Raw genomic sequence first — 72,089 nt, 5'->3', positions numbered from 1 at the left:
ACCCTCGTGGTTTTGATTTCCGTGGTTTCAAAACAACCACGAAACCAAAGTTTCTAGACAACGGATATTTCATACTTTACAGAACATGGATGTCTGAACTAAGAACAAAGGACAATAAAATTGATCTATGACAGGTATTGTAATGTGCATTATTTAATGTTAGATACACTTGTTTATTTTATTGTTTCAACGTGATTATAACTACTACTTTTGGTCACAATAAAACATTTAGCTTTCACCATCACTAGAAATGAAATTAAGAATATTACAATTATAAGACACCAGCTGCGAAAATTACGTAATGACTGAAAACAATGCACTGCAAACGCTAATTTTATTTGAATGATTAATGCCATAATATATCACCTGGCTGCTATTAGTGTATCTTAAAATGACTACACGTAGTGTATAAATTGTAACACTAATTAAGATTTTCTTGTATGAAATTAACACTATACATTCAACCAATACAAAACTAACACCCAAATACAACTAATACAAAACTAACACCCAAATACAACTAATACAAAACTAACGCCCAAATGCAACCAATAAAAAACTAACACCCGAATACAACAATACAAAACTAACACCCAAATACAACCAATACAAAAGTTAACCAACACCCAAATACAACCAAAGCAAACTTAACACCCAAATACAACCAATACAAAACTAACAACCGTATTTCCAAACAAAAAGTTTTCATTTTTCTCATCGAATGGAGTCACGAGAGATTTGTTTCTCGGAACAGCTTTTAGGAACAATTAGAGTTAATTTAGTTAATAGATAATTTTTTTACCTTGTCTAACATCAACTTTTTTCCGTTTGTGAAATCGTTTTTTTAAAGGGCTTAAATTATTTATCAGACATTATTTAAGTAACATATTACACACAACTAATGAAAAATGATATAGGTTGAATTCAGTTCAATTCAATTAAATATATTTACCATAGCAAATACATTTTATTGTTTCCTGACGGGAGATACATTTACTTCATTACCAGTCATGCACTAGGTCCCTTGCGTTGCATTTAAATTAGTGTATGCTTGTTAAGCTAAAAGCAGAAGCAAATGCCGACCTATGGTAATGAAATGAATTTAGTCTCTTCGCTTACTGTTTTTACTAAATCGTGATCATAATCATGCTTGTCGATGGGAAGACATTATTTAAAACTAGAGTGTTGATTAGTGGACCGGATATCACCCTCTTAGAAGTCACATTTCCGGTTAGGTGGATGGACCTTTCATGTCGGAGTCACCGCGAAATTCATTCTTATTAAATTTGGAATACATGGTAAGTGACATTTAAAATATTCATATGCCATGGGAGTATTTATTCTACTACAAATCTACTGGATCAAACTACTCGTGATAATACCGAGTAATTGCTCATAAAATGATCGAAAATATTCGTACTATAACCATGATGCGTTTTTTAATATCACGAGCGACGCAAATCAGTCGAAATGTTTGGAAAGATTGTGAGAAAATCTATGATATACGCCCTTTCAACCTTATAAAATACCAATAATATATCATTTTCTGAATTTTTAAATGTTTAATGCTTTTAACAGCTGATCACATGTGACAATTTCGAATCAGGAACATAATATACACCAGTATGGTAATTCCGACAAATAACCCTGCCACGGAGAGTGTAAAATTAATTGATGTAAAAGACTAAATTTCGACCGTTGACAAATATAATCCGTCGAAAGACGAGGCATTGTTTTGATGAAGGGTTTTCATTCATATTAAATAATCGTCTTATAATTCAGGGCTATTGTCGTTACCAACTACTCATTAGACTTGTGATCATTTTTCAAACTTGGTCCATTGCTGGAACATAAAGAAGGGACATTTGGTTTCCATGGTCTCAAATAAGGAGTAGGATTGGGTGGGGTTATTGTCTTTAGTTAGCCATTTGCCTACTGTTCTACATTATTTTACTTCATAAGAGTCGAAATACTTAAGCATTAAACTATCTTCCCTTGGCATATATGGTCTATATAGATGCCAGATCTTTGCAGACAAACATCTCATAATGCGCGCTAATATAGACCTTGGATGCTATATGAAGGCAGTTTAAAGCTTATATTTACATTATCAACTCATTTTAGGGTATCGGCATTATCATTGTTTAAGTTAGATCAGAAAAACCGTTCATCAACGACGATTTAATCCACAAGATGGAACAGCCATTTTGACCATTTTCACCACGTCAACATTTGTGACGTCATAATGGGCACGTTTTGAGTTAAGTTATACCGTCATATACTTTACTCTGAATTGATTAGTTTATATAGTAGAAATGACAAGTAAATGTTAATATAAGGTTTTTTGTACAATCTTTTATCATAACTAATTGTATAATATAGACCATATAGGCTAAATCAGACAAATACTCTTGTGACACGAGGGATTCGTTCTGCACTTGCTATCTGGCCTCAGAATATTGTCGATAAATATTGGTTCGGGTCATTAGCTTTGATTAAGCACACCCAAGCCATGCTCGTTCGGGCGAGTTGGTTCTCTGGGCAGCTTACTGACTGTTAACACATATTATTGTAACAGAATGGGTGTTAACTGAACCTTGGGCTTTCTGGAACCATACAACACAGATCGACGTCTAATCGAATCTGAGGGTATTTTAGGCTAGCCCAATGTCCTTCGGCGGACTTAATGGTGCTACATAACGACTTTTTAACAACGTGCATCGTTCGAGAGGACTAATAAGAGAACTTGGGTTGTCGGGATAGACACTAGCATTCGTGATATATATGACATTGCGTCGGTCGACTGGATTGATGGGTTGTTGATGAAGGCTTAATTAGCCATTATTGTGATAGAAATGATAACGTTATACGAATCACTTGAGGATTGATTATCTCTATCATAAAATGTAGATAAAATGTCTGCGTCTATGGGTACTAAGATGACTTGCTAGTGTATCATGATCTCATGTTAGCCGTAAGCACTGAGGATATATTACATTTGTACCTGATATGATATTTAGTCTGTTGATTAAAGGACGGCCTTTATGTCTTACGTAAAATGTCAAGAGTGCTCATGTACTCTTCCGAGACCATCTAAAACCTTAACATTATTCCACACGCGACAACACATTGTATAAGATACCTCAATCATTTAATTTGTAAGTACGGGTTTATACCATTGTCTTTATGTCACGTCAATACCAAGGGAGTGATATGGAACACGGGCAACAGAGACTCGCAGCGCGTTCGTGTGTGTTTAGAGAAATATGTTTGTAAGTAATTACTTTCTCTTTCGTAATCAAAAGAACAACACTATCACAAAGGTAAATTGATCACCTTAGAACATTAAGCTAAAAAATGTCTGTTTAGGGTTGCATTGACAAGAAAATAGTTTCGGTTAGTCGGGAATTTTTTTTTATTATTATTATTATTTAGTGTCTTTCACTCTAAAGTAATAGCCGGAACCGCAGTCTGAGATCGAAATCCCGACATTTAAATTTATTTCGTTGAAAAGTGGAAAAAAAATTAGGATCGGCGGTAAACTTATAAGGTCGGTCGGTTGACCCTAAACAGACCTTTTTTTGCCTTATTTGAAATAGACTGTATAATATGTTTATGTTTGTTAATAAAATCCCAGTGAACACATGTGGGGCTTCATCGGAATATTGGATGGATAGCAGAAAATTTGTTGTTTATTACTTTTTTTATCCCTTTAAATCACCAAAGATCTTTAGGGTATGCTAAAATCCAAATTTAGTATTACAAATATGACGCACAAGTTATCTTTGATGCTACAAAAATACTTTGAACATTGTCTTGTGACCACATTTCTGTACATGATACACGTCATATAGATTGAGAAAGCACATATTTATTATTTTTAAAACAAATTCGTAATTTTATTCTTAGCAATAAAGAAGAATAAGGAGAACACTCAATCCTGAAATCATTTTGAAATTAATTATATGTAGATAAACTGGCTGAAACATTCTTAAAGAGGAATAAAACGAAAACCGGAGCCTGAAATGATATAACAAATAGTGACCAAGATTGTGTGGGTGAGTAACGTAAGTTGGACTAGTCCTCAAGTGAATGTTTTACCTTTTAAAATATGTATTTGGAGAAGATTTTCCGTCTTTTTATTTTAATAAGAATAAAATACAAGCTCAATGACAAGTTCCTTTTTCATTTCTTCTTTCATACTATTTCACTTTACTTTAGCTTTTCCATTGCTAAATTCGACTGCTCAGCATTAAATACGGTTTGCCTATCGGCGAAATAATATTGGCAGATTGATTGCCCTTTCTTATATATTTTGTTTTGTTGAGAAGGCATATATTTCAGTCTCCAGAAAGGCAATCGTACTCCCGACACCAGATCATATCGTAATCAGAGTTTGGAAATATCCACAGCAGTTTGCAATCCGTCAAAATAAACAATTTACTTTGTGACGGATTTTTTTCTTTGATATACCATTTTATTCAATAATCGAAGACTCATTGTTAAACACACAATCAGCATAACAAATTAGTAAAAATCGGTCAATCTGATTTAACGTACATCAAACGCAGACTAATTCAGTACTATGCTAAAACTACCCGATAATATGAATGGAAATGTTTTTTATATGTATATATAGATAATTTTTTTATTAGAAAAAATGATATATATATATATAGATATATTATCTTTTTTATTAGAAAAGATGAAAGAAATCTAAAGTATACCTTCCAAGCACACAAATTCCGAAGGCTAATTATAATCATCGTCAGCTTAATTGCAAAGAAGATGTTGAAATATCTTGCTTTTTCGTCTTTCAAAACTACCGGAAACATTTGCTGAATCAATCAAACTGTATGACTGAAACGTGTATAGAATGTTGTAGTAATGACATTTACAGGTCGAGTTGTGGAAATATTTTAGATGAAGGATATCACATTCAACTCTGATTGTAATACCGACGTTCTGTTATTTTGGTAAATATATCAATATTACTCCTTAAAGATAAAACTATTATATTGTTAATGGCACGGAATAAAGACATGACCAATGAGAATCATGAGGCACCGGCGTAACTAACGCGTGTTATCTCCATAACAATTCAGCCCTTAGTCTGGCATTGTGTGATGCTGTAAACAACATCTCGCTAACAGTGTGGGAACAAATCGTTTAAGCCACTAACAATAGAAAGACCTCGGTAAAACGGTTTCGAGCATCGGACTGGTGATGTATTCTCGAGTTAAACTCTCTACAATTCATTTCTCACAATAGAATTGCATTAACAATGAATTGGATATTTTATTAAGAATTAATAAGGATATATAGAAGAGGTCAAGTGAAAAACAGCCGGTTAGGCAAAAAAGAAAAATATGTCTTTCAATGATATGACTTAAAACGTGATGTGTTTCTATCTAACAGATCAAGTCAAAATTATCAAACGTGACAGTCATACTGATTAGTTTATTCCTAAGTAGATGGTACTGGCAGATCCCTCATCAATCATATAGAAAAAGGTTTGCATTTTGAATCACGCTTTCAAATCTAATATGATAATGATGTCATGTTAAAATTTTTGCCACAAATGTCAAAAATCTACTACTTAGATCTTATGCGACCTCTTCTAAGGTGTGTTGATATATATATGGAGAATAGAAAGTAGACAAAGAAACTTTTTTTAATTTTCATTCTCCATATTTCTAACAAAAAATTAAAACAATATTCATGTATATAATAAAAAGACAAATAAACTGTACAGAATTCCTATCCTTCTGGAATCAAAACTTCGCGACCAAGACGGTAATCCGCGAAATTGCTAAAATGGCATTTCCGAAAATAACGGACTGTATGGTAAAGCTTATCCGAACACGCAATATTGTTTTGCGGCCATAATGTAAGTGGTTGTTTTGGCGCCTACTTAACGCTCAGCATACAGAAAATTGTTAACCTGGTATTAATATGGTAGTTAGTGCTGTTTTGTATCTTCGGTAAGATGTTTTAGGGATATAGCACAATAAAAAGGCAAGTGTTTCACTAGTACCAACACGGATATACCGCAGCCTCTCAAAATATAAACATACAAGACACTGCATATTGTGTATATCATAATTAAATAATCATTTTCATAGGAATATGTTCTTTTTCAAATTTTACTTCATACGGTAACGTCTTTCTTAATCACTTAGAATTTCAAATTAAATTATTTCATACAAAATATGAAAGGGAGCAAACAACAGGCTAAGTCTATACAGGTTCTCTCCCAGAACCTGTATAATCACTTCGTGTATTGGTTATAACTCAGTAGTACCTTCGTCGCCCTATTCCAACAGCAAATGAAATTAGATCGAAGAACAAATATCCAAAGTCAAAACAAAGCTTAGGGATTAAGAAAACTAGTAATCCTATTGATATTGAATTCTAATGTTGTGAGTATAGACGTGAAGTCTGAGCGATTGATCACTTTGTTTACTGTTTTATATGGTACCAGGTTAATTACAGTGGTATTCCATACTCCTTAGATACCTTCATTCAAGCCAACAAACGTGAGATGTATGATTTGATTTGTTAATAACGTCATGCATTTTTGTACATTATATGCACAGCGGCTCTAGATATGCGTTTTTCTTTTTTCATATATATGCCGAAACACCACATGAATCAGAGCACTGACCGGTAGTCCCGGGGAATCCTACAGAGATAGCTCTGATTGACGGCAATCAGAACGTTAGCTTAAGCTGTTCAAGTCTGTAAAGACGACACGATACCGTCCTGCAGCTTTGTAGTCTCAGTCTGTCTCCTACCACTGAATACAGAACTGGCCTAGATCTTGCATCAGATCATATAGACATGTCAACGAATCTTTCGACGCATACAGGCTTGATCGCCCTTCACCGACCATAGACACTAATATCGAAGCGTTCTGATTTAATACCAAGGCTTAGAGGTCAGTCAGAAGTAATTTCATTCAAACGTACTTCGTAAAGGTTCTGTTCCGTTCTTTGTGAACAAATAGAGAATAAGTACTAGTGTAATTAGTGTTAGATAAACTACTTCTGTCATAGCAAACACTAAGGAACACTACGTGGCAAACAATCAATGATCATCGTCTGGTGTTTTTATTGAGACTCCATCCAATTTCATTCTGATATACATTTTTTTAATTGTCTTAGGAATGCTTGATGACTTAAGGTCGTCTCCTGCGTGAATATCCAATGCTCTACCTACCGACTGAGCCAAAGACATGACCGTATTAAACACTATCTACAGGCAAACGTAGAAAGAGCGAACGTAGAAATTTATCGCTGTGATGCGTGTTGTGCGATGAGTAATAAAAATGTATCCAAGTTGTTAGTTGTTAAATTCAGTCTCTATGGTATCGAAATGTTTGCAAATAAGCCGCAAGCTCTGTTTGAGGAGTATATGGCAGTTTCACTGGTGGTATTCGATGTGTCCTTTTAAAAACCATATGGCGGTTTCAATGACAGTATACTATGTACCTTTTAGCTTCGTTTTCCTTGAAAATAGCCCCATGAAACCAATGAGTTCGGCTTTAAATCTGTTTGTTCTTATTGAATGATAAAGCAGGGATTAAACATTATTTCGTGTGAACATTTGTCTATTGACGTTATCGATGCAAGGTACCGGTAAGTTTGGAACATCGCTGATTAAACGATCACAAGAGATACTACGCAAACGAGTAATTGTATATCTTAGTAATTTCTCTCTATATATCACTCTAAGATAAATTTGATAATTTCGTAAAAAGTTTGTGTTTTTCGCTGTCCATGGCACCTGTGTTTCTTAAGAAATTTACTCGTTACTCTTTTAAGAGCTCCATGTTACAGGAGTTCGACGATAGGTTTTATTTTCAAGTGTTCTTCAGTGAAGTTGTACTACTTCTCTCCATGTTAGCACGAAACGGAAGCCATTAAATACTACAAACCGTTTCCACATTCACGTTCAATATGTAGCTTGCGTACAGGAGAATATACTTTTACTTATTTCTTTGTTTGTTTAATTATTTTAACGTCCCATTAACAGCTATGTCAGGTAAGGACGGCCTCTCATGTATGCGGTGTGTTGCGTGTATGTTGTGCGAGATGCGTGTTTACATTTATATGGACTGTTATGTAACAAGTGAAATTCCAATAAGATATTCTTTATCGGTTCGCCATTAGAGAAACATTTTTTGAAGATCCGCCTAAGGTTACCTTACCGAACCTGCAAAATGAATTTTAGATTTATTCATTTATTCAATGTATTTATTTGTCAGCAAACTATTGCGATCGAAATTGACAGTGAATGTTCAAAATAAAATTTAATCTGTTTTTGTTAATTAATTCATAGAAATACAGTTTAGAGGACAATACTGATCATCTGAAACTGACATTTCAGGCAATCAAAACATGTCTTTAGGGTTTGCCGCCTGTTTTTAGCATTATAGATAACATGTTTATGGATTCATCTGGTATTGGTGTTGCCCGCAGCTTTCATAATAACTTATTTATTAGTTAGTTCATTTCTCATTTTTCAATGTCACCTGGTTAATTTCTTTTGTCCATAACACAATGGTATACGTTAAAACAGAGACTTCATTGATTTGCTCTCGAAAACGATTTATGAAACTCATAATCTAGGAAATATCCATTTACACTCAATGAGATCGTATCCGCTTTAGGAATTATTGTTTGAAACTATATAATTACAAGAAAAGCGATACTTTACTGAGGTATTTTGGCAATCAAAAATTTGTTAAATATCTTCATACATGTAGTTAGATAAAGATAAGTGTCATGCATTTGCAAAAACATTAATGATTTTTTTTCTAACATAAAGAGACCAATTACAAAATCTTTGACGTCTCTATAAAATATTATATTAGAACGGATGCTTAACAAATTACGCCAAAATAAGGTGATACATTGCAGCAACGGACAACTGTGCAATTATACATAATTATATATTTATAATGGTCTCTGTGTTTTGTTCCATGTCCTTGGCGGCATGCTTCAGTGAGATAGCATACCAAATATGCAGGAAATCCACAGGTACATTGAGACACAACATGAAAAAACCGCAACCTCACAAAAAAGACATCCAAAAGTGCATGACATTGTATAAGGCATTCCTTAACATACCATAGCTGTTAATAGGACGCCAATCCCAATCAATCAATCGATCAGTTTTAGCACAATGGTACCTGTCGATGATACCCTTTATGGAATTTCGATGTCACATATGACAGTTTTAGCATAATATTTTTATGTGATGTTATCAAAAAGACATCGATGTATTTTTTGTCATTTATTAATGTTGTTTTATGAGGACGTCGAGGAGGTTTTAGAAGCCGGCTTTATTAAGACATCAGTTTTTAACATTCACTAATATAGACCTGCTTCTAAATGTGGATCTGACTGAAATAAATGATGTATCTATCTAATTATCCGTGTCTAAATCCCAACCGGAACAGGTGTAGACGTACAATATCATCTTTAGATGATCAGCGTCTCCAGACTTACTCTAGCCGTATGTATGATAGACGTGGGTATAAAAACAGGGCGAAGAGAATTCCATTTATGGCACATAAAATTACAATAGCCGACTACATGTCACATATGGGTTTGTGATATAACGTGTCTGTTAATGCAGTGCGTGGCAAGGAGATTGATGATTTAGATGTATGGATTTAAGTCTTTTTCACAGCATGTACTCGTCGTCAGTCACATGATTTCTTATATCAAGACAAAGTATTTATAGTGGATTGTGACCATGATTATCAGAAGGCACTTTTAAATATCATACATAATATAACAAATAAAAAATCAACAATAAACGTCTTCATGAAATTAGTTTAATTGATTTTTAAGTATGCAATACTTGTTTTGCCAGTTAAAAATACGCTAAAGTTTGTATAAAACCATGCCAATACCTAAGTATAAAAACGAATCTTTACAGATGGCTTTTCTTTTTTTATTTTCCTAAATTTACTGCAACTGTTAAAGCGTTGTAGGAAAATTACATGCAGGCGTAAGGTTAAAAACAACTGACCGAATGTCCTAACATTAGTAAACGGTGATAAGCCTCCGAACCAGAGAACTTCCGTAACTTCAATGTTACTATATTTCAACCTTCCTCTCAAATGTTTATCATTGTCTTTTAATACATTTTTATAATCAAATTCTGATCTCGACTCTCAAAAAGAACTTTTCATTTCCTTACTATCCTTACATAAATGTATTCTTGTCATTTGTATGGGATCACGATTTAGGCGATGAGTATTTTACCAATAAAATCTGTTTTTTATTTTCTTCACAAATCGAAAGCATATGTATGCTCCTGAAGCGAGACGAAGCTAGTCCTTTTCCTAAAAAAACTGAAATGATCAAGGTGAACACCGTAATAAAAATTGGCCATTACACACAGATAAGTCAGTATAGAGAAGATTGTTGAAGGAACTGTTGATACGTTATTTATATGTAAAAAAGTAAAGGACGCATTGACACGACAATTGGTTTTCTATCCTATTCAATAATGCCTATGACCTTACAATGCTGAACGTGTTGTTTAATATTTGCAGTATAATTCAGTGAGATAATACTACCAAATGAACAGATATCCCTGTTCCACTATACAAGAAGACACCACACGAAAATTCCGCAGTCTCCCAAAACACGCACCTTGTACGTCACACACGGTACACACTGTATACATGTGAGGCCGTCATTAAATGACCCTAACTGTTGGTGGGACGTTGAAATAGCCAAACGAACTTCTACAAATAAAGACGCAAAATCTACATAAAACACACGTTAACACACGCACTCTTCACATGTACAACCTAATTTATGTATATGATGTTAAGAAACATCAAAAAGAAGTATGACTTGATGTGTTTAACGTCCCACTAATCAGCCTTTGTTAGTTATGGACGTGTCAATTTAGGAGGTGTTAATTATACGTCGGGTGTAGAGGTGAAGGAAAGCCGGAGTAGCAATGCCTTACAACTACCTCAGATGGGATTCGCTATTGCGATCTAGAGGTGGAGACTTATGGTCAAATGGTGAAGATTTCTTAACTACTCGGCCACTAAAAGACCTAAGCTTTTAATGGAACGTTTAACAAAATCGATCTGAACAACACTTTTATCATGGATGTTTTATGGCGTACAATAAAACCTAGCTCATCCTCATAAACCTCATCTGTTGGAGATGTTGGTGCTTTAAAAACAAGAAAACATTTTTTCTATCCTTGGACTGTCATTGTTAAAACTGTTGCCTGATTAAACATCCAAAAACCGGATAAAAACCTCTTATCAAAGAAAAAAATACCACTGTTTTTAGCGCTGGAGAGTCTGATGATGATGAATCTTTGCGATTCTTTGTGATCAATACAAACACGTGTTTATAATACAGCGCCTGTAATAATACTTGCAGCAACGTTATGCATTTGATGTCTGTACAAATTGTTTCATGTTCACCGAGTGATCTGTATAAAACGGTGGCTGCAGACGTTCGTCGGTCTATCTATCATCTTATCATGGCTCCTAATTTATTGCTGAAGAGAAAGTCATAACTAACTGATATTATATTTATTACAAAACATCCTAATTGTTTATTAGCCGACTTGTTATGTAGCTTGTTTCGGGAGTGCGTGTTCTGATTTCTATACATAGTTAACATATACTTCGGTTGCATTGAATCTCTTTTGTTTACTGGCCTATTATTTAGATTTTGCTTTTGGCTCTCCGGTTTCATAATTTTACGAACTGCCTTTAAGATGATTAGACAAGTGTTTACGGAACGTTTGTATAATCATATTAAGTGTAGTTTGGGCGTACGTATTATTCTTAGCTCATGGTTTTGTTTTTCACGTATGTTTTGTTATAAAAATGATTTTTTAATATTGAAATATTCTAGATTTTCGCCCTTTTTCGAGTGCGAGACAAGCAAGCCAAATATATTCCCTGCCTTAACAAATTGTCTCATTTATCTATCAATATTATGCATATTTATTACAAATGCAAAGTCTCATATGCATGTTTTTATTAACTTCCCGTACGTCATCATGAATGTGAATTAAGCATTCTAATAATACAACAGCGCATGTTAGCTTAATAGCAAATATGTAGCTGTTTAATGTTATATTATGCCTCGATTTCATAGAAGCTGTATTTGCTAATACATGATCACGTGGAAGATGATAATTTGTGTCTTTCCATATTTAAAAACACCGGGTGTGGTGCCTTACCATCGCAATGTTTAACGTGGTGTTCAAGAGCCAACGTTTTCTTGATACTTCTCTTTTAGAATCTAAAATAAGTCCTTAGCACCATATCAGACCTAAACCAAGATTTCTATATTTCTATATGCACACGAGTTATTCGCTATTACCGCCAGGGAAACTGTATCGGACTTCAAAATCGAGTCATTCGATTATTTTCTGTGTTAAAACAGTTGTGAATTTATATTAAAACTAGTTTATAACGAATTACAACTGACCTGGTCTCTTTAAAGCCTTTGATTAATAATACTTGACAAACAAGCAAGATAACTCCTAGACATTCTACCTAGCCTTGGTAGATTTGAGAAAAAAATAACCAATTGTACTCTATTACACTCATTCTCTTCTGAGATATATTATAAATAAAATCATAGCCGACACCAAACATGTTATTCAATGACGCTTAACATTGAATAGTGTGTACGCAAATTAATCGTAATCAGACTGCCTTAATTAAACAACACCATCAGGTATAATGTAATTACCATACACTGTGAAAGAGAGGATACGATTACATGTAAAAGGTCACCATTTAATGACCTTCAGTCAAATTTCACTCATAAATATCTATGAATACTATGGAATTCTGCATGTTTCTGTTTAAATATACAGTAGTTATATAATAATCTTTGCCATGGATTCGATATAACTTTTAAATAGGTATCGTAATTGGTACAGATTTCGTTACATTTGAGAAAGATTTTTGTTATTTTCTAAGAACAATAATAATGTATAAATTCGAGGATTGCAGGAATAAATAATCCGCAAAATTTACCATCCGCAAATATGTCCGCGAAATATGGAACCCGCAAATTTAAAGCGCTATACAGTATTTAATTTGTTTAACTCACAGAATACACAACCATCTTCCACAAATTATTTTATTCATTATTTGTTTTAATTTGAAATCATTCATAGAAAAAAATGCATTTTTATATCGTATAATTTCAGTACGGCAATATTTGCTATTAAAGCAAAATTGTGTAATATATACAACCTAGAAAATTTCAGAAAATAAAATGTGTGCAGAAAATGAAAATTTTTCGCAAAGATATCGAAACAGATATATACGGATGGATCTTAAAACCGATAATTTAGTTCCGTCTGTCTGTTTGGAAGATAAATTAGCTGTGCCATATTTTTTTCTTTAGTTTGAATAGCAAATTGCTCATTATTCCAGTAGCAAGGCCACAAAATATGTATGTCACGATGTTGTCCTTAAATCAGTTTAGCTGTTTAAAGCATGTTTTGCAAGTTTTAACCAGAACAGTTATCGGTATTCGTTATCGTCCTACACTAGTGAAATCATGTCAGCCATCAGTATGTTTCGTTACGACATTTGTCTGTGATATGTGCTCTCAATTTCTATTACATGTTCACTGTTCGGATCTCCATAAAACCGCCATCGGCTAACATGTTTGTGTAGAAGCAGAAATTCAATCGCTAACTTCGATACCAAAATAGATCTGACCCTAACTTTAGACATTCAGACATAGTTATCACTCTCAGGGCTGTGTTTGTGGAATTCGATAACATATCGATATAGACAGCCATTATCGCAGCTAACCCCGGGCCGTCTGAACTCAACCAAACTAATTTACTGTTGAAACAATCAACTAAAATCACTGTGTTGTTAAATAGGTTATTGAACGATTGTAAAGAAATAAGACATGCCCCTCTTTATACAATAAAGTAAATATGACACTGCATTCGTCCATGCTCCCTGGGATATCGATTTAACGTCAATATAATAAAATATAAACGGGAAATATAAATCTTTGCTGTGCTAATGGCCAACCTATAGTTATGAATTCTGAGTTTGTATCGGATTCTGATTTTGTATCAATAGACTATCATCTAGTTTTCATTTCTAGTTGCAATGGTTGTGCAGAGTTTTGCTCTTGTATCGGGATTCATCAACCCTTGAATCGAGCATACATTCCCTCACAGATAGTAACGCTTAAAACATGGCCATGTATTCTTTTTTAACGTTGTTGAAGGAACATTCAAATTATGTGAAAGGTAAAATAGGATATTTCAAAGATGAACAAACTGAACTTAAAATACGTTTTTCTAATAGGTAACATTCAGAGTTTCAAGTTAGTATTTATAATTCTATCATGTCCGTGGCAAACACTTTTTCCGCATTCAACGTAGAACTGTGCTTTAGAATTAAGCATACGTTTAACCTTATATTTTCAATTCAATTACTGAGTTTGGTATTTCGTTCGATGGTCGTGAACTTTGGGCGGAATCAATCAGTCGCCTAGTGAGGGTAACGTAATATAATTAGCAGACTAAACTGACTTAACTTCATCTGATATGCCTTAAAAATTACATCTGACGTCTGTGAAGCAGCACGTCGACCGCCGTAATATTGCTGGATTGATCCATCTCGTTAATACACTACACATGTACACACAAATGTTTTTTTATTGCTTAGCAATTTTTTTATTGAGAGAAAAACTCACAACTCCACACAGCACAGCTAAAGAATCAAGATTAGATTGCAAAATGTTGACTTGACATATAACTAAGATACTATTTTCACATATCAGACGAAATTAATTACTTTACCAGTGTTGTTCACTGTAGTTAGTTCACCAACGTGAAGTGTTTGCTGTTACCATTTGGCTTGTGATACATAGATTTACAACCTCTCTCACAAATAGATTACACGATATATATCAGTAAGTCGATGTAAGTCTTGTTCTTGAAATACTTACTAGTAGTCCTTGATTTCCCATGAGTTTTGTTAGTGAAAATATCTTAGTGCTAAGTGATTGTCAACTACGATCAGAACCATACTAACAGATAGGAGTAATGTCAAAGATAGACTCCATGGATGACAGTATATCCCTTTTTACAGTTGAATATAGATCCCGAGATGTCTGTTCACGAACCTGCAATTATACTAATTAAGTGAAACATGCGTTTTACAAAGTATTCAATAAACATTTGTCTATTTCTGTATGTTTCATTGGATTTCAGAGTGTCATTCCATGAGTATTGTCGCTACAACATGACGCTAATTGAGTCAGTTTCCCAAAATGGCTAGTTATTCGAAAGATAAATCGGGCTCAATGCAGATATATGCCGCACGAACAAGACTTCATAAAAACACTTGCATATGTCTTCGGCTTGGGAGTTGATGTTTTTTTTAAATCAGCACGATTTTGTTCTCTTTTGTTAATGCGCCATTTTCGATAGAATTATATAGGATTAGTACCACAGTGTTTTAGGAAAATATGTCCGTGTTGTGTCTCTTTGTTATAGTGGAACTCTTGACCTTTATATAGTGGTGTCTTGCTGAAGCATGCCGTCAGAGTAGAACGATCACACCCATTCGGTTATATTATACTGCATTTTTTCGGAGTCTACTGTATGTTTGTTGTTTTTTTTTTTTTTTTTTTTTTTTTTGTAAAAGTGTAAATCCTTTTACATATACATATGTAAAAACCTAACTGCAGCATACTGTCAGAAACCCCCAGTCCATCACCCGGTCAATTTTAATGGCAGCAATCAAACCAGTCGTCCCACTTCCTAAATGCTTGTGATTACATTAAAGCGCACCAGGAGTTATAAAATGGAGTACTTGCATATGACGACAGGTCTGTGGTACACTTTTTTCACACAGTCCCAGAATATCCCTAAGATAAAGTCGTGTTTTTAGTTTGTATTGGCTGCTTGTAAAGAAGTGTCCATTACACAGGTATACGTTTTACATAGTATATTTATTTCTGGCTTTATATTGTTGAGTGCCCTTCTTACATGTACCTTTAAAACGTCTGTACTTTATTTGATGTGCATAATATATAGAATGTGCATGTTTGTTTGTTTTTTGGTTTTTTTTTCTTTTTGAGATTTTTGTTAACTTGCATTGTTTCACATGCTCAATTGAGATACTGAGCATGTAGACTAGAGCCTATTTCATCATGTATAATCCATTAACGAATAATATTGGGTGACGCGAAAACATCCGATTTAGTCATATTATAATGGCAAAGGACATTTTTCAGAATTAATAACAGAACCAAAACCTTCCTTTCAAATGGTTTGTTTGTTTGTTTGATTAATTAGCGTCCTATTTACAGCTATGGTCATGTAAGGAAGGCATCCCATGTATGCGGTGTGTTGCGTGTATGTTGTGCGAGGTGCGTGTTTTGGGAGACTGCTATATCACTGAAGCATGCTGCCGAAGACACCAAGCAACACACCCCACCCGGTTACATTATGAAGAAGAAGCTAATATAAGTGATGCATATGAGTAGATAATGATAATTGATCCTTTAGACATTTTATTTCACTCGGCTTATATAATTTACACATAATTTGCACGTGCTCAATCATCATTAAGCCACATTAGCAAAATCAAAAGTTAAGGCTTAAATTTGAATATTTTCATTACTATTAATCCCAATTGTACCTTGTACTTCTCCGAGACTAAGTTAATACTAAATAATTCACAATCCTTTTCGCATTTCGTTAGTTCTCATTTCGTCATCAACACTTTGCCATTAAAACTACTGAATATTCATTAAAGCACAGTGTATTTTCATTTCTATTATCCACAACGGTACCTTTAAAGTAGCTGCAATATTGTAGCTCTAAAGACTTTTTTGACAGAAAATGGTGTCGAAGGTATAGTAGGCCGGCTACGTATATTCGTTCTACCTTTAATGCTGCTTACTTCCATCATGGTTTTGTACAATCCTTTAATGTGTAATCTTACGCATCGTACTCCCATCCTATTTCCCTGCCTTAGCTTTTAACCTGATGGATGGATAAGCGACAGGTTTTTGCGAATGTGCTGTTAAAATTTTAAAAAGGCTAAATAATACCTTTTCTCACAGAATCCTATAAGATGTAATTAGCTATAATATTGAATTATGTTTTCAAACAATTCCTTTTGGAGTCATAAAGAGTAATATAATCAGATTAGGATTTCTCGCTATTAAAATAATTAGAATAATTCTAATAGTGTTTCAATCACTGCGTTAACAGCCTTCGTGGTCGTTATTCCGTCATCTTATCAGGTTGTCAGAGTCACTAAGACGATGCAAATGTAATTTAGATAAAAATATATTTCTGCCTTACGATATTCTTCGTAACGCTCATCCAATAATCATGATGATCGTAAGAGCTGAGACGATAATAAGTTGATGTTTCTAGATTTGTGTAAGGTTTTGTTTGGTTTATCAGCTTTCAGGGCCTATTCCGTATTTGTATATTACAGAGTTATCTGCCCATGTGGGTAGGTATTGATTGTGATGTCATGTCTTTACGAGTGTAAAGTCATACTTTTCGGAGAAAACGACGTGAATTGCGCTCACAAAATAATGACGTAACAATCGATACCTATCCGCAAGGGAGCTAACGCTGTAATATGCAAAGACGGTATAAAAGACAGTGGTCGTTTAAGAACGGCATCCAACGTGTACAACGTGTGGCGGTGTGTGAATGTCTGAATGTCTTTAGGAGGCTGCGGCATATTCGTGTTGTGTCTCCTTGTTAGTGGAAATTTTGCATTTGTAAGTACTTTCGAACCATGTATTTCTGGTATTCCTTTTTATATTTGTTTTGTCCTTGCCTTTTCGGTGGAGCTACGGTTGGTTGGTTGGCTGGCTGATAAGAATATTTATTAAAAATATTGTAAACTAAGGACGGACGGTCTTCCGGGTCTGTGGTGTGTTCATGTTTTGACTTTTCACGAGTGGAACACTTGCCCTTTTTATAGTGTTATCTAACGGAAACATGCATAGGCTGCAATTAAAAGACAAAATAAGCACACACCACCAGGTTACATTATACAGACGACGGGGAATTCAGGCGTCCAACTCTCTTAATACTGAGTGTAATACAGAAAAAAAACTCTTCATTCTGTGTCTCGGTTAGGGGACTGAATTCAGAACCTTCTTCACAGAGGCGAGCGTTTAACTCGTGGCCAAAATTGTCAATTGAGGCGTTAGAAAGAACAGGGAAAAAATTATATACCAAGTTTAATCGCCTTTTACGATCATGGAGTGGAAGCAGCATGGGCAGTGCTATCACCTTACCTGCATGCAAGTTTAAATATTCGTCAATTTTATGCTGTTATTGAAAACTCCTTGTGAGACAATTCGTGAAAATTGGGGTTTCACTCGTCGTTGTGTGGCGACGTCGTGCGTGGTAAGCTCTTTGATGGGTGACAACTCACTCGTACCCCTGTACACGTTACTTTACAAATTTCCGAGTCTCGGGTATATGGACTGCGGTTGCAGACCACAAGATGATAAGACTTGCCCGACGGTTTCTGTATTTTGAAAATGAACGACCTTATTTGATTGATACATGTTTTGCAAACGTCAGCTGTTTAGTGAAAAGCATGCTTGATTTTAATTACAAAGCCGACCAGGTGACAGAGACAAATTTGATTTTGACTGATAATGCTGGAGTTCCCCATCATCAGGAAAATATCATTCATCACTTGCCTCAAGTACAACCCCGACTAATTACCTAGCACCATGTCTTGATCAAAGCAAGCTCGATTCTGGCTAATTACCCGGACCTGTGATGTCATTATCACACTGTGTTCTGTTACATTCATCATTCAAATAAAATTTATCACGACCGTGTCGAACGCACCGAAACAATATGAAATAATTGTTTAGTGCACTAATAAGATAGTGGTCATGGTAACACTATCGTTTTAAATGACATACTATCTAATCGTATCAGTACGTCCTTAATTTTTCAGAAGGCCAAAGAGAGACTAACAATTAATAGTGTGATCACCCCGTGTTCTAGAGGGAAATATATGGATGCTTAAATGAGGGTTTTCTCTAACATTGTTTGTTTCAAGTTAATGATTAGAGCGCCACATAAATGTAGGCTAACAATTAACTGACGGTTGTCGAAGCTACATTCTAAACTTGGAGTATGAAGAGAAGAAGTATATTTATGAAGAGTTTGTAACATTAAAATAGATGACTTTAAAATATATAATTGAGCAATTATCTCCCTTATATCCACAACAGAATAAAAGTACTTTACATCAAAATCAGATAAAATACACTTTACTTGAATGCCCTAGATGTGATGATGACTGAAAATCAACCGTCAAATAGTTTACCCTTGTCTGTTGTCGTTATCATATTCCCTATCTTCCCAGAGAACCAGACTGGCTTAATTACCGATGAAGCACTACATCAACATAATTTTGTTTCCCAAAAACGACACAGACTCTATGATTAGGATCCTTCTAAATAATGTAACTTATAAGGATTCGGATTTGCAGCATTCATTTCCGATATCTAATTTCCATATCAAATAAAAATAATCTCTTCACAATGTCATAAGACAGGGTCAAAATTTTGAATATATTTTCAACAGGACTTGAGTTTAGGCCCGTCTTTACATTGGTACATGTACAACATGTCCAAGTTGTCCATCATTTACGTTCCGTTCCAACTTTAATCGTCAATGACGCCGAGAACGCTTTCATTTTCGTAGTGAGTGGTTCTATTTTCATTGGACTTTTTGTCAGTGAAAATATCTTTGGTGTTAAATTTTGATCAGATGTTTTAGTTTGATAACTTTTTTTTTCTTTATCCTACTGTCTCCCTCTTCACCGCCTCATTTTTCGCCTTGTTGTGAGCGTCCGTGTGTGTTCAATTCCTGTCTTGCTCACCATAAAGGGAGTGGAACGACTGATTTTCCATGGTCATTTATAATATATAATTTATCTTTTTCTAACGCACGATTATTTACGTTAATATGTTTTTGCTAGTACACTAGTTACTGCAAATAGTATACAGGAATTAGTTTATATAACATATACGAAAGTTCACATTCCCTTCAGAACAGAATGAGTAAAGAATGACAAATGAGATAACTTCATAACTGATACCATACTATTAAGATAAAAAAAAAATAAAAAAAATCACCACTTTTTACACTTAAATGAATATTCCATTGATTGTTTTTGTCTATCTCTATTTTCTCGTAATTGATATCTTCGATGATCAAAGCGAAACATAAAAAATACGATAAATATTTCTTTGATACGTACGCCTAGAAAGCTTCCTTTTCCTAATCATTACTCTATTACTAGGTTTTAACTAATAAGTCATGTATGATAAAAACGATTACATATCTTACACATGGAAATGAATTCATTAGCAAAAACAACCCAATTTGATAATATCCTGGTTATTTCTATGAATAATCGTTTTTGTCAAGAATGATAAAAGACTTTAAATGTACTTCCAAAACGGTTTTGAAGTAGCAGATAGCTAGCAATGCAACTTATTAAATAAGTCAACTAAAAAGGGAGCTAAAAACAAAACGTGTGTTATCATGTTGATTTAGGACATGTATATTCGTCTGTTTCGTAAGGTAAAGCACTGTCTTCACGATTAAACTTAATATAGATCAAACGTCTTTTGTTACATTCATAATCATGATCTTAATTGCAATTTTTGCCATAATGAATATTTAAAAAAGCCATAATGACTATTGAACAAAAACAATATGACTAAAATACATATCCTTATTATCACTACGTTGGATAAGAGGATCTGGGAAAATCACATTAGGGGTCATGTCCAGGTGACCTTTGGAATTGGCCAATCAAATTGCCATCTCGCCCAAAGAGCACAATAAAGCTAATCGTATATGTATGTTTGGGCGAAATGGCGTTATCGATTGTTTTGTTTGTTCGTTTGTTTGATTATTTTAACGTCCTATTAACAGCCAGTGTCATGTGAGGACGGCCTTTCATCTATGCAATGTGTAGCGTGTGTCAAGTGCGAGGTGCGTGTTTTGGGAGACTGTGATATGTTCGTGTTGTGTCTTCTTTTATAGTGGAAGTGTTGCCCTTTTTATAGTGCTATATCACCGAAGCATGCCCCCGAAGACACCAAGCAACACATCCCACCCGGTCATATTATACTGACAACGGGCGAACCAGTCGTCCCACTCCCTGTTTGCTGAGCGTTAAGCAGGAGCAGAAACTACCACTATTATAGACTTTGGTGTGTCTCGACTATGGGACAGAACTCAGAACCTTCATCACAGGGGCGAACCCTCAACTCAAGGCCAAAAGTGAGGCGGTGCCAAGGGAGGCATAAGAAAACATAAAGTCAGTTAGGAAGAAGAGAAAAGATAAGATCCTAAATTTCGTCGCCTTTTACGATATAATAGGGGCAGCAGGTACAATTCTTTCGCCATACCTACAGGATTATACCAACATGCAGAAAATACATTTGATCTGAATTACACGTGGTATAAAGGTCATCCGCATATGGCCCTTAATATTGGATATTCTCAGATCCTCTATTGAATTTGAACGGAATGGTTATAAAGGATCTGTATTTAAATCAGATTATGAACAAAAATAACTTGTATTTTCCCTTACGACTTCCAAGCGTTTGAAACCATGATATCTACATCTGACGTATTTTATTCCCAGAAGGTATCAGCCTGGGCGTTAGCATATTACAGCTACATCTAAAAGGCGACTAAATTTGGACCTTTTGTATTCCGATTTTCTCCCTTGAAGCAGTCTCACGTGGGAAGTCTTCGGTTCTACGGTTTCTGCAATCAGATAAAATACAGACCCTTATTATCACTAGGTTGGATAAGAGGATCTGACAAATCCCATTAGGGGTCACGTTCAGGTGACCTTTGAGAATGGCAAATCAAATAGTTGTTGTCGGAAACTGAATTGTTTGGGGACGAAACAGTTAAAAAAGTTGTCATAATTATTGTCATGTACGTAATCATCTCGCCAAAAAACCCAACAAAACTAAGTCTTTATTATACAAGGACGAAAGGGCGTTTTCAATTGTTGAAGTAAGGTGTAGACAATGCATTTAATCTAAGGTACAGGTAGTATAAAGGTTATCAGAACATGACCCCATATGGAATATCGCCAGATCCTCTAAGGAACGGAATGTTTTTTAATCAGATTGTGGGTTCTGTTCCAGCTTGTCAAACATTCCATTCCATTTTTGTTTGACATTATTTTGGCCATACTGGTATTTGTGGCAATCTATATGTTACTGTTTCTCAAGTGTGATTTTTAGGTTTCATAACAGACATCTGATAGATATTACCCCAATACGATGTGGAATAATATACTTTAGGGATTTTGTGTAACTTGTGGTATGTTGAATTTAATCAGTGCAGTGTTTGCCTGAAGGGAATATCTGCCTTACACATTACTTATTATTGTATCAAACACGTGTTTTAGATTTGTTATTGTTATTGTGACTAGACACTAAAATAATTAATAAAAAAACGACCAAACTTCAATATGGTATTTTGCGCGTGGTTTGTAAGCCAATAACGTTGGCTTGTGGAATAAATATATTAGATACATTCTAACGTCTACGAGAGTAATTAGAAAAAACACCACGACACACGTAAAAAATTGATAACTGTATGACGTCATTTGTATGAAATAAGCACATCATTTATACCAGGGCGTGGTATGCTAGATTAACGAATGATAAGTGAAATATGAATTTCATTATTACAAACTAATACTAACTATATCTATAATGATAAAGATAATCAATTTAACTGTTTTTGTCTGTATATGTTGCTACTGTTGGAAAAAATAAAACAATTACAAAAAAATACTAACTATATCATTATTTGTGTATATGAAATGTAATCCCTTATGAAGTATCAATCCGTTTCTACAGATAGCTAGTTTGGTATGAAGTGTAAATTGATGTTTAACCTCTCATTAGCACAAACCTTAATCATTATCGGTGAAGTATTGAAGAAAAAAGAAATTGTGTAACGAAAACAAATCGTCCATATATATATCCAATATGTATTGATATATTTGAATGCATATTCCAGTCGCTTTAAAACAGGGCAAATGCATAGAAAATCTTCGCTTTAATACATTTCGGTTGTGCATCTACCGGTTTCCGTACTAAATAAAATAAATGTTTCAATGCAGTTCATTAGGGACTCTGTAAATAATGGTGTTCCATCGGTGCAGGAAATGATTAAATTCAAAACAGAAACTGTCGAAATGACAAAACATTTAATTACAAGCTATACGGAAATCCATCTCTCAACCACAATAATGATAGAATGCTGAAACGATATTGCACGATATTTCGTTAGGAAGAACACTATTTATCTGGGAATGATAACGTTTTTATCTAGAACTTGACGTATTTATATTGCACATGAAGCGCTGTGACAGTGATTTATAATAACATAGAGAATTATACGGTACCGTGTGAAACACGAGAATTCAAACTGACGAAATACAATTTACGTCATATATTCACGGCAATTTGACTCTTATAAATGATGTTTTGGGAGACTTTAAAGAAATTACCAGTGCTTTTTTATTTTTTGTGTGTTCAGAATGCGTTCTCTTACTTTAAATTGCAGAATCCAACATCATATATTCTTGTGATACCTACCTATTTTGGATATGGTAATTAATTTCAAGTATTTCGTTGTAGCATTATACATGTATACGCATGTAAGTTTCTTTGGTCCTATGGTAAAACACTAGAAAAAATGTTTGAAATAACAAGGTAACGGTAACAAGGAACTAGATTGAAGTCAAAGAGACGTATTACATTATAGGTACGAAATGAATATTCTCCTTTTTCTGTTTAGTATTGTATAATGTGACATGCTTTGCTGTTGGGGGTTACCTTCTTTAGTGACGTAACACTGAAAAATAGGTAACAGTCCGCTATCACAAAGAGACGCTACACGAGTAGCGTGTTAATACGTGAAATGGCATAAAAAACCATTAGTTATTGATAGGGCGTTACGCAAAATGAACCAAGGCCATTCAAATATACATTGAAATTGTATTGGTTTTGCTATGTTCCACAGATACCATGAATGTAAACTGACATTAGGCATTAAGAAATGGAGTTTTTACTATATTATTGAAAGAATTTTTATCGACAGAGACAATGCCTTATAGATAAATACCCTTTCAAAGCACGGAATAATTTCTTAATATAATCTTAAAGCTTTTAGAGAAGATTCTCATTTTAATGTATACATAACGCATTGCCTTGGTGTAAAATTAGAGAAGCTTATTGATTCGAACTCTGCGTACTGTGATTACATCTCGAAAATCAAATAAGTCTTTTGTGAAGAATCTTTAAATTTGACAAACTAACTGATCGTAAAAGAAATAACCAGTAAAAATACGTTGTGATTGGTGGAACATCGCATGGCTAAACCTGTGGGAATCATGACTTTTTTCTAGATTGCAAAGCTGTCATTCAGTTTCAGACAGACATTCGCGTGCAACTGACAAGTGTGGTTTATGAAGCACAAGATGGAGATATATTTTTTTTTCTTTTCGATATCTAATGTCTATGGGATAGCGTGATAATTTGATAAATATTAGCAGTTTATGTGAGCCGAACACCATGATGTCTTCATAAAGCTTTTTATATAAAATGTGTTAAGAGATTTAATCGCAGGAGCGGTTTTCGCCACGTAATCACTTGACTTGCCATGCCAGTATTAGGTGATTCTGTGAGATAAAAATGTTGTAAAGACAGCGAAACCGTACTCGAGCTTAGGTAACCGAGAGGAAGGTGCCAGTAGGGCGTTAGAATATTATCTGCTGCCCCTATTGCATAATCGTAAAAGGCGACAAAATTTAGGATCTTATCTTTTCTCCTCTCCCTAACTGACTTTATCTTTCCTAATGCCTCCCTTGGTACCGCCTCACTTTTGGCCTTGAGTTGAACGTTCGCCCCTGTGAGGAAAGCTCTGGGTTTTGTCCCCTGACCAAGACACACCAAAGGCTATAAAAGTGGTAGTTTCTGCTCTTGCCTAACGCTCAGCAAACAGGGAGTGGGACGACTGGTTCGCCCGTTGTCAGTATTATGTGACCGGGTGAGGTGTGTTGCTCGGTGTCTTCGGCGGCATGCTTCAGTGATATAGCATTATAAAAAGGGCAACAGTTCCACTATACAAGAATATACCGCAGTCTCCCAAAACACGCACCTCGCACAACATAACACGCAACACACCGCATATATGAGAGGCCGTCCTTACATGACCATAGCTGTTGATAGGACGTTAATTAATCAAACAAACAAACCCCTACAGTAAGCAGGTTGTCCGTCCGTCAGTTCGGTTTGTTTTCCCTTTTCTGGTAAAATAGTAATAGAAGGAAATGGAGCATTGTTTTTAAAATTTGGTTGGATGATTTCTCTTGCCATCTAGATCTGCGGGCTACTTTCATGCGATAATTGGATTCAAAATGGCTGTTTAGCGGCCTTCTTATGCTCACTCATAACGCTTCGAACGTAAATTATAACCCATAAACCTAACAACGATTCTACATGTATATTGTACTGTCGTTTGTATCTTTCATTTCAAAAGAAATACGCAAACCGAATTGATTTTTTTTTTCAATCATAGAACTCAAAAGCAGAAATCTTATGTGAAATTGCGAAGCCTTAATTTCAACTAAAGTGCAAGTTTTTGGGGATTTATTAGAACGAAACCCTCTAAATGCGAGACCTTACCGCACTTACAGTAGTAGTATCTATAAACAGGAAATGGAATGTAAAACAATTTATCCAAAACACTACCCATTGGTATAGTAATATATTTCAAAATTATCATTTTAGATATATGAATGAATTCTCCTAAAGAGAATAAATTGTGTTGTGTTATTTGGTAATCCTCGATACGAAACCGACTGAAATAAACGAAAAGTGACTAACTTTAGTTGGGGAACTAAAGAATATATAATGGCGTCAAGCCATTTATCCAATAACGGCATCGTGAATTTCAAATATTATGAAGCAAATATATATGTAACAAAATATTATTGGCTGGGTTGAGACGATATAGCTTAAAGTGAATAGTCGGGCAAAGAAAACCAGTCTAAATGCGTTCATTGGCCTTCCAAAAGTTCTCACTTATTAATACGACGGCCAAGTTCTGCTTACGTTTCCCAGTTCTGACCATTAAAGTAAAGGAAAGTTGAAAGCAAAGAGGCTGCTTGGAAATGTAACCACGGACATAGTCAGCCGGGAGGAAGTTTTAGGATTCCTATACTTTAAATTAATTTCTTCGCACGCAGACAGATTTTGGCGAGAGATTTTATTTTTCTATTTCATAAGAAATATACTGGATATATTCACACAATTTTACCGACTTTAGCCATCCTTGCCCGACTGTTCACTTTAATATATTCACAATAAAGTATATCTGCAAGTGATCGATGAGAACATATTCATTAGTGCATCTATGGTGTTAATATAATAATTTATATAAGGTATAGCTTTTGTTTTATAAACCTCAAAACGTGACACACCTTTACATATGTCAGGAATATATGTAGGCAATCAACAGTTAGAATTGGGAATTTTCCAATATCAGCGTGATTTGTAAACGTAGGTCATTACCAATGTTTCTATTTACAGAGTTATAAGCGACACGACTTGGTGGAATAAGTGAAAGACCAATCTGTGGAACACTTACAAGTGATGTTTCCAAAGCAATGAGGTACGTAATAAGTAGTTTGGTTTTTTTTGCAATATTTTTTTTATTATCATTTCACGTGAAATTTTATGAAACATGTAATAATGTTTTGGCGAGTCATTGCGAAGGAAAACTGAAAATTCAAGTTTGAATATAGGTTCATAAGACCTAATTTAGTTCATGTTTAGTTTCAAAAATTTCGATATGACATGACACAAATGTAAGATATTTGTAGAAAATATCAATGTTTTAATTCGTTTGACAGAATGTATTTGTGCATGCAAACTATATTTGGAGCAATCATGAGATTTTTATGAATATATAAAGAGCGCTAAAAGCGTACAATTTTTGAGCTCTCTCAGTTTCGAATACGACTATTATATCCTTAATCAATATATGTCAACGCACATTTATGTGAATATACCATAGTTCAGCTAACTTATTATTCTTCCGCAAAAGAATGAATCATTGGCATCATCGGGAATGTCAGAAAAAAGCATCACTGATGGTACAGTTCCTGCCACATGAAAATCATGGTCCGTAGCGACTACCGAGGGTCCACTGGCTGGTACTATGACTTTATTGTGACTACGAACCCCTGTTGAAATAGGAGACCCGGGATCTCCTACCGGAATTATTGCTTTGTCGTCCAAAAATAAAAGACTTACAATCTCTCTATGTTTCACACAAAACTCTTTTAGATAACAGAATTGTGTTGCCAAGTATTTGGAATCTTGGTAATGTACTCTTGTCATTCTAGTTTGTTGGCGAAATTCAACACGGAAACGCCCTGTGTACCTCATTAATGTTTTCTCCAAATGGGTTGTTGGACATAAACTGTAGCCTTATTATCTCCATGCTTGGGATGGCTGTTCCTTCGGAAAGGTCCTTGACTACTTCACTCTTCAGATCTTCATCAGAGATGACAAGTGGAAGATATAACTCTTCTCCTCCATGTCGACGTTCTTGGATTGTCAGGAGCTGAAAATCAAAATATCTCCCGATGGCTTCAAAAAAGTAACCGTAACGGTCGTCAACACTTTTTCCATATAAGAAACGATAGTCAAACAATATTTCCGCATCATCGCATGTGAATATTATATTTGCTACCCTCTTATCTACTTCTTGAATTGTGTTATAGAATCTTCTACTGTCTTGAAATCGTTCCGATTGTGATACAAATCTTGGTGTCGGGTATTACCTTTTTGTAATCTTACTTTGTATTTTGTCATGCATTCTAAGAGTGATTCCACATGGCCATAACGTGTTTTGTGCTGTGATGTTGACATGGATCGAAGAGATAGGCATTTGGATAATTCGTCACAGATTTAGTTCAGTTTTTCCTACGTCACAATTGGCATATTGAGTTGATGTTTGCCAAACTGATTGTAAAGTTTAAAACTTTCAAAACAATTCGGCACTGGGGCACCGTTTTGTGCAAATTTCTAGAGACAATGATCAATACACCGTAGTACGTTACTTAATTAACCCAAGACAGTGTTTGCTGTATTCTGTGCGTCCTGCGGCCAACCGTTGTCAATACCCGACACCCAATAATGTAAATCATTTATCACCAGCAGGGTTCGGAGAAAGTGATAGCTTTTTTGCGCTTTCATCATGATATCAAATGCCAATTTGCAACACGATTCTGTCCTATAGCCACTTTCTCCCGACCACATACTGCTTTCACTGTATATAAGATGAATTTCATCCCTAATTCACCACAAACATCTAAAGTCATCTGATGGGAGGCTTTTTATGAAACCTTCGGTTGGTGGTTTAGAAGCATGTAGGGTTATAGTATACCCTATTTTAAGAATATCACCGTCGATATGTAAGAATTGTAATGTCGACTCCAGCAGAGCATTGAATGTCCAATCCTCTCAATATTCTCTTGCCGTCCCCTGTTCCAAATTTTATACAAACATTTACATCTTTTCTTTCTTTTGCTATGGTATAAAATGTTGTAGAAATCGGCTAACGAAAGCACGCTTGCATCCCACACCTTTTTTTGTTTTACTTTCGGGTTTCCAATCGATTCAAGCGTTTGGTAAAATTGGACCAAAACTATGTGGTGCCTTATATAAAAACCGGAATTCGTTCGTCAAAATCCGGAACATAGAACACAGGAATTACTTTTCTGAAATTTCAATTTTAGGAGCAGGAATTCCCGACGAGCTATTTTTAAAATTGGTGTGGGCTTATGATAAAGGGTAAACTAATCGTTAAACTCCTTTATGTTGAACGCTAAGCAGGAGCAGAAACTACCTCTTGTGTATGCTATGGTGTATTTTGACAGAACCCAGAGCCTTCATCACACGGGCAAGCGCTCATCTCGCTCGACCAAACATGAATTGTTATTAAGAGAGTCGATAGGAAGAAGAAAGTCTCTTAAGAAACAAAATGACATGTTTTCAAAAGTGCTGGACCATGAGGTCGAAGACCCGAGTAAAAGATCGAAACATGTGTTTGGTACAATCTATTTTAGAGTACGCTATTTTAGAGTACGCTAATGTATTGTCTTTTATACAACGCTTTTGTATAACATGTTGCCAAAATGAATCGGAAATCCATTGTTTTTGGTTGTTTCCAAACCATAATTACCGGAAGACATACAGAAGTATTTAGTTTGCTTCACAAATTATTACAGCCGTTTTAAGTCATTTGTAACGTAATTGCCGCCTCTGATGTCCGGGTTTTTACGTGCAACAACGAAATCGTTTTCGTACGTATGTCGTGCATGCCCGTGGGTATATCACAAACATGAAATACACATGTTTGTCTGATGGTAACCAGCTAATGATCACAGATAAGACCAATAGACGTGTCACTAGCCAATTTTCCTATCTGATGGGATCGCGACATCAGGACTCAAGATGAAGTAGTAATTCACAGGATCCTGTAACATATCACGACCGATTCAGGTTTTTTAATCGTCTTTTTTAGCTCACCTGGTCCGAGGGACTGATGCGCCTGTCGTAGCGCGGCGTTCGTCGTCCGTCCGTCAGCATGTTGTTACATGAACGAACAACAGAAATGAGAAACCAGCAGCTAAATTCAAAACACGATTCAATTATATATACAATATTAAACAGAGATGGTTTACAATATCTAAAGTAATTAGTGGTGGTACAAGAGTAATACGATGATTTAAAGTGTTACTTATCTGTATGCGAATGTCCTGGTATAATCCTTGGTCCTTCCAGGTTTCAAATTAACAATAATCACAAATCCACGAGGAAAATGAATGTCCACAGATGATTTCTAAAGTTCCAGGCAATATGAATAAATCCACACAAAGTGTTGTAATAATCCACAGATAAAGTCACAATAGCTCTCCCAATATAATCTAATATGGCACTGTACAATTCTTGATATGTCTCATTACAGGTCTCATTACAGTTCTGATTAGCTTTGGACACTTGGAGTATATATAACTAAACCCTAATTCAAGAATATTGGAGAACCTTCTACTTCTAGAAATATCTAACTAAAAACAGTAAACAAATAAACACACAGAGCTTTCTGGAAATAGATCATTCTAGATCCCTACTTATAATCAACATGTTAACAAACATATTTGTTTAATACATGATACTATTCTAGAAAGTTCTATAACCTAAGGATGTATTGATAGTATAGCTATAGGAGTTATCTCCCTTATTATTTAGTGTCATACATAACAATGTCATTTCAATCGCTATACTATTCATAATTTTACCAGAACAATCAGTTGACAAAGAAGAATTTTTTTTAAATAATTGTTGGCACTGACCCACTTGGGCAGACGTGGAGTGTGTTTTAGTACTATAAAAAGGCCAACAGTTCCATTGTACAAGAAAATACCGCAGCCTCCCAAAACATGCACCTCACACTTCACCCACGCTACACACTGCATACAAGGGAGGCCGTCCTAAGATGACCTTGCTGTTTATAGGACGTTAAAATAATCAAACAAACAAATTGTGGCAGGGCCTGATACACGAAATATAGGTACAATATATTTCGTTTACATCATAAAGATCTGAGTGGATTTAACCTTATGTGGCGAAAGAGTGAAAGAGAAAGAGGAATACATTTTGTATACTAGTCATACATATTTTTGTGGTTACACAGCTGTAAAGTATTGTTTTAATGTTAATGTTTCATATTGTTTAGGATTTGTCATTAAATTAGTGTTTTCTGGTATATGTATGTTATTTTATATGAATAACATCTATACCATAATCGCGTGCTAAGATGTCCTCGTTGTCACGAGCATATGGTAAACACGTATTGTGACTATGTGAAATTAGATTCTGTGATTTCAGAAAAACTTTTACCTTTTTGTCTTATGTTTCGTAGTCTGGTTCATTCGAGTGCAGGTCAAAGGCGCAATTAAAAACTTGTCAGACGTTTGCCGATACAAAACTTAAAAAAAATCAATTTATCTCGGATTTGATGTGTTCATTTAAATTGGATTTGAAGGATCTAGGTACAGTTACAGGATACAATGTCTTCTAATGTCGCTCTCACCGTGAGATGCAACTTAAGCTGTCTTCACAGCTTTGGGTGCTCATCTGGAGGGCAAAGATCGATCAGATGGTATCTAGAAGAGGCGATTTTACGCTTATCATGTAAACAAATAAAACTGTTCAATTTAACCTAATATATAAGAATAAATTAATTATTACAAGGAACCTTATAAATATTTATAACAAAACATTAGCCCTTTACAGCTAGTAATGTTGTCGCAGTTAAGATTACAAACAAATGCAGTATAAAAATGTGGTAGATATTTGGCTCTGCTCAAAGCGAAGAAATGCCAATTTTCAAAATGGCCGCCTAATAGATCATTTTTTAAATCCCTGTTTAACAAAACTGCAAAAAAACTGATTGCTCTGATCTTGATAATCTCAAAACGTCTTTGATCTAGGTCGATACGAGATTTCAAGCTGAAACCTCAGAGGTGCGGAAATAAACTAAATGATTTAGTCACCTGAATAATTAAATCACATAGCTACATTGGTTAAAATGCTGATTCACATAGTCGTGTAACCAAGTCTGGTCTTCAACCGCCCAACCCAGCACTGACTATTCTACTTGTCAAGTCATTGATTCTGTAAACCCGTAATCTAAACTAGCCAATGGTTTAGATCAAACGGACAATCTAAAGTCAGAGTGTAACAGCAGCATGGTACGGACTTTACCACTTCATAACGGGATGTTTGTATTCAGCGTAAATCTCTTTATTACTTAATTTACTAGGGCGATGCTTTTCTTGGTATCTATTCTCTTTCTGTAAATAGAACGCTTATTTAGACTGCGTCTTAATTACTCCAAGATTTCTATCGATATACTGACCTATTATTATCACCACTATCGCGTGGCTATGAGACTGATATTGCTGTTTGCTAACAATCTCTGTGGGTATACTTGTGCAGTGTGCTTCGCTCATCTCGTGGTGTGTGAAACTACCGTCTACCCGGGGGCATTTCCTTCGCCCTTTTCCACAAACACGCCGTTAGAGGGAAATATCAAGATAGTTCAATGCAATAAACGTACGTGGACACGAGCCATTTAATGACTCTTGTGTCCCAGTAGTCACATCTTTACTATCAAAAGTACGTGACACTTTCAAGACATTTAGAAGTCAGATCGACTTATCTGAGCTTTATTTTCTATATTTTGAGTAAATTACTTTTTATTGCAGATGTATAGAACAACATTATGTACCATTAAATCTATCTAATGTCAGAATCGCTATGGTATTGGTATTACTATGATACGACATTTCATATCTGCCATATGCTAGGCAGATGTGTGTATGTCAAGATGGTCATAATGTGTCTATTTGTATTTCGGGCTAGTCGGCAGAACTTTTCCAAATGTCAGTGCGATGGTCTCTTTTTACTGACAAGCATTCAGCACAACAATAATGAAATCAAAACGGGAAGTCAACTAATGTAGAGAAGAAACGTTCAAGAGAAAAAAAGCATTAGAGTATCTAAGTACCAGTTATACAAGAAAAGTAGTCAAAGTGCTAGTTGTGTACGAAACATTGTAAAATTGAATCATCCACAAGATATTATTAATTTGGCCAATACGAAACATTTGGATTAATCAGTCAATACAGAAATGTTTGTAATGCAGATATGTAATTCAAAACAAAATGAATATATTTCAAACACAAAATACAGAATAGCTTATTTTGGATTTCATGACATTAAACTTTCCGGTTTATATCTTCTTTATCAGCTTTCACCTGGACGGAATGTTCTAATGTTTCTTATATTTTCTAAACACTATTTTGCAAACACTACTTTCGAATATATTACATTTTGACTAATTTGTTGTTTCATACATGCACGTGACCTTGATGGGGTAACTATATTTGGTCTTTTACATTGTTACATATTAATGCGATATGTTGAGCAATATAGTCCCAATGAAAAAAAAAACTTGAGACAAGACATGAAAGCTCTTTAGTCTCTTCAAGCCAGGAAGACAATGCAATAAATATCCTTGTACCTCGACAACTCGTGCCTGACGGCATGCAATCAATGTATATTCTCTTGAGTCCGCTTGTTCCTTTTTGAAGTTAACACGCTTATCTAATCTTTCCCAGAATTGAAAGCGTGAAATTCATACGGCCATATGTAAGACGAGAACACGTTATTTTGTCTAATTCAAGCGGCCATTCTTAGGACAAAGACACATTGTTTCGACTAACCAACGAATTGTTTGTTTGTTTATTTGTTTGATTACTTAACGTCCTATTAACAGCTATAGTCATGTACGGACGGCCTCCCATGTATGCGTTTTTTTGCGTGTATGTTGTGCGAGGTGGTGTTTTGGGAGACTGCGGTATATATTCATGTTGTGTCCACTTATATAGTGGAACTGTTGCCCTTTTTATAATGCTATATCACTGAAGCATGCTGCCGAAGACACCAAGCAACACACCCCACCCGGTCACATAATACTGACAACGGGCGAACCAGTCGTCCCACTCCCCGTATGCTGAGCGCTAAGCAGGAGCAGAAACTACCACTTTTATAGACTTTGGTGTGTCTCGGCCAGTCGCCTTTTACGATCATGCAATAGGGTAGCAGGTACAATTCTAACGCCCTACCTGCAGGGCACCAACTAATTAAGGTTATCATTAATCAATCTGAACTTTTTCAAGTTTCAGAGGTTTGCATTACATAAAGAAGTCAAATATTTCATTTTCCTCTGGCAAAACGTCTAAATGGTGCTTCTAAGAAACAAAGAAACGTTTAGTTACACTGTTTTACCGTGAGCTTTTAAAGCTTATTCCGTATATTGTAACAAAAATATCACTGAAAATAAATATTCATTTTTAAAGTCACTTCGTAAATACAGAAATGTAATTCATAGCATATACAGGTTTAGCAGAGGCTTTTGAGACTTCGTAAAATGTGGTATATCGTTAAATTCTACATAATGAAATATTCATAAAATCTAGTGCGTTTGCACTTATCTATTATGATTTAGGGATTTGATAGCTTTGGAAAAAAACCTATACTTTTTGCTCTTTACAATAAACACTCGTTCTAAAGAGAGAACAGCTGTACGGCAATGCTTTGATTAATTTTGTGATTAATTCCACAAGGGCACGTTCGTTCACCATCGCTAAAGAGCCCAAATTTATTTTACCCCAAAGCACCCCCGTGTGTCTGTTTTACTTCCAAGGAAAAAGTAATAAAATTTTCATTCTCGAAGGAAGTTTAGTTTTAGGAAACAGAATTTACTTCCGAAACAAGTCTTGTACAGAAGGGATTACATGATTCTTTTTTTTCAAATTAAGGTCTTGTTGTATGACATTGTTAATGCCGTCAAAACGACCAGGCTCTGTTGAAGCATTTGATTTGAATACAATACTTCAAATGGAATTACCATTTGATATGATTAAGGATTCGTTGATTTAAGTACGTTTTTCAGTGTTTTTATCTCTTTTAGAGCACCTTAATGACTTAATTGGTATAACATGTGATATAACTTTCTAGAGAAACAGCCATTATCATTTCAGATACATTTTAAGAGTTCACGTGATATGGACCTCTTAATTATCACGTTGGTGTCAGTGTTCGTTCACAAATGACGATTCTAAGTATATCTTCAAAATAGAAAAGTGTAGTAGAAATATTGTGATAAATCACTAATTACAAACAGAGATAGTTCGTTAACGGACAGTAAACCGATTAGAGATTCAATTATGCGTATAGTATAATTGAATAGACGTAGGTACAGTGTAACGTTTTAAACCGGTCTTTGTCAAATGCGGTTCCTTGTGTATATTCTGGCGTAATTGCACGATCTTTTTTCTTCGTAATTATATTTAATTAATATTTCGCAATTTTAATAATCATGGTATCGACTATTGAATAACCATGTACACCTATATACATGTTTTCATGTTCGCACTCTAGACTGACGCCATTATAAGCAATCACAAATGCAAATATCGTGTTCATTTCATATAGTTGTGCAAAAATACATTGCGCATAATATAGCCGAAATTTACACTTATTTAAACCATGTATTTGGTTCGGGAAGCTAGCGTGTTTGAGGAAAGTGAGATATCCACATTGTGGTGTTGGTGACGAAACACCTTTAAACAAAAATTCAATTTAATAAGTTACACATGTGTCTATTGGATAGAAGTTTAAGGAAATGTTCGCTTTGCCTAAAAGAATTATACTATCAACAGAAACATGATGACATTGGCCAAACTCAACTATTGACTGACTCAACAACTGAATTGGTTTTATTGTATTAATTAGTAAATTGTTGGTATAACGAATTCCATGGGACCAGGAAAATATAATTCGTTACAAGATAATTCGCTATAGTGTCATAGGCTGATTGCACCTCGAATTGACGTAGTTACTAAGCTCAATCACAAAATCGGCAATAATGTCTTCATTGCCAGATTTAATTATCGACAATTAATTGTATACTTGTTTGAACGTATTTGATTTTCTATCAGTCGATTCCCTTTTGGTCCAAAGTTTCACTTTAAAACAGGTCAACATCCGACACTTTCATAATAATATTCCGGAAAAAATTGTTATAGAGCAAATCATTACTTGACGGGACCAAGAAAGCACTTCATATGAAAGGATAATTCGTTATAAGCAAATAAATTCGTTTACGTTACTCAAAGTGATATAAATAAAGAGGAGCCAAACCGGGGATTCGAATTTACTTCGTAATAAGTAGATATTCGTAACGAGCAAGTTCGTCTTAAGAACGTTTTACTGTAAATACCTTACTGAATTATTCAAATTAAATTATAAGCATTATTTTCAATACTTTTATGATTTATGAAATCATACACAAAAAACGACGGATATTCTTTTTCATAGACGCTTCTCACCTTTGAAGAATATCCTATCGTTTATTTTCTGTCTGGAAATAATGCCTAGATAGAATTAAAACCCTGAGGATCTTTATTGATAACACCCTAGCATCAGATAACCTAACTATTGATTACCCTGCTTTACATGCCCTTTAAGGTCCGAGATTAAGGACATTTCAAAATACAGTATATCATAATATGAACCTGCTTTGCTATTGTTTTCTGATACTTTAAAATATACAAGTTGCCTTTGCGATACTTCTGCAACATATTTCAATAAAACATATATTTCAAGTTTTATCGAAACCATTCCTTGTAAACAATACTCAATATTAGGTCATGTCACTCCGTAATATAACGGATTGTACATGTAATTACCTCAATGAGGTGATTTGTATCACTTTTCTTCCGGAAGAGGAAGTAGAACGCACTATCATGTGACAAAGTTTATGGATAACTCACCGGAATGGCCAAAGTTACTGCCATCGTAAGTGCCTTGGATAAAAGCTGTTTACTCAGAGATATAATATTACCATCAGGTATCCACTACTCCTTGTAGCAATACGATGTTTATTAAGTAATGATCTTCTCTGAGTAGTTGTTTTCTAGTTGCTGTTTCCTTACGTGTCTCCATTATCAGTGATTTATATGCAGGCATCGTCTCATCCATAACATGTCCACACACGGGTATATAATCCTAATTAGAAACTTAAGTAAAAAACATATACCAATTACACTTATTACTCACAATTACACTTATAACTTACAATTACACTTATAACTCACACTAATAAATCACAATTACACTTATAACTCACACTAATAACTCACAATTACACTAATTACTCACAATTACACTTATAACTCACAATTAAACTTGTTACTCACAATTACACATACAACTCACACTAATAACTTACAATTACACTTATAACTCACAATTACACATATAACTCACAATTACACTTATTACTCACAATTGCACTAATAACTCACAATTATACGTATAAACTCAATTACTAATAACTAATAACTCACTCTCATTACACTCATAACTCAATGTCACTTATAAATCACAATTACACAAATAACTCATAATTACACAAATAACTCTCAATTACACAAATTATACACAATTACACTGACAATTCACAATTACAAAAATAACTCAAAATTACACAAAATAACTCACAATGGCAGATAGCTCACAATTACAAATAACACAATTACACTTATAACTCACAATTACACTAATAACTCACAATTACACTTCTAACTCACAATTACACAAATAACTAAAAATTACACAAAACAACTCACAATTACACAAATAACACACAATTGTACTAATAACTCACAATTACACTTATAACTCAAAACTATACTTATAACTCACTATTACACTAAACAAGTCACAATTACACTTGTAACTCACAATTACACAAATTACTCAAAATTACACTAATATCTCACAATTACACTAATAACTCACAATTACACAGATAACTCACTATTACAAATAACACACAATTACACTAATATCTCAATTACACTGATGACTCACAATTACACTATTAACTCACAATTACACTTATAACTCACAATTACACTGATTACTCACAATTACACTAATAACTCACAATTACACTGATAACTCACATTTACACTGATAACTCACAATTACAAATAACTCACAATTAAACAAATAACTCACAATTACACTTATAACTCACACTAATAACTCACAATTACACTTATAACTTACAATTACACTTATAACTCACAATTACGCTAATAACTCACAATTACACGAATACCTCACAAACACATTAATGACTCACAATAATACTGATAACTCACAAGTACACTATAAACTCACAAAGAAAATGTTAGTTTAATCTACCATCACAAATTCCTAGAATAAATGAAGATGATTTATTTATAACTGCTGTGACATATGAGGATTCTTTTGTGATGTGGCGGCCTAGATTGTTAGCTTTGTAAACTCACCACCAACTTTGGCAAAACAGGAATTAATTTAATGTAATCAAAATACAAAGAACATTCTCTGCCTTTCACATGTTATTGTTTTAATGTTCTTAAATTCTGGGCAAATTTCAATTTTATACACAAATGTCAAAAATTTGTTTATTTTCCTAATGATTGTAGTGTCATTTATACGTTTGTATTTAACAAAACCTAAAAAGATGTGAACACACGTTCTTTAAGTATCATGCTTAAGGTAGAACAATGATCAAAGCTTCATTCAATTTAATAACCCATAAAATGCCTAACTACTCAACATATTATAATGCACTATTGGCGAATGAATTGAGCCTAGAAACAATTTGTTGTTGAAATTGAGATAAGACAATATCGGATATCGTCAAACGTAGAGGTCTGCCCAAAGAATATGATTTTATCATTTCTGCGACAGTAAACCAATCATTTTCGCAAATTCATCAAATTGAGTTCATGAACAAATTAATGAAGACCTATAAGGTGTGATCATTTGCATGTTACATATCTCAGCACATTTTAACGAGTTTATATGAACTTGACAAATTAAAGAAGGCCTATAACCTAGTAATCGTTCAGCTTGTGTATTCGCTAGTTACGATTAGACATGTAATTATGGTTCATATGACAGGTAAATGAAGAGTAAAGTGCAAACCTTTGACAGCAACAACGATCAAGCCACTATGGCTTCCCCACGGATGAAGAACGGGTAGGCATGGTTTCTATAGAAACTGTCTTTATATTTTAATTGCTTGTCTTATCTCCATTACACAGACATCCCCAGTGTATCGCTTACTGTAATTAGGTTTTAAAATACACCGTATTTTTTTTCCATGCGAAGTTCCGCTATTAAATTCGTCACAGTAGAAATTTTAAACTATAAGCAGTGCCGTATATCCTAGCAACAAATGCCGAACAGGTCGGTAATCCTCGGAACAAGATTACTCTAGTCTCACGAGACTTGTAGCCACTCCGATATCACTTTTTTCCTCGTTCATCAAGATTTAGCATGCCAGTTTTTCACGTGAAAGATATACTTACAGACGTGACGGTAGGTTAAAGAGCACGATACCGTAGTAAACAACTACAAAGGTCACTTAGGTCTTTACCTATTATATAACATTTATTTTACCAATGTCTCAGTGCCAATGGAATACAAATATACAACTCTGATTGCACTTCTTCTGTCCGAACATAAATAATTTGTACAATTAAATCATAATCAAAAATTTAAGTTAAGCCTTAGTATAGAGAACAACCAACTACATAATTTTACATAGACCACAGTGTTAAACTTTGTTAAAGTTTTGTACTTTATTATTAAAACAAGGAATATTAGTTAGTTATTGTGTTCTATGATTAAATTCTAGGTTCTCATATAACACTAGATAGAAAAAAAAAGTTTGTGTCCTTCTGCTCAAACTCCAACCAGGGTAGCTTGAATGAAATCAGGCGCATTTTGCACTAAAAAAATCCTGAAATTCTAATATTTTTTACCTATTCATTATCAAAATTGATATTTTGAACCCAAATCTCAATATAAATTTCCAAATTTATATCATGGTTATCTAGGAATAATTACCTGTCAGAAAACATTTTTACTTTTGAAATTCATAATTAGCCAGGCAATCAGCGGCCGGGTTAAAATTCTATCCTGGGCTCAATCTTGTATACACAGGGGCCATTTCGAAGGTCTTTTTTTATTTAGTTGGTTGTTCCCTACAGCGGTTAAAACATCACGAAAAGGTAATCCCCATGCTAATAAGGACAATTGGATGTAGCTATTGACTGTCACAACTGTTACATCAATAAAGCAATAAAGCTTACGTCGGTGGTAAACGAGTGGTCAAGAGAGAAGGACATTGCAACGTTCATTTTATGTATTTTTGCAGAATGACTTTATTATGATACACCAGCAATAATGTGTTATCTGATATTTGGTCTGGAACGTGTATTTATATTTAGGGGAAGTGATGCGACTATCGCAAATATACATATTACCTATATGCCACTAGGAAAGTTTTTATATCCCATCTGCAGATTGGCCACATATTGTGCAAAATGATTGGTCGTCCTTTCATCATGTCCACGGCCCTTCTTCTATCCTCAATTGTATTATAACCAGGTATTATTGTTTCAAACTGACCCGTCAGGCCTTCTTTATCAGTAATTACATATTTAATAAGGTTGCTAAAACTTATTTCGAATTTTATCATAATGGCATGCACACAGTTTTAGTTCTGTATGATTGATTATCAAGAATGTAAAATATAGTCTCACCAATTGCATTGACGAAGTGTGTTTTAGCTGACCAAGCTGTACAACTGTTTTTGCTTTTATATCGTTAAATGAAGCTGAAAAGTCATGGAATACTTTACTGGTGCTGTAATGATTATACAGAAATCCAATTATTCCCCTCAGATCCGACGAAAAGTATTTTACATCTGACTTCAATCGACGACTTTATGGAACAGTATAACAAAACAAAAAAAAGTGTAACATTTTATGGACAGTACAGGATAGGACTGTGCTGAGCCGATGGAAAATACACCCAAATACTCCCTGTCAACAATTGCATACACCAAAGACTCAAACGGAATGTTTCGATGACTTCATTGTGTCATCTCTAATAGGTAAGCAATCCACAAAGCGGTCTTAAGTGGAGAAAAGGCCTTCTAGCAGAGACTGTGTTAGATGACGCGTCATGGTTCTTAATTCTGCCTTTTAGGAATTCCTTGCATTTAGAATTTCAATATTGGTGCCGGAAAGCTATTGTTTGGGCTTAAATAAAGGAAACCTAAGGGTATATCCAGATAATTTTGAAAGGGCTTTGATGGCTTCTGCGATATTCCATAAGAAGGTTGGTCTCAAAGCACATTTCCGTTCATAAAGCTTTTCTGATAATTACTATATGGGAAAACCAAATAAGAGGTATCAGTACGAATTAGTAATGATACTTTAAGCTTGACGCTAGTGTTGGAGCCAGTTGTGTCTGATCACTCAAATACTTTAAGGTCGGTAATTCATAATGTATATGAAAAAACGTCGATAACGTGTTTGAGACCTTGGTATCTATTCTTGTTTTTATCATCGTTAAGGAGGCCATTCCTAAATGTTTGCGAGGAAAAAGCGGGAGGAAAACCCGTTTTCTCAAACCTACAATGATATTAAAATTGAAATGTATTTACCATCCATGTTTTTGCGATTCCAATTAAATTCCTAAATTACCTTAATATGGAAATAAGGGGTTTTAGTAGTACATGTATGTCCAAATGTGCCTTAGGTATATATCTCAAAGATTTCGTTTGTATACAAAGTTATTAGAGTAGTGATTAATTTGAGCCTGAAAGGATAATCAATGAAGGAACTGTGTCCGTAATGATACTTAAACCATGATGAAAGATTATCATTTCTTTAGTCCTTGATTATCTAGGTACATAAATCCGGGACACAAATGACTCATTCAGTCTACCCTTCAGTCATCAAACATGGCTGTTCATTAACCGAACGCCTTAACGCTTTAAACATTAAGACAATTCACGTCACGTCTGCAGCCTCCTGAAGGTCATGGCCGAACGGAAACAAGTCTTTTATGGCACAAACAATTAATTTTGTCACGTCATTTAAGATATCTCGCCGTAATATGTATGGGTTTTTTTATATCCAACACCGACCATTTGGGTCACAGTTTCATAGAGTCTCCAAGAATTAAGTATGATGGGATGTTATATATTTATTAATAAGGATTAACCACAAGAAAAAGTGTATATTCTGGTTTTACTAATTTTTCTTTGATTTTCTTGTTGATTCTTCGCTACTCAGTTTCTTTTATATAAGACCAATAATTGAACGAGATTTTACTGTTATCACAAAACCAAGGTTTTACAACAATCAATACCAATATCGGGGTAATGGAGATATGTCAACAGCATGACTGTTCAAATTTTGCGAGAGTAAAACAAATTCTAAAATATTGCGACTTCTAAATTGAAAGGACGTCTACCTTCTATGTATAAGATCAAATTCTGATCAATATCATCTAATAAACTACAGCTGCCGTTAAATGTCTTATTACAAGCTTTCAATCATGGCAGGTTGTCAAGCTTGAAAACGGATACGTTATACATATTCCCCATCCGTAGACGAGATCCAATTTACTTCTAGTTTCTTAAAGAGCACATAATCCGTATTATATATTGACTTCGTTAATGCCTGCATATTCTGAGACTGGAAATTGATTGCTCAATTGAAGATATCAAGCACTTCAGTACCGTGAACTGTTGATGTAGGAGAAATCTCTAATGTCTATTCAGGATCTGAAAGATAAATCTAATGGTATGAATATATATATATATAACGGTACCATAAATAACGGAGAAGATAAGTTTATGTTTTCGCATTTAAAATAAGGTAGTATTATTTTAGGTTTTCTTCAAGATTGAAATATTTCTGCGTTTGAAAATTTAAAAAAAAAATGAAATTGCGGAGAAAGTAGCAGCATATGTTGAAATAGGTTACTAGCATGTCTGTTTAAGATAGACTTATCTATTAGTTTGAATACTCAATTTCTAAATAATTCATAGTCCATAAATTTATTCCCAAAGTACCATGCATGGAACTGATAATCACATATTTATGGACCGAGTTTTTCGTTTTCTTAATCAGTCTCTCAACTGACGGTTAGCCAGCTGTCAATCGAACCGCGCGTGACTTTGAATTATGTACTGTGTACGAGGTTTGCTCCGAATGGAGCACGAGGTGTGGCTATGTTACACCTGACGATCGGTCAATATGCATGATATAATTTATAGTCCAGAAATTTATTCCCAAAAGTATCATGTATTGAACTGACTGTTGATAATCACATTTTTATGGACAGAGGTAATTTTTCTTAAATCCATAATGCATGTCGAACATATTAACTAGACATGTCTGCTCGCTGTCATTAAGGCCTATCATTATCTCCCTAAAGCGAAAATCGAAAGCAGATTTCATCACCATGGCATTGATGCATGGCATTGCTTTTTAGTGATAACTGCAAATAGACATCAACATAAATACAACAAAATACCCTGTGTGGGCGCGGAGATTAATGGTAAATGCTACATCATTATGTATTGATGGATACGTTTATTGTCTGGCTTAAAACTATATGTTCATATGAACAGGTATAGATAAAGATGATGTTATTTTTTACTCTAACCTTTCGATAAAAACTGTTTAATGATTAAGATCTTGGTATATGGTTTTAAATATGGACCAAATTATTACTACTTTCGTTCTTTGTTAATGCTGGTTTTTCATATGACATGACGTTTCTGATAATTACGGCCTCTTTAGTGAGAACGACACCATTACCTGATAATTAACGATATAAGGTTCCATCATAAGATCTTTGCATATGACCTCTACACGTAAACCGGAGCAATGGACTCATTATTTCTAAACTCTCTAAGCTACGGATATCGGACCAAAATCGCTCTAAAAAGGGCTAATTTCCTCCAATACAAGGTGATAACACGAATACAGTACAATCCCCGTATAACATAGAGACATTCAGACAAGCAAAGCTTTGCACAACACTCCTGAAATGGTCATGGTTGTTCATAGGGCGTTAAATCAAATCTTTGTTACGTTCTCTACATAATTAAACATCTAATATCTAGAGACAGACATCATTCCATGTGACAGACGTGTTTAAAGTTAATAGTTAAAACAACATAAGATAACCTAAGGCAACATATTTATACTGAAACATTTCAAAATGAAAAACTAATAGGAAAGATACCCGTAATATTATAAATTAGTTTGATATTTCAAAAAAAAGGTATCCTGTCAAAATGATACTTTCACTGTAAATGCTGTGTTCTGATTGGCCAATAGTGGGTAAAAATATCACTTTTGATATTCTCACTTGGGTGTACAATATATATTTTTCACCATAAATACTTATATTTCACTCTGCATAGTGTAAAAAATAAAAGTGTTAATTAATAGATTTTAGTCGTCGTAATAGTTTTGGTTCTAAGTGTACGTCCATGGTTATGACTTTTTTGGACATAATAAATTAACCATTCTTTCTACATTTCTGTATTTGTACGGGGGTGCAACTTCAGACGTTTACCCTACTTCCAGCACAAACCTAGTTTTAAGGAGTATCTTAAACTGTAACCGTATTAAAATATCATATTAAATCCCAAATAAGCCCCTTATTTAGCCTATCCCGTTTATTATTAGTGTTAAATCTTGTTATATAAGGACATGGCTTTAGTTGTAAATATATTGGGACCTTACTGAAATATATACTGCTGAAGTCACTTGCATGTCTCCCCTTGAAGATGGTCATTTATACCATGCATGTTTTGAACTGAATCAGTCCATCAATTCAACTAAATCATGAATGAACAGTAAAGGATTAAAACGATTTCTTTTGAAGTTGTTGCACCAAAGGATATTGACCAGGTAAAATGCGGAGATCTATAAAATCAAAGAATGGTGGATACTAATCCACAGCAAGCCGCGTCTTTAATCCTTTAAGTAGAGTACAAATCCTTGTTTCTGTTGCCTTGTTGTTACATGGCATTGGGACGGATCACAAAGAAAAAATATCAAACAATCCACCACTACAGGTTATATATAAAAATAAATTCTAGCTGCATTGACCAAGTCAATGTAAATTTCACACGATGAAAGAGTCTGCGTGTATTGAATTAAATGTCATTATCCATCAAAACACAAGTCCCGGCTTTGTTCTCAGAAACCACTTGTTGTGTTAATGCCGGGAAGGCTATTCTCGCTGTCGCCAAATCGTCGTGTCCGCTCATTAGCGAACAGGAAACATCTCTTTGCCATTGTGCAGCTTTGTTTCACACACTTGAAAAAGTGTTTACCGTGCAAAACGTCACTAAACCCATTATTACAACAAAATTAGTGCCAAAGTTATTGAACGATAACCGGCGTCGGCACCGTAACACATTGATTGATTACTGTCCGTTTGATATGTCCGTGCATTCCTGTAAAAGAAGTAACGACGTTTGTTAAAGTGAGTTGCTTGCAATCACGAGGTTCATGCCGATCGAAAAACTTAAATTGAGATTTGCTGATTCGGCTTTGTTTTTTTCTGCTTGAGGTTTTGTCAGAAGATAAAGATCTATTATCGTTGAATTGCGAATGAATACAGAAAATGTTTTTCAGTTTTACTTGCCCTATATGACTGGAAATTATTTGTGCTAGTCATAGAAACAGTTCATGTCATTAAATGGTATGCCAAATGTGGAATGTGTAATAGAGTAGCATCTGGGACACTGACCTACGGTCAATATCTGATAACTGGTCAAGCCTGGTGTCTAACTGATAACACAGAGGTGGAGGGCTCGTGGTCACGCGTTCTTTACCAATACCAGTTGCTACACTGAATAGCGAATACAGTGAACAACATCATCCGACTGTCCTGCTGTCCAAGTTGCTTGATCGGGTGACTACATTTAGTATCTAGTCTTTTTTCTTCTTCCTTATTTACTTTCTCTATCCTAACATCTCCATTGCTACCGCATTCTCCAAAACCATTCACACACGCAACACATTGTATACCTAGCATATCGCCCTTAAATAACGCTAGATGTTGATATGGCGTTTATAAATTTATAAATTTAACGAACCATCCAACCACATTCTAATTTTATCGCTTATGTTTTAAGGGGCTAAAGAAGGTGTCTGTGAATTTAATTTACAGAGATGTTTCCGAGATCCATAGCAGTTTATAATTAGGTTGATTTCTGTTCTCGAACGTTTAATATAAATCAGACATTTTGTCCGTTGTTGATATAATGTGATGCGAAATATAATGGGGTATTCGGTGTCATTGACATGATGCTTTAGTGAGGTCGCGCTTTAGGCGAGAGTTCGACTAGTACGAGAAGACATAACACGAATATACCGCAACCTCCTAAAATATACAGAATAAAATGAACTCAGCATTCATCTACCAATTAGGCGTTAAGCATTATCAACCAAACCATCTTCAGTAACGCTAACTATTCTCTAAATCTCATCTCGAAAACAATAATTCCATAGTGATACGTCTCATATACCTATACAGGATACAACACAGTTTCCCAAAATAAAGACATTTGGGACAAAAAACGCACTGCTTACATGGGAGGCTGTCGTTAAATAACCCTGTCTGTTAAGCTAAGGACACTAAGCTGAATAAACCAACGATGTTTCATATACTTTCTTAATATCCATAAGATGTAACACAGAGCAAATCACCAATAACCTTGGTATATAAACAAAACATTTAATTTTACATTGAAGTGTGCATCAAATTTTTGCTAATCAAATAAAAGCTCTTCATCTGTGATAACAAGCAGTATAAATTCCCTCGTTCATTAGTTACTACTAATAATACATGTCTCACGAGAAAATCATAAAAGACTTCTCGAATGCTTTGAATTAACTGTTTCAGAATTGAACCACGCTAAAATTGTCTGGATCGTACAAAGCACACAACAGACATCAAAAGATAAGGATGATCGCACTATCAAACTTTATTTTCTACTGCAACTGAAATGTATAATACCTAATGAAGAAATGCTTCATCATATATTACGATTCTAAATATGGATATAAATGCTGTACAAATGTTAAATTTCGCGGATGTTATATTTTGCGGTTTACTGTTTTAGTCTTATTCGTGAGGATTTATTTTATGTCTTTCTAACCTTTCAAAGTCACATTCTTATTACAGGTTATATTTTGGATGGGTCTGCGAATTTAGCGAAATTAAAACCCCGCGGATATTATCAACTTTACATTATGCCAGGAATTGTATTATGGTAATAATAATGAAACCTGCTCACAGAATAATGATCATTTTTTTTCCGTTTTATCTGAATGCGAGATGATGGTGAGCTTTGAAGTCAATCTCCACTAACTGTATATCTCTCCTAATTGAGTGTCAAATGTATATACACTATTAATCCCAAGACTATTGTGTTCCATGCGTACTCATGCACCTATTTTAAATCGCGCAAGGAGGGATTTAGTCTCTTCTGTGTCAATATTTTTCTCTGTATTATGTCGTAACAATTACTCTACAGTGGGTCATGGTTTGTCTGAGTAGAAAAATTTATCATGTATGTCGGCATGGGATTATATAAATCTTCTTAACAAATGTGACGAAGGATAACTTTAAGGTGCAGAACTAAAGACTAACCTTATTAAATAACATACTGTGGCATAATGGGAAGCACAATATTTATGTAACACGACAGACAGGATAGATGGTTGGTTTAATTACCTATCATTAAAACATTGTATGGCAGACTGACATATCCTAAAAGTGAACAAACTAAATTAAGAAAAAATCTTGATTTCTCGAAACAAATTAAAGTCAAAAGTTCACGAAAGTTAAATATTAGGAAAAACTTCAGTTTCGATAAATCGGAGCTAGATCAAATTTATAGAAATGATTCACGTAATCGAAACACATTTTGATATTTTAGAGAGAAAAAAGCTAAATACAAGGTTTAAGTATAATCGTGTTTCCTGTACAAGTCTATTCAGGTCAAACCCTATTCCTGTTCGAATACGATTACATGTGTGTGTTCCATGGAATGAGTATCTGATCGTAAACGGAAGCATAGTTCTTGTTTTACTGGCGGAAAATCATTAGATGATCACGCCATGATTTTACTAGTACCAATGTTTGTGTTAGCGCATTAGGGTTCCCTGTTTACGGACGACACCTAGCGTGTTTACGACTAGAAACTTTTCGTACAATATACGTACAACTTTGGAAATTCTTGCCGCCCAGAGTGAATTTTCGGAATTAGAATTAACTTTTTACTTCGTAGTTTCCTGTCATTTCAATAAAGTGTAAGTGTAAAATTATGACCCTAGACAACTTTTCGCCGGATCTATTTGAATAACGTTTTAAGTAAAACCCTTCTCTGATCCGGTTGCCATGGCAATTTACATACGCAACCCTCAGTTGAGATAGGTACCACCTACATTATCATCAAACGCTCCATAAATCTATGATCAATACCCAATTCCTTAGCACGCTTTGAAATCTGATGACAAAAATCCATTATCGAAGGCAAATCTTTTAAGCATTCGAGGGAAGAAGGTCGTTGGTTCGGTAATGAGAAAACATTTCTCCAGCTAAGCACATTTCCGGGAAACATGGCGGAAGAAAATTGTTATTCGGTTTGTTTTTTCAATAAAACAATATGTAATTTAATAGCAGATCAGTGGAAGTGTTGTCCGTAGAATGCATATATATAACCATAGGTCAAACCCTGTTTTGAACAAACGTTCAGTTTATCCAATGAAACATTCACAACAGAGATGAGTTGTGATCGACAACATCCCTTAGCTAGACGTTAACGCCTACCGGTACTTGGGTTTTGTTTATATATCGAAATTACAGTTTTTATTCATAATTTATTTTCTCGTTTTATCGGACATCCATGTGCATTAAAGTGGTAGACTCAGCGGATTAACTAATGGACATCCAGTCAGTAAAACGTAAGTATAGCGGACGAATTTGAAAGGTTTTATGTGAGTAATGTAGCAATATTAATGGTCACGGCTAAAAAAACAATTTTATTATCTTTCTCCAAGATGTTTCAGATATTTAGACTGAGAAAATTTAACATGTGACCACATTAAAAAATGTATACTATGTAGATATCAGATGTACCTTGTGTTTAGTGTTTTATGACGAAATCAAGTCTAAAATCTAAATTTCCGTTGGGTGAAACAAGTAAAATCTTGTACACGAATCTCTCGGCGACGACTTAGTAAGACTGAGTTAGAACAGCATAACTATGAATCTACTGCTAGGTTTATTCTTACATAAAAAAGTAGTTTTCACTAAATCAAGCATATAATGCTACATTAAGGGAACGTAAGCGCTATATGCGATTCCCATAAGCTGGTGCAATTCAACACGTTTAGTGCCGTCACGGGAGTATTAAAATAGAGATATAGTCTGCTGTAAACACTGGTATTGGACCAAATACTACATTTAGTTTTACAACAAGAAAGGGAATGCTACACTGTGGTCCATTTGGAAATCATCAAGTTATAAGCGGGTTGTTAAGAGATTAAGCTACACGGCTTGGTGTTAACGCCAAATAGCAAAGGGAATTATCCTGCGGATTTTTTTTTTTTTTTTTTTTTGTACCATACTGTAACAGGTTTTACCGGTTTTTAATGGGCTGATCCGTTAGTAAATGTTATTAGAAAGTGCATAACCATCAGTCATAGTCAAAAAAAATATAATGAGATGTTTAATGATGATGTGAATGACATACCTTGTCAGTATCTTGCTATTTGTACTTATCAGCGTTTGTCAGCCGCGACCAGGCTCCAGCTTCAATAGCGTTCCTTTGCTGCAAAAACATTGCTGAAGTTAAGGAAAAACCATAAGTTAAGGAAATCTCCTTAATTTCCGTAATGTATTTCTTAAATTGATGAAGTATCGATGAAACTGGACTCTGCTATTTCATTGATTCCCTACTAATGACTATTACGTGTCAAACAACTCATTTTAAAAATATTAATGTCTAAAATTACTCTATTATTCATCGTCTTTATATGAGAATGCTTAATACAATCATTTAGCCACGATTAATCATGAAAATTATATCAAATGCTTGTAGTTCTAAATAAAAGTAAAATAATTGGAATATAGATATAGAGACCGACCATCTCAATGTTTTTTCATAAACAAGTGTTAGTAGTTTTGATATCTACTACTAACACTAGTGTTTTTTGTGAGCTATCTTGTTCTTTCAATAAAGTATAGGTTCTCGTAAAACTGTAAAAAAAAACACGGGAAACCTTCACCTCAAACCCTCACTGGGGATACCATTTTGAAATATTAAAGGTATATTCTGTACTTTCGGAAATTCTAAAGTCTTTACATATTCATTATCTCTATTGATATTTGAAACTTCTCAATCGGGGTTTCCAAATGTCTATTATTGTTATCTAGGGATAATTACCTGTCAGAACACAACTAACCAGCCAACCAGTGGCTTGGATAAGATTAAATCCGGTACTCAATCTTCTATACACAGAGGCCATTTCGAATATCTATATATTACTTAGTTGGTGCTAGCCTATAACAAGCATGTGTATAATACAGATAACGAAAAGTATACAAAGCTATAAGGTTCGAATACGAAAACATATTGCTTCCTTTAATTAATGCAAGATAAAGTTATGCTTTTATATTTATTTTTCTGTATTTGAACACATTTCCAAACTAACTAATTTGGATTATGAATTATTCAATATTACATAATCTTCCATTACTTAAATAGTTTAATTCCCTCTAGATAAATGTTTACGTACTGTGTGTAGAATCATTCGTTATTTCGATAAACTGTACAAAATTGAAACATTAAATCGGCAACTTTCTGTATACTGTAATCATTTAATGCTTTATATCGCGATATAAACCCATTTATACATATTTCAGAAGAAGAATGCTACCTAGTAGCAAATACATTTTATGTACAACTCAGACATTATTTATATCACTGTTCTGGAATACAGTTTTCAGTTACAAGTAATGGTGCTACATACTACTTCATATCCTGTCCTTGGTCAATTTGTTTGAAAATTGTCATCTCAAAGTAAACGAAAAGTTTACCAGTTATGAAAGTAAAGCTATTTTTGTCGTGACTTGTATATATTTTTCTTTGTTCTATTAATCATGTTTGCTCTTATACAACGTGCGTTTATTGTTTTTGCCATGAAATCTTTCAAATGTATGATTTTATGTCAACCTGGCATTTGTTTTATGTCGCTTTAAAACAAATTATCGTTTACATGGAAATGTATTGCAAAAACACACAGAGACTTTTTTAAATTGTTCGAAATAGACCAAAAATGATAACCGTTTTCCCAAGAACGTTCAAAAGTTTATGCTCTACAGAACCCAATCTAGATATGTATCGAAAAACAATAAAGATTACCGAAATGACAACGAACCATATTCATACTCAAAAACATTAAACGAGTCCCGTTATATCTGCTATATAAATAAAAGATATTAAACATTTCACAAAGCAGTTTCAGCATCGGACTAGAAAAGATGAAACCCAATTTAATCCGAGAATGCCACAGGAGCAGTAGGTACACTCCAACACGATGCTGACAATGTTTTCATAATATACAGGTGTCAGAGGACAACGACTGTTATAGGATGAGGTTGTATGGTACAATAAAAGTTTTTGTATGATTGGAAATAGATGAAGTCACGTTTTATGAACACTCCTTGTTAAATAACAAGAGCTGTTGGAGAATAGCAAAGCTCGCCTAATCAGAAGAAGTTGATGTTCAAGCATTTACTATTTAAAATATCAAGCAGTGCCCTCAGTCTATATTATTTTGCCTCCAACAGAAGTTGAAATGTCTTCTGTTGCAGTATAATTTTTTATGGTAAACACAGACAATGTTATGAGTCAATGTGAAAAAACTTAAACATGGAAATATGACAAATTAACAGACTCAAAAACCCCCTAAAGGGCCCTAAATTTGTTGTATCATCACGTTCAGCATCCATACACATTAGGAAAATAAAATCATAAACATTTATGATGACTTAAGCTTAAACAATAGACAAAATAGAAACTTGCTCAAAAACTTTAACATGGAAATATGACAAATTAACAGACTCAAAAAAAACCTAATAGGCCCCAAGTTGATTGTATTATCACGTTCAGCATCCATGCACATTAGGAAAATAAAATCATAAACATTTATTATGATGACTTAAGCTTAAACAATTGACGAAACAGAAACTTGCTCAAAAATTTAACGTGAAATGGGACGCCGACACCGACGCCGACGCCGGGGTGACAACAGTATCTCCCCCTATTCTTCGAATAGGCGAGCTAAAAATACGCATATTACATGTTCGGAATACATTTATGTGGTTGTATCGTAGAAACAGGTGTTAATTGCTGCGTGACAAGCATTACAACACATAGAACACGTGCCGCACGAGGTGTTGTTATTTTATGAATTGACAGATTCCTTTACAAAACCTAGGTCGACAAAGGTCGTGTAATCCTGACAAAAGACAATTACAAACAATGTTTGCGAGTCCCGGTATGGATCTAGGCTGAAAATACATTATTATTGCATGAAAGAATTACGCAAGGAAATCCATTTGCATTTGTTACAATTAGCATGGTCTAAAGAGATTTACCGTGCATTCTATTTGCAGATACAACTGGTACTAACCCGCTGTAACTGTAATGGAACGCGCTGTACCAGCCGAAGCGAACCGGCACAAGTGGTTCGTTTTCAGAAGCGTACCACTTGATTCCAAGATGGCGGACCCGAGATTCTTCATTTGTCACCGGAATGTTCTCTTTGTTGAAAACAAGGTAGAGCGTATCTATATCCGATAAAATTACGTGGATCATTTATTTCAATGTATGCTGAAACTATTTAGGTATCATTTTGATATCCATTTCATTGTTAACACCGAAAATACTTAGCTTTTATATTCGAAACGTATCTTTCATATGGGTGCAGTCATCATGGAAAAATCCAAACGCGTTCCATTTGGCGGTGCCGTGTCACTTTAGTGCAACTGGTACGAATCCGCAAATGGAACGCATGGCCTTTGATGCCACATGAAAGATATTTTAATTTAGTTTCACGTTGTTTAATGCAATATGAGATACATTTGAGTGTACTCATGTAGTAGCAAGAGATTTACGAACGTGTTTGGACGCTGGTCTCGATGGTTCATCTTGTTCTGAAGCAATTGTTTATTTTATAATGCCACACGACTAAGCATTGTACCAACGAAATGGAGCAGGATATTTCAATTAATGCTGACAATTGTGAAACTGTTGTCTCAGGCTGTAAACTACTAGATGTAATTTCACATCGTTATGGAATGTCATACCCAGAAAAGAACCTAGATTTCCATTAAGAATCGCCACCACAGTAAATCTAAAACGCGGAAATGTATTAAGAGCTAATAAGAACTTTTAAACTTTTCTGTCAATATTTTTATTTCAGCATCTTGAACCTCATTTACAAAACATCCGCAGCAGCTACATACTGCTGTGATCTATCATATGTGTCAGTATCCGTTCTATTATTCAATTATTCAAGTGACACCTGCCATCTCCCTAACAATATCTTAAAAGTAAAGAAAAAACATTGTTAAATTGTATAACTGTTTATAGAACAATAGCAAATTAAGGAAGGTAATTATATTCCCAACACCACACCCTATACTATCCAATAACAAAGATCATCCTCACATATGATTATCTTTTATATCTGTCTCAGGAGTAACGCAAACCTCCAGAAATATCACTGAACAAGAAGGGCCTTAATGGTCATCTGACCACTTTGGCAATAGTCATATAGATAACTAGTTAGAATAAAAACAACATAATTATTTCAGGACCATGTCAGGATCATTTAGGCAATTTTGAGCCAAATCTCACCCGTATAACTGTAGAAGAAGTTTAAAATATGTTTTCAAGATGGCGGCAATCTTGGATTTCGGATCGACCCAAAATTATCAACACTTTATTACGTCTCTATTATTTTTTATCACACGTGAAAAACGAAACATTGATAATATTGCCTTCACTTTATGTTATATAACTTAACGAATTAGGGCAAAATAGTTAAGTCAAGGACGGATGAAAATTGTTTAATCTTACTTTCCGAGTCATTTCAACATCTACTGTGGTAAATGCTGGTACGTTACCAAGGTAATTACTATAAATCTCCTGATAATCACGACCTTATTATTTTTAGTGAGAATCCAAGCAAATATGTTTTTCGGTTATTATTCCCTCTAGGCGAAACCGGATAGGACTAATGTTTGTCACCGTCGGTCTGTCCAGATGTTGGTTTCCACACAATAACTTAAGAACGGATTCATAGATTTATTTAGAGCAGCGGGGGTTCAATTTGAGGTCAATAGGGCAAATAGAATAGGTTACTATTAAAAATATACTTAATTGTTTCCAGAAATCAGCTAAAAAAAACTTCATACCATGGTAGTTTACGTATTTTCCAGTATTCTGTAATTGTAATAGTATTCTAGCTTCAGCATTAATCAGAAAGTTATTTGTTATAAAAACCATTTTAAGTTGTGATCCAGATTATGTTATTTTTCAGATATTCTTTACATGTTCAAGGAATGCGGTTATAATGAAACCCTTACAATATCTCCATGTTTATTAAGAAATTTTCAAGTTGTTGTTTTTTGCCTTCCTTCATGATACTGGCAAACATAGATAAATTTAAATGTAGTCACCTCAGCACAGACAATACCTGCATTATTGGTCTGGCTTGCGTTTGATGTGTTTATTTCCTGTTGTTCCTTTTAAAATCTTTCATTGGTGATGTGTTAATTGTTTCAATATGGACTAACATTCTAAGAATTCTATTAAATGGCCGTCTCCCTGAAATATGTCGTAAATGTTTTCGAAACTTGTGGAAAATACGGCTAAATACACCAATCAGAAAACTACACTCAATCACATTATACTATTAACTGCCAAACCAGTCGTCCCAATGATAAACACTCACCAGGAACAGCACCTGCTATTTTGAAGAATAATGTGTACCTTGCCCATGGGGCATAAGCCAGCGCCATGCTTACAGGTACAAACACTCAAATGTTCTTTAGCTGTTAAGTTCCCAAACTGGGGGAATAGTTATGAAACTCGGACAACTGGGTTAAACTGATATGCTACAATGGCATGTCCATCAATTGATCACATGGCAGCAGACCGATGTCAAAGAGGCGCTAACGAAACGTTGGCAGTACACTAAGTAACCAGAGACACCAGTCACGTTTAATGAAAGTGAGTTTCTGTCTTTCTATGAAACCACTTAAACTATCTAAATTATTTATTTATCGCCTAAAGGTATACATTTCCCTAAATTCGGTGAACGAATCTGCCAAGTCGATGATAACTTCTTCAGAACAGTGTGATGCACCTGAGCCAAATTTCTACTTCCCAATGTACATATAATCACAGCAATATCAAAATATCTCTCCCATCTCAGAGTACACTTAGGTAACATGAATTTTGTAGCACATCAAATCGAGCATACACACCTTACATCTTAACACAGCTATGATGTAAAATCGTGTGCTTTCGTCGAATGGTTCATTATTGGTGAATTTAAAACTGTTGTCAGTATCGGAAACTTTGAACATTCAATTTCTGTCTACGATTTTAAAAACATGTCTCGTTTTTCTATCTTTTCCGCTTATGGGAGATCGAAATTTATAGCATCTTAGATGGATTTTTTTCATTCAATTACTGAAAATGTCTTACCTTTTGCATCAAAATTAAAATCTGAATCATTCACTTTCTAAAAATATTGAAATAGATTCAAAAGTGTGTTAATATTGTTTTGCTATACTTCTTGACAAAATTGTCAACAAATAACTGATAATCAACATTTTTTAAATACAGTTTTTAAGATTTCAAATAACGTTAAGGTTGTACATTTTCAACAACGAATTAGCTACAGTTTATTAGTATTCCTATTATTTTTCTATATCAAAGTGTTTTTGTTCCGATGTTCCAAGACCTCTTACTGACATTTTGATATATTGTTGTATTAGATATTTGAGAGCTAACATTACCTTTCGCTCAAGGATAGTTAGTGCTGATACAGAGGTGATTACAAGTACATCTTACCTTGGCAATTAAGATATTTCATGCTGTTATTTTTCTTCTCATGGCAAGGTATAGCTATGTTGCAATTTAATTACCTTTCATTTTTAAATTCCATATTTTTAATTGTATCCTACAGACCACATCTGCTGTATTTAAGTACAAAGCCTTAAGGTTTAATACAAGATAACGCCTGGGTATGCCTGCATTGCAGGTGGTACATGGTTTTTTCAGTTTTAATTTGATATTCAATTATTCATTTATATCAATTATTTCCCAAATGGTATTTCTGAGCATACCTATCGATTTGTGTGTTGATGTTTCTACTTTCCTTTTTTTAAAAATTATTTATTCATTATTGAAAATAGCATCTGTTTTCGATATTTTCCAATACATGCTTAATTAGATTATTGCAGCTGTGTGCTACATCATGCATTTCCACTACATCTGTGACCATATCCAGAAATATTCCTCATCATTTTTAAAAATCAATGTTTACATTGTTTTTACTGAACATTCGGGCGCATTCGTTCAGACACGAAATTAATTGAAACAAACCAGTTAATTTTTTGATAATCCGTACATACCTTGATTCCAGTTAAACAAGTAATGTATATTTCATGGTAACGAGATGGTTGGCACACTTAGGCTTTGATTTGAGCGATTGACGATGTGATGTAGAGAAACCAAAGTTTATACAATCTAGTCTCTGCTTAACGGTTTGCATAAAAGGAGTGGGACCCACTGGTTTACCAGTATGATGTGACCGGATGGAGTGTGTTGTTCGGTATCTTTGGCTGTATGGTTCAGTGACTTCAAATTCAAATTTCTTAAATTCAAAGCACTACATGTTGATAAAGGGAAACCCTTTACTAGTGTATCTACCATTGGAAAACCGCATCAGGCCAAAACAAATATGTCTGTGTAGGGTTACATTGGCAAAAAAATAAGGTCGGTCGGTTGGGAAGGAATTTTTTTTTTCCGTTTTTTTTTTTTTTTTTTTTTAATTGTCTTTCACTCTAAAATAATGGCCGGAAACGGAGTCCGAGATCGAAATCCTGACTTTTAAAAAAATCGTAGAAAAGTGGAAAAAAATAATTAGGGTTGGGGTAAAAAATTAGGGTCGGTCGGGTAACTCTAAACAGACATATTTTTTTGGCCTCTTAGACATCGCCTCTTTACCGATGTTATTTCACCATCTGTACCACTGCCACGTTTTCACATTATGTCCGATCCTGTGACCTCATAACTCCTTTTCAAAGCGCTTGATTGACAATGGTAAACATCCAAAGGGCAAATTTCTGTCTCCGAGAAAAACAAGTAAACTCCGGAACGCTTGCAAAGCATCTATTGTGTAGCCATGTGACCTCTAAATCGTGGTTTATGCGTGAGAGAAATCACATAAAGTGTTTGTTATATTCACTATCGTTAGATTCAGCTCTAACACAAAACAAGACATTCTCTCGTTTTCTCTAAAGATATTTGTTTACAAGTACTCCCGTTGCAGGAAGGAAATTGAAAGCTATGATCTGCTGGCTTTTGTGAAACTCCAAACTAACGGCTATCTTTGTTATTTGCCTGAATAATTAACGTCCTATTAACAGCCAGGGTCATGTAAGGTATGCGATGTGTTGCGTGTATTAAGTGCGTGGTGCTGTTTTGCGGAGGCTGCGGTATATTCGTGTTGAGTGGAACTGTTACCCTTCTTATAGTGCTATATCACTGAAGCATGCCGCCGAAGACACCAAGCAACATGCTCCATCCGGTTACATTATACTGAAAACGGGCGAACCAGTCGTCCCACTCCCTTAATATTGAGCGCTAAGCAGGAGCAGAAACTACCACTTTTATAGAAATTGGTGTGTCTCAGCTAGGGGACAGAACCCGGAACCTACCTCACAGGGGCGAAAGCCCAACAGAACTAAAACCCCTGCTACCCATCTTTGAGGCCATGACAACCAAATATTATTCCATTTTTCTTTTCTTCTAACGCCCTTCATGCAGGTCCAGGTGACAGGACTGAAGATGCATAAAAGTAATTATACCAATTTCATGTCTTTTAAATTAAGTTTTGTCGACAATTAAATGAAAGATCTAAGTTTAATGATTACTATAGTAGCTATTTAGCCGTGCGTACTCAAGATATTCTGTACGTGCAAAACACTAATAATATGTGAAAAAATGAGTATGTGCGAACAATATTTAGTTGAACGAAATACATGATGTTAGATGTACATTATACGTCTATGTATATAATATTAAGCTTTGCTTTACCACTATCATAAAGAGACCCAACACGACTATACCGCAGCCTCCAAAAACATAGACATTCACACACCACAACATACTCATGTATGGGACCGTCATCAAATGTTACTGGCTGTAAGTTGGAAGTTTATTGCAATAGCCTTACTAAACTGCAAGAGTTTGCTATATATTAAGCAGTGTATCGTCATGTGCATTTACGATAAAGATAAACAATGTTTTGACCATGATAAATCGTTGTTGATGCCGGTGAAATGCCTACACGTGTTCAGTAGGAACGTTCAGCGCATAAGTTGAGACATAAATAATATTTTCAATATTTCATACATTTTATGCAAGGTTGTAATTATGTAAGTTATATAAATCACATGGAAATAAATCAAATCTTACGCAATGTCCATAATTCGTCTTTCAATCTTCGAAAAAGTAATTTTCTGCATAACATCACCAATAATCATCTTCAAACCTCTGAAATTAGAAATGAGGCAGGTTAACCGAAATATTATTTATTCCTGTGGCTGTAAGAAAAATAATTCTCTTTTTTTAACTATTAATGATTTTAATGTTTACCACCGACGTCCTTAATTACGAAGGGGTAGGTGGCGCCCTTAAGATGTAGTTTTCGGTATTTTTGGCGTGTGGTGCGAGACAAGTCCGCCTCTGATGCTAATTCTGATTTAAGTGTTATGTAAACCAGACCCGATAGACAGAGACGTTAACAACATTCCAGAAACACTCTTGCCAAATCATAAAATCATTCACGAGGAATGTTTTCTGCCATAGGAGATGTCCAACTATCAATTCATTTAGTTACAAGGCAGTTTAACTAGAGTTATGTCTTTATTACAGCTGGAACGTTTATTTATACACCACTTGCAAGTTTTGATGGACAATCTGCAAAATTCCGTTTCGTGAAGAAAGAATATGTTTAGTAAGATTATACCCTAAATTTTCGAAAAATAATGAGCTGGCGTATGTCAACAAAATTAAGTCACTTCATAACGACTTCATTTAAGTAAAAAAAAAAGGAAGTCAATGTTTGCCATAAGTTTGTTTTGATAAATCGGGGTCGGAGTTTTCGAAGGCATGCTTCAGTGCGGAAATACTAAAAAATAGCAAATAATCTTTTATCACAAGACGATACATCACGAATACACCGCAGTCTCCTAAACTTAGAACCATACACACGTAACACACGGGAGGCCGTCCGTAAATGACCCTGGCTGTTGATTGGACGTTAATTTAACCAACCAACCTCTTGGTCTTTTTTTAAAACATTGGTAGCCATTTCTTCAAGCATGCTACAGGCTCAGTATTATGTATGCAATCATCTTAGCTGTACTATAGTTCAGTTATTGTCACCCGCTGATAATTTGAAAATGAAGTAACCCGTAAGAGCAAGAGTCACTATGAGTCTAGCTATACACTATTTTTGTCATTTTTAAACGATTATGGTGTGCTTGACACACTTATGCAATTCCCTTTGAGGTTAAATTACGATTATGGTACTCTGAGGAGAGATACATCTACAAATGTCTTTTGGAAAGAGTTATTCGTTCCGGGGAAATATTTCTTCAGAATGTGTATGTATCCCAATACATAGGGCCATAATGACTTTATTATACCGAAAAAAAAAGTTAAAACAGCATACCTTCTTTAAATTCAACATCAACAAGAGTATAAGAAATTAAGCCTTTTTGTGACCGTTCGGAACTTTGTAGATTTTGTTTCTTTTAACAACATCGCAAGTTGTGGCTTAAGTTGCACTTCCGATCACGTGTGGAGCTTCCAATATTAGTTATATAGTCAGTTACTGACCCCCTATAAAGGCATAGAGGGTCAGTAAGATTTATAGGGGGCGAGGGCGTAGCCCGAGCCTCCTATACTTCTTACTGACCCTCTATGCCTTTATAGGGGGTCAGTAACTGACTATATAACGAATTTATCGCATCGAGGACCATTTATTTGTTTCATTAGATCTTTTCTTCCTATTTGTTTTCTCAAGAATCCGTTGTATCAAACCTGAACCATGCTGGCGAAGTATACAACAATCGCCGCTTTTTAAATATTTGGCCTACAGTAGGCCTACATATTTATTTATGTATTTCTTTCCGGAATCTGCGAATAACTGTATAAGGAACCTGAAGAACAATACTGAGTAACTCATAAATCAACAATAATTCGACATTCCAGGTGCACAATAGGCCTACCTCAATGCGACATCAGACTGGTTGTATATTGAAAGCATCACAAACAAAAGTGACACAAACATCCATCAAACATTTATAGCGCAGACTCATGATCATCTCTGCATTCTCGCTGAGATAATCACTTAAAGTAATGCCGATAAATTAGATGTAGAGTGAGGGTTGATAGATCTTAAGATACGAACCCCTCCATTTGTTTATGGTCGCAGTCAAGAAAACGCTTGAATTCTTACGTTTGACTTTCAGCGCGTCATCAACTTTCGAACTGGCGTAGGGGAAGCAACTCGTATTTAAAAAATGCGTTTCATTTAATTTGAAGTATTAAAACGATTCTAAATGAATTTTACAAAAAAATAAATAACTAAAATATATTTTTACGGTAAAGAAATGGTATATTAATTTGAAGAGAATGTGTTAAAATTTTGAAGCGAGGGCGACAGCCGCCATCTTGCACCATAATAAAATTTACTGACCCCCTATAAAGAATTAGGGGGTCACCACGTGACGGCTCTCCGCCAATCATTTGGGGGCATTTCTGTCCGAGGTGCGATAAGGGGTTATATACCCGCAGTTAATACCTGCAAATTCTAGTAGAACATCTAACTTATTCAGTATCATATGATCATGTTTAATCCAATAAGGCCATTATAAATGGAAGTGAGGTATAACAATACCATTACCTGAACTGAACAGGTCCGTGATACTTTAACATGCATATTCGTCCGGAGGTTAGATAAACATAGCTCACTAATGAAATGCTATATTTCTACCATACTTTATCGAAAGTTACTGTTTGTAAACCATGTATCCATTAGGCGACAAATATATTTATTAACTTAAAACTGTTTATAATTTCAGGTCATGATTTTGCGGACATTTCCATGCCCAGAAGCGCCCTCTCGGGAGTTTGATTGACAGAGGTCGTTAATCATCCAAAACAAAGTAAGTAATTGGAGTGGAAGTTTAGTCGAGGGTCAATCCATAGAACAATGCGACACTTTTCTAATTACATTTACTTTATCCTTCTCCTGAGAGTCGCTGTAGACACTAAATCGATTGCCATAATCTGTCCCCTAGACCTCATTTGTTTTATCGCCCTCTGGTGACAATCGTCTGGCTCTACACCTGATTTTGAAAATATGTCATTCATATAACCTTATTTCATTACATTACGCAACATCGCCGTCTCATGGGCTTTTATATCTTTTATTATAGTTATACATTTGAGATACAAATGGGGCGCGTAGGTTAAAGAAAGGGCTGATACAAAATGTTGAGAGGCTTATCATGTGCGTAGGCTTCATATTATTTTAGTTAGATATTACCGTACTTGGTGTTGATATGTAATTTTTTTTAAATCCCTGGTAATAAAGGCACTCAATGTCGTTGTTATAAGATGATGCCAAAATAAGAATATAGGTAGTCTTGAATACTGATAAGTATACAATATCAAGAAACGGTCCGAATCAACGCTCCGCTGACCGTTCAGTGACCAGTCCTTACTTTACCTCAAAATATCAAAAATACAACGAAGAAAACAAGACAAATATTATCGAAATTAAGTAGGATTGAAGTAACTTATTAAAATCTGATTACAGTTAACGAATTGTGAATAGCTGTCACATGCACACTGGCCGGATATATATTTGCTATATTTTCCTTGTCTTTATTTAAAACAATCCGCAAATCCAAAAATGTCAATTCGGAAACATCACAGAGGTTAACTTTCCTGAGCTAGGACAATCTGTGAAAATCAGCAAACTTAAAACCATATCGGCTGTTTCATTGATTACATACAGGCATTTACATACCAGTTAGTGTCTTCAGTGAGATAGTGCCATAAAAAAGCCATATTTTCCACTTTTGTTAAGAGACAAGACGAATAGGCCACAGCCTCCGAAAACAGTGGAACGAAATACTCATATGTTACATTATATGTATCTGTGTTTTGAATTATTAAGACCTGGTACTGGCCCTATAAGTAGGGCGTTAAAATTGTACCTGCGGACCCTATTGCATGATCGTAAAAGGAGACTAAATTTTGGAACTTCTTATCTTCTTCCTAACTGACTTTATGCTTCCTTATGCCTCCCTTGGCACAGCCTCACTTTTGGCTTTGAGTGAAGCGTTCACCCTGTGAGGATGGCTCTGGGTTCTGTCCCCTGGCCGAGACACACCAAAGTCTATAATAATGATAGTTTTTACGTACTATTAATAGCTAGGGTCATGCAAGGACGGCATCCCATGTATGCAGTGTGTAGCGTGTGTGAAGTGCGAGGTGCGTGTCTTGGGAGACTGCGGTATGTTCGTGTTGTGTCTTCTTGTATAGTGGAACTGTTGGCGAACCAGTCATCCAACTCCCTGTATGCTAAACGCTAAGCAGGAGCAATGAAAGATTGGTTAATGGAAAGAAGTGGGCGATCTGAAATTTCTTTTCCAAATGTTTAAAGGAACTGCAAAATATATGTAACAATGCGTCTAATAAATTTTTAGAATCGGAAGAGATAAGTGTCGTATTAAAACTAAAATTCGTGATGTAATATCCAGTAAACTCATAAACATGATATTCTATACGCCAAATATATCAATTTTGTTTATCTATTCTAACCAATTTCGATCTCGAAGGACAACATACCGATTTGTTTTTGATACATCATTAATCAATTTTGACATTTGCAGATGCCGTGCAACCATTTCTTTATTTTTGTTTCCTAGTGCAGTAAATTTGTCGAACGTTATTTCATTGCTTTCCAAACTATGATGTAACATGCTGCATCATAGTTTGTTAAGTAAATAGGATTTCCATTCAGAAGCCCCTGAATAGCCTATGATGAATTACATAAATTGCAGAATTGCTTGCCATCATTCAATTTAATCCTCATGATCTTCTTAACTATTCGGAACAATGCCAGAATTGAATTTGAATGCCGGTAGACTTAAGTTGTTTTTAATACAAACGTATTAAGAAAACTTTAAATCTGAAAACATTTCTATGTTTTAAGGTTTCTTACATTGGACGACATTTGCACTCAATCTTCTTCAGCGTACCGCTATATTTGTTCGAGATACATTCACACCAATATTGTCAGCATTTGTCAGGATTCTTTGTAATAGCTTTCTGTATCATTCCAGGATATATATACAAAATATAACAGAATATAATTATATTACATGATATATTAAAAAAATGATTTCGAGCATCTTCTTTTTAACAAAATAGACGTGAAAAATCGAGAGAAAAAAAAATATTTTCGCGAGGACAGCAAACTTCTTGTTACGAGAACAGAACTTTATTATCCTTCTTCTCGGGGGGACATCCGAAACACCAATTAAGGCCTTGTCAGGATAAAATAGAAATCTTAAAATTGAGTCTTATCAAAAATTGACGGGAAATAAGCCCAATATAATGCATTAGGGAATCTTTCGAAATATCAAGCAGATCTTATTTTATTAAATATTAAATTATAAAAATTATATTAAGTAACATTCACTCTTTGCTTAGTATCATATATACTGCTTATAACTGAATCGCTGATTCCTTACTTATTGAATTTCCATCCACAAATTGGTGATGTAATGAAAGCATGGAGTCGGTATCATTTTCTTTAGAAAAAAGACCCTAGAAGCATTGGTGAAGAGAATATTGAAAAGAATAATATTTGTATGACGTAATTGCTAATGAAAGGGTTGAAGTAAAAAAAAAGAAATAGTAGTGAAAGGAAGAATATTTGATTGATGTAATTGCTGATACCAATAAAAAGTTTGAGTTAAATAGTTTAATAGATCTGAAAGTGACGGGAGAAGAGTCTTAATCATATAAAAAAAAAGGGTGCTAATGACGGACGAGATTGAATGTATTGGTACTTGGTGTTTGGAAAAATACGATGCTGACACTGAAAACGTCTGACATGTCTGATGTCTCACCTCTGAGTGCTAAAAAAAGAAAGAAAGAAAAAGGATTGGTCTATTAACTTCCGCTTGTCAGCGCCCGTCATATATTATATACCTTATAATTCGAATAATTCTCAGAATTCTGCGCGTGAGAAACACAATGATTCTTAACCATCTAAGCACTAGGGGGCCTGACAATAGTCCTAATCAGATCTAGCTAATGTCATGTCGTTATAAAACCATCTATAGCAGAGTCAAAACTTGGGCACAATAGAATTGTATTCAATGTATCTTTGGGAATCCTTCGTGCGTTTGCCGACAATCCCTTTGTTAACATCACGTGTTATAAGAACATTTGCCGACTGAAGTCGTCTGCAACCTAATACGTTTCGTCATATCTGAATAGTCTATAATCCAAAATGAATGTCAACGTACTCAATTTAAATCAAATAAAAAACATATATACCGTTCTTATTTAAGTAAGAAAAAGGAAATTAGACTCCACAAGTCTTAAAAGTGTTTCACATTTCATCAGCGAAACCAATCGAGGATATCTTTATCAAGACAATCTATCAGAACCCGATATCAATTCGGTCATAAAGACGATGAGGATATACCCGAAACTAAATACTCGTATTTCACTAAAGCATAATATAATCATTATGGTAGCTCCATACTTTTGGGAAACCCGATATCTTTTTATTTTCTTGCATTTTTCATGCAGATTTCAAATCTGTAAAGGAAAATTGGTGTTCTTGAACTACTTTTTGAGCTTGAAATATACCATCCGTACACATTTGTTGGTTGAAAATAGAAAAAAGATTATGTTTTCGCTGATATTAGGGCGAATGAAGTCTCAATCCTGTTGATTTTATCAACTAAATTTCTAAAGATAGAACAATATACAAAACTAAGGTATTTTTACAAATGCTTACTAGTTTTCGTTTCTTCCAAGGACCGTTACTATGAGTAATTATCACGTTTTTCAATATGTTCGCCCCTAAAAAATCAATGACTAGGCGAAAAAGATAATGAAAACCCATGCCAATTACACAATATTTGAATAGTTATGCCCAAGGTAACATTTTTTTTCAAATATCATTTAAAAACAAGGTATCCTCGATCAATGTCACAATTTTGTAAGCTTGAATTTGTAACTCACATCCCTAAATCCATTTATCCAGTGCTATGATTGATCATATTTGACTATCTTTTTTTTTAAAATCATGCCGCTTAAAAACAATCCACATCAGTTCATATATTTTTGTGATATTATATCTGGTTTATGCTTGTTTATTTATACGATTTTCTTCAAATTTTGTGTTTTTAGGTAATCCGTATGCGATTTTTTCAGAATTTTTCAGACGGGTCTACTCTTATGCATTTAATGCGATGAATGTTACTTCCGGTGTTTGAAAATGCATTCCCATTTAAAACAGGGACCGCAAAACCTCAGAAATATTATCCAATTTCACTTCAATACTTTTATTTGATATATTTGAGTATTTTTAACATTCAATATTATATGTAGACAATTTTCACCTATTGAAACAATATCAAAGTGGAATGTCATAGCGTATCGCAAAAAAGTCTGGAATTCAAAGCAACCTCCGCAGTTTCCTTTTTAGCGTCATATGAATTGATGCGGATTTCAAAAGTATTGACCTACCTTAAAAATGTCCAAAGAGGTATGGTTGTTTTTATTTTTGGTTTTTATGTAAATGTGAAACTGAATTGGACTTTCTGAAAATTAAACTTTGTATACTTTAGTATTTATTTTCAGTGATTGCGACACAACTTATACAGATCACTTTCGATCGCTCGGATGTAAGTGTGATTGGGGTTTTAGAGTTGAAAGAAACCGGTGTGTACGGAAAAGCAGGTGACTCCTGACCTTTTTTCGTCCGAGTAGCAGATTAAACCTCGGTCTGCTGGACGAAAGGCGTGAGGTGTAATGACTATATCACCCGAGCACCAAGAAAAAATAAAACAATATAGCAATGGCATGTTAAAGAGACAATTCACTCAGGCTAATTCTTTTACATAACCAAGAAGCAAAATAGGGCATAAATGTATTGTTCTACATTTCTTATTAAACATATCACATAAAATATTGACAAATTCCACGTCATTGTTTAGTATTTTAATTGATACCGTTGTAATTACAAATCGTTGATCAATACGATTAAGCAGGTACAATATGTACGCTGTACCCATACCCGAGCTCAAGTCATGTACGTTAAACAAATGAACTACATAACCACTTGAGGAGGTGATAAAATGATTTTTAGGCAAGACAATTCACATAATAAGGTAAACACACTACTGTTAGAGCGATAGGAGCAGTTCTGGACAAAAGTAGCATTTCTCTACGAGAAAGGGACAGGGTTCGACATACAAGATGTTCTACCACAATGTGTAATGGCGGACAGCGAGCGAGCTTGAATATCTCACACGCATTTCACCACCATGGACTTTTCTGGCATATCACAGTAAAATCGACTGATCCAATTTCCACTAGAAATAGGTTTTTTTTCGATATATGTACAAATTCTAATGATTTCTTAGACTGAATTGTCCCTTTAAACGAAGATGGATATACTCACTGTTCTTACATATGCGTATTCGTTCCAGTGTCTCAAATTAATTTGTATTTGAATCACGGGTGAACTATGATGTGATCGAAGGAACAGGAAATATCATTTCTTTCCATGTAACTTGGTTTAATATTTCTTCTGTTTTCATGTCAACATCAAAATCCTGAGTTCAATTTAGCCTTTTTTTATTTGTGATTATAAAATATGCCGGTCCTACATCTTCAATATCAAACATCTGGCAAAGAAGCTAAATCTGCAAAGCTTAACTGTAAAAAGGGACTTAATCGAGGATCTGATCGACAGTTTCGTAAAACTAACAATTGAAAAATTAATCACAGACCAGTCAGAACCCATCAAATGAAAGGGCAATTGTCGATGTAATTACGACGACTGACAGAGGCAATCTTGACAATATGTGCACGGATTCGTCAACTCCAGGATCAAAGCATTCATTCAAAATTGCTCCCTCATCCTGTGACATGTTTCTCAGCAGCTAGCATCGGCTCTTTTAGCATTGTTTTGATTCGTATGATGTCATGCATAAACATTTTCCGCTCCATTGGTTAAGATTACCAGCCAATCAGAAATATTATACTGCTGATTTTGTTCAGGATAGCAGTAGGATTTTCTTCACGTCATTCCAATAACCTCTGACCTAGAATATATTATCACATAATCCATCTGTTATCAAATTTTGTTTTTTTATATGTCAGTAGCGGTATATGGTCTGACTCGCCGATTTGCGCGCCATGAAACGAACACGCTGAGACAGCGAACATCGTACAATATATTTGTTTTTGTTTGATTTCATCAGCACGTTATTCACGCGCATAGACGTGAAAATCTACCAAATTTAATGCATAAAAACAAACGAAATTCCATGTACATGTCTGAAAGTTTCATAACAACTTGTATCAAATTCAAAGTTTCTATATATTGATTTCGTGACCGATGGTATCTCTAACAAAACATTGTCGATCTCTGGATTTAAGATTTCAATCAGTCTGGCGTGAAATTGACACTGTTATTCAAACCGTCTTGACAGCTTTTGCCAGATATCTCGTGAACTTCATTGTTGGATAGTTTCATATAAGATTGTTTACATGTGTTTAAAACGGTACTTTTAATACCTCGAGGTAACATTTCACATAACGTTTATCATATGCAAATACCACGCGCAGACAAAAGGGGGTCAATGGTGTATTTATGTATTGACATCATCATTAGTCGCTATGTTATCGTTTATACCAGTGCAACAAGCTCATCATATTCCCACAAGAAGACACAACACGAATATACCGCAGTCTCCCAAAACACGCACATCGCACAACATACACGCAACACACCGCATACATGGGAGGCCGTCCTTACATGACCTTAGCTGTTAATAGGACGTTAATTAATCAAACAAACAAACAATTAATCAAGCAATCTTAAAGCGAAGAGTAATTGCTTGCTTTATATTGCTATCTTGCTAAATCCTACTAGACAAACAAATATCAAAGTCTGTTGGAAACAGCGTGGCGTTGATAAAAAAAGATATTAATCTATTGTAATGCTACACAAGGATCACTTGACCTTTAGGCGCGAAGTGTCATGTGACTAGTTGTTAATTTCTTCAGTAAAACATCCTTCCTTAATGGCTGCTTAATTTCGTGATTTTCGGTTTCAAACCTGTTCAGATGATTTACATCCGCATAATGACAATAGAAAAGGATTGACTTGAAAAGAATTCCTTTTCAATATAAATTTCGTAAATATGATTTCTAATAGATTACTAAGTACATTTACAGATTGCCTTAGTGATAACATATACGATCATTTTAGAACGACATCTACTGCACTGTGTTGTTTCGTTTGTTGTAAAATGTGTTGCGGTATGAACGTGCTATGTCTCCTTTTACTAGTGCAATACTGGGTCAAAGAATGCTATCTCACTTAAGTTTTATTTGTTTGGTTTGTTTGATGTGAGTGTTTTGTCAAGGGTGGTATTGATCTTTCTATAGTGCTATATCACTGAGGCATGTCTTCGAAGACACCAAGCAGCACACTCTACCTGGTCACATTATACTGACAACGGGCAAATCAGTCGTCCCACTCCATACAACCAAAACACCAAACAATAATTTGAATAATTGTCCTATTCCCGACTCAACACCACAGCTCCTACACAATGTCAACCCATCGTTATACGACCTACATGGCTTGACAGGCGAGTACATCAGTTCACCCGTCCTCTGTGGCCCTCTAAGGAATACCTCATCAAAACTCAAATCTTATAAACTTTAGATGAAATCGGTGTTTGAAAAGGCACCTCAGATCCGAATCATTGTCATTACTCCAGAGTATTGTCCCTTCTGGCAAAGTACCATACCGCATATGGAGGCGTTCAAGATATTTTATTAATTATTGAAAATGAAAGTATAAAGCAGCGTCGCTTTATTTCCGATTGCTCTCCATCTAAAATCATTGATATTGGAAGCCCAAAATAAACTGATTTTAAAAGGAACAGAGATGAGCATTAGTCTGAAGCAAAAGGTTATAAGGAGCAATTAATCTTGCGCGGTTATCGCGGTGCGAGGAAGCTGGTAGCAGGTCAGTGTCCTCTTGTCCACATCCATCATCTTCTCGATTTCCTAATTGCACATTTTGACACGTTATTTTTTCTTCAGTAATCTATTCAAAACCATAAGGTTTAATGAATTCAACTGTTAAAATCATTCAAATGGATAGATATGTATAATGTCTCCTAAGTATTAGTAACAACTCAGTTGTCATGCACTTCTTGTTTTAATGGCTTTAGATGAACATATACCTGCAGCAATTACTTTACAATTGAGATAACAAGAGTTAATATAAACCGAGCTTAATGAAACTTTGTTTGTAGACTAACATTGGAAAGATCTCGGACGAGTTCGAAAATCAGCTTGATTCGACAGTTATATACGGAAACGGAGTTATTGCCCTTTGCACTTATAACTAATATTAGACATTGTGAACGCGATAACTTTAGTAAATATAAACCGAGCTTAATAAAACTTTGTGTGTAGACCATCATTGAATAGAACTCGGACGAGTTTGAAAATCAGCTTAATTATACGGTAATGTACGGAGTTATTGGCCTTTGCAATTATAATTATTAAATCTTTTGAACATGATAACTTTTAGTTAATATGATCCAAGCTTAATGAAACTTTGCATATAGACTATATAGCTAATATTGGAAATAACTTGAACAAGTTTGAAAATAAGCTTGATTCGACTCTGATTTATATACCGAGTTATTGCGTTATTGCCCTTTGCAATAATAATTATTGAACCTTGTGAACACGGTAATGTGAGTAAATATGAACCAAGCTTAATAAAACTTTGTATGTAGACCTATTAGATGTATGTTCCTATTTCGTGAACAAAAATACATCAGTCGGCTAGTAAATTACATGACTAATTTGTATCAAATATCAGGTGACCGTTAAGGACCACGAGACTTTGTTATGAAAAGATTGATAATCATTTAATGTCTCACCAAACCTAACAAAAATTATTTAAGTTATATATAAAACAAGCAAGGTGGAACGACTGTAGTACATATGTGCACATATAACAATATCGTCAGAACAATGCACGTTATTATAAAGGTCATAATTAGAAGTTTTGATACCTAGCAGCAAAGATTTTCTTTCATTTTTACCAATATCATTATAAAATTTCATGTAATCCCTGTAAAACAATGTTAATTTTATATCTAAATTGTATTTTTGACTAATAATGTTCATGTCGCTTGTAGGACTTCAACTTAATTTTATTTTTCCTTCATTGCACTTTGTCAGGTATAGTTCGGTGATAGTTTAACAGTCGAGATTGTCCCATAGGGTAAAGACATATTCACTCACGACATTCGGCCATCCCGTTCAAAGCTGCTTTCGGCAAAGTCAGTCGTTCTTTAGTCATTCCCATGAAATTACCACGACGACCGTGTGACCAGAACTACTCGGGGCAATACCGTCTTAAGTGTGGGAAAATAACAAAATTGATCTGAAAGGCGAATCCATGACGATCAAAGTAATTAGCATTACAGTCCTCGAAGGGAATAGACCAATCGTATGTGTGAAGATACAAAAGGGAGCAATTTAGGTGTCATAGAAGATATACTGTCCATACAACATTTTTTTCCACAGTGTCTAACATGGACTGCCTTTATCAATTATACCGTGCGTCTCGAGTTCATATCGCAGTCACTTTTTTAAAGAATGTCTTTCTTAACTAATGCTCAAGGAATGACATTCGGGTGAAAAACCCCGCTTCTCTCAATTACGTCACAGTTGTTTGAGGGATTGAAGTAATATTTATTTGCCTTATATTAAAGCACTTTCCAGCCATATATACCAGTTTAGAATTCCGAGGCCGAAGCCAAACATAACATTGTTAAACAATCTATTGGATTATTTTTAGTCTTGGTATATCCGGCGTGATTGGAAAACCATTTCATGGCTTCGTAAAATGGATGATGTGTTTCCTGTGACATTCTGTTGTTAAATCATGCGACACAGGAAATGTCTAGTTCATTCTAATACGTCTTGGGAATCGGTGACATGAAATCCGGAACGGTTGAAATTTCCTGGTGACGATGCAAACCTAATTGCAAAAGAGATAGTCGGTCTAGACATGAAAACGCCATTACCTCTTACACTTAGTGATGCTGGAAAGAAGACAGGTTAGCATATGCGTAATCATGATTAGGTGAATATATTCGTGGAGGGAGAAGTGGGTGGTTTTGTTGGAATGTTCCTCGTTTTTGTCCTTTTGATAGGTTACTGGTATAGACTTTAGAGAACATGTATATCAGTAAATCATACAACCAAACATGCCTAGAAGGACACAAACCCCGGTGTCAAGACAACCAAAGAGGCGAAAACTAACTAATTATGTTATATTTTAAAGTGCTGAACACATGGAGAATTCGTCATAAAAGAGTGACTAGTCAATAGGGATAACGGTGAAAACATTGAGAGACAATCGGGCAATGCAATAGATCATGGAATAAGTCTGGAATTTGTCGAAGACAGAATGTCATATAATTGGTTAGTACCAGACTAAAAACACTGTCTGAAATATCAATGACAATTGCTGGCCTTGTAAATCATTTAGTTGCTTCGATGGTGTTTCATTTCAATCAGTCTTGTCATTTGGTATTGCAATAACTTCTAATGGAGAATATTTGATCACATTGTACGTGGCATTCATTCCTCTTTCATGACAAATGCGGTTTATATAACATCAG

General features: G+C 34.8%; 1 pseudogene; it reads right to left on the bottom strand.

Moving 5' to 3' along the window:
- Positions 1-27,200: 27,200 nt before the first annotated feature.
- LOC138316976 (uncharacterized) lies at positions 27,201-54,812 on the bottom strand (annotated as a pseudogene).
- Positions 54,813-72,089: the final 17,277 nt, after the last annotated feature.

This window comes from Argopecten irradians, chromosome 1 (assembly GCF_041381155.1).
Source record: "Argopecten irradians isolate NY chromosome 1, Ai_NY, whole genome shotgun sequence".
NCBI lineage: Eukaryota > Metazoa > Mollusca > Bivalvia > Pectinida > Pectinidae > Argopecten > Argopecten irradians.
Note: the sequence above shows the minus strand (reverse complement) of the source record. Positions and strands in the feature narration are given on the sequence as shown.